The sequence below is a fragment of the Alligator mississippiensis genome, chromosome 1, assembly GCF_030867095.1.
Source record: "Alligator mississippiensis isolate rAllMis1 chromosome 1, rAllMis1, whole genome shotgun sequence".
Taxonomy (NCBI): Eukaryota; Metazoa; Chordata; order Crocodylia; family Alligatoridae; genus Alligator; species Alligator mississippiensis.
The window spans coordinates 74,648,264-74,720,352 of NC_081824.1; the positions used below are offsets into that span (position 1 = coordinate 74,648,264).

At 45.4% G+C, this 72,089-nt stretch overlaps 1 protein-coding gene across 1 annotated transcript; it reads left to right on the forward strand.

Annotated features, from left to right (window-relative positions):
- The first annotated feature begins 2,374 nt into the window (after positions 1 to 2,374).
- On the forward strand, positions 2,375 to 36,312 carry LOC106737762 (uncharacterized). Its single transcript, XM_059731824.1, has 5 exons — positions 2,375 to 2,565; positions 7,192 to 7,284; positions 7,577 to 7,694; positions 24,253 to 24,332; positions 33,895 to 36,312. Exons 4-5 carry the CDS (start codon positions 24,330 to 24,332, stop codon positions 35,221 to 35,223), a joined length of 1,332 nt encoding a protein of 443 aa, XP_059587807.1. The 5' UTR covers positions 2,375 to 2,565; positions 7,192 to 7,284; positions 7,577 to 7,694; positions 24,253 to 24,329; the 3' UTR covers positions 35,224 to 36,312.
- Positions 36,313 to 72,089: the final 35,777 nt, after the last annotated feature.

A 72,089-nucleotide genomic window follows, 5' to 3' on the forward strand; every position in this document is an offset into this window, starting at 1 on the left:
CCCATGGGTCAGATTTGGCCCATACAGAGGTTGGATCCAGCCTGTGAAGGTCTGATCTCACCCCATTTTACTAAGGGTATGTCAATTTTCCCAGTCATTTGATCCAGTGCTCATTTTGCTCATGGCACACTGATTGTCTTCACTTCTCCAGCCACATGTGGAGGGATGCTCTTCCTTAATCCAGCCTCTGCTCACTGTTTCTGGAGCATCCTCAGGCGAACAGTGCAAACTGGCAGGTGCCACAGGCCAGTCTCAGACCTGCATTTGCAAAAGGTTAAAGACCCTTGCTGCAGTTCTTTCTCTGGAGGCAACCTGACAAGACTGCATCTGTCTTGATGCACCTACTGGTGGGTGGCTTCTATGTGGTATCACTCAGAGGAAAGAGTCTGTTGGTCATAACGTCATAGAGAAATAGGGCTGGAAGCAGAGGTAATCTAGTCCAAACCCCTGCCTGAGGCAGGATCATTCCTATTCAAACCATCCCACACAAACCATCATCTAAACTCTATATAAGACTACTGTCAACCCTGACACAACATAGACCTAACACCCTACCCTGCCGCAGATAAAGCAGGGGAAGAATGGTAGGCAATATCCTGCTTCTATAAAATGTTATCAATATATGCTCAAGAGGTCCTGGGTAGAGGGCCATGTCCCCCACTACAGAGGAAGGCAAAACCCCCCACAGTCTATACCAATCTGGTCATGGGGTAAAATTCCTTTCTGACCAATTTGGCCATCTGTCTGATCCTGAATGGAGGGGCAAGACCATCTAGCATTGACACCCTCCAGTCAAAGTGCCCAGCCTTGGCTGTAACCAGCCCCCAATGCCTCTGGGAAGGCTTAAAAATACCCTGATATATATAGCAGGAAAAAAAAGGAGAGCAATCAGCAAAGCCCAGAAGCATGGGAAATACCCATGATGGAAAACAGGTAGAGCTATGCCTAGATCATCCTCAACCAGTGGCTATCCAACCTCTTCTTGAACACCTTCAAGTGATAGAGAGTCCACAACTTAAGTAGTCTATTCCCCTGCCTCACTATTGTAACAGTGAAGAAATTTTTCCAGATATCCATCTGAATTTACGTTGCTGCAACTTCAGTCCACTGATTGATGTCCTTCTCTCTGCAGCAAAAGAAAAAATGTGCGTTCCCTCATCTTTATGGAGGCCTTTCAAGGAGCTGAAAAGTGTTATCATGTCCCCTCCTCCAAAACCCTTTTCCACAAGATGAACATGCCTAGCTCCTTCAGCCTCTCCTCGTATGTCTTGCCTTCCAAGTTCTTGATCATCTATATCACCTGCCTCTGGACCCTCTCTAACTTCTCCACATCTTTTAAAAAATGTGGAGCCCAGATCTGCATACATTGCTCCAGATGAGGTCTAACCAGTGCTGAGTAAAAAGGCATTATCACCTCCCATGTCTTGTACCTAATGCTTCTATTGATGCATCCCAAAACTGCATTTGCCTTTTGTGTAGCTGCATGACACTCACAATGAGTCTGTAGTCTACCAAGACTCCCAAGTCCTTTTCCATAGAGCTACCACCCAGCTAGGTGTCCCCAATTTTATATTTGTGTTTTTGATTATTTATCCTGAGGTGTAGCACCCTGATTTATCTGCACAAAACTTCATCCTGTTAGCACTAGCCCAACTTTCCAATCTGTTGAGATCCTTCTGAATTTTGTTAGCAACCTTCAGCAGGTTCACAATCCTTCCCAGTGTCATGTCTCCCACAAACTTGCTCAAGAAGCTTCCTATGCCAGCAGCCAAATCATTAATAAACACATTGAACAGCACCAGGTCAAGGACAGACCCCTGTGGGACTCTACTCAAAATGTCCTGACATTCTGACATGGACACATTAATAATTATTCTTTGCTTGCAGCTATTGAGCCAGTTATCTATCCACTTCATAGTAGTTTATGTAGCCCACATTTTTCCAACTTGATCATGAGCAAGTTATGTGGGACCTTGACAAAAGCCTTGGTGAAGTCCAGATACATTATATCAATGGCATTCTCTTAGTAGGAGTGTGAAGGTTCAAATGAGGTTTGCCTTGGGACTCGCCTGCCACGACTTAGATGGTAAGGAAAAAAAAAAGATGGTTTCTGTGATCTTACAGGGTTAGAAAGTACTCCCATCACTCCATGGTTAACTTTGAATAAGTTGGCTTTATTCCTTTACAAAAGACTAAATTGCAACCATGGTCCCGCTAATTGCCTCATTATCAGTGAGATTTCAAGTTACAGAGGAAACTCAGATGCCCCCAAACCTTTCCAATTACTTTACAACAATTATTGTTTCACAGTAAGTTGCCTTGCCCAGCAGATGCCTTCCCCACATTAAATGGTACTGTCTCTTTAAGAGCAGCAACAGCCGCTCCACTGCTTCTCTCGCCGCTGCTTTTAGCACCAGAGGAGTTTTCAGTTGCTCATGGGCTCTGCAAACTTCTCCTGGCCCACACTTTCTCAAAAGGGGAATCCTCTTCACTCAGGGTTCCCTTGCCATTCTATCCCCTGGAGACCCGGTTTTCCCCACTCACCGGAGACGCCGGATTTTAATGGTAAGTGTCCTATCTTAATTCAAAATGCCGAGTTGTTCCAGGCGCTGTACTTTGGGGTCCCTTCTACTCATGCATAGTCTTCCCGGTCCCTCATGCCAAACTCTTCTTCGTCCTTTTTCTTCTTGTGCCCGAAGCAAATTCTGTATTCCCCGTCACCACTTTTATCTCCCTCATGGCACATCAGTCACCCTATCTTGCCCCCGGTGTGCAATTTCCTTCACCTAGTCAGGTCACTCTTTCCTGAAACTGTCTTAGTAACAGGGCTCCTGCAGAGTCCCTATTACACTCTTCATCCACCCAAGTAGTTACTTTGTCAAAGAAAGAGATCAGGTTTGTCTAACACAATTTGTTTTTCATAAAGCCATGCTGACTGCTTGTGATCAGCCCTTCCTCCCCCAAATGCTTGCAAATGGCCTTCCTTGGGGTATGCATCAGTAACTTCCCAGGTATTGAAATGAGTCTGACTGGTCTATAGTTCCCTGGGTCCTCCTTCTTACCTTTTTTTTTTTTTTTAAAGGGGCACTATGTTGGCCCTTGTCCAGTCCTCTGGTACCTGGCCCATCTCCCAAGACTTCATGAAGATTATTGCCAAGGGCTCTGAGATCTCCTGTGCCAGTTCCTTCAGGACCCTGGGATGAAGCTTATCCATCTCTGCTGACTTGAAATCATTCAGACCCAACAAAAACTCTCTGACCATTTCTTGGTCATGGGCATCATAATCCTGCCAGGGAGCATGGCCCACTGGGCAGAGGTAAAGGGGGTCCCAAACTCAACTCCCATTAGCTCCTGTTCCACAAAAGAGAATGTTGGACTGACCCTAAATGAAACATCTCAACAATCAAAATATTTGGATCCAGCTCAGACTGACCCCAAGTGAAATGAATTTGTTTTAGAAACTATATTTTCTCTTGGAAAATCATTCAGACAGAAAATTCCCAAACAACTTTAATTTTATATATTTAAACAAGATTACATCATGAATTATATCTAGTTCATGTTATTGATTTTTCCTTCAAATGGAAACAACCCTGCCAGGCCTTGAACTTTGGCTAACCACTCAGGCCTAAGGGACAACAATATCAAATTAACTATAGTTTAGCATTTGCTTTTGTAACTGATATCTCTTTCTGTGTGCATGTGCTCTTTGGGAAATAAATGTACCAAAGAAAATAAAATTATTGTTGTGTGCTTCTTTTCAAAAGCCTATTGCAAATCACTATTTCAATCTAATGCCTGGAATTCTGTGTGCAAAAAACAAGTAATTTGATTTACATATCCAGAATGGGTGACATTTTGCTGTTGTTGCTCGTCTGAAAAGGAGGCCTTTTGAATGGAATGATTTCAGCAGGAAGAACAGGCACAGCTGCTGAAACATAACTCCCCTCTTCCCGTCTTGTGAGCAAACATTCAGCACTGTAAAATGCTATTCATTTTGTCCTTTAAAAACATTTTAAGGAAGTTTCTGTCACTGTCTTTCTATACACTTCTTCCTACTTTCCTGCTAGGACAAGTGGCAAGACAATGGCAATATCCTTGTCTCCTGCCCTTTACTCTTGCCAGAGTGCCAGCATGTCAGAAAAAGAAAATGAGGGCGGTGGAGGTTGGGGGTGGGGAGGGGGGTACATGGCAGAATGCACTGCATATCAGTATATTTAATAATCATAAATGTTGTCTTTGTTGTTGTGTATTCCTTTTTTGTTGAGCATGTTGCAATGAGAGAGAGAAAAAAAAGAGACAAGAGAAAGAGGAAAGAAAGAAAGAAAAAGAAGAGCAGAGAGAGAACCAGACACACACACACACACACACACACACACACACACAGAACCACGTGCACAAACACAGAGAACCAGAACACACCCAAAACAGACACATGCACACAAACATCTGGAACCAGACACATGTGTGCGCGCACAGACGTACAGAACCAGAAAGAGGCAAACAAACACACAGAACCAGATGCACAGGCACATGGAGCTGGGCTCCTGGGCCACTGGACAAAGTCTGACCCAACAATGCCATGGCCCCTGTGCTTCCCCGGGGTGCCAGTCCCCGGGCTGCAGTGCAGCTGGCCTCGGCCTGGAGCCTGCCCATCAGCCCACCCACCCCACACAGCTAAGCCCGCAAAAGGTGCAGTGCTGCTGGCAAGGGGCAGTGCCAGCCTCATCCCAGTGGTGGGCTGGGCCCGGGCTTGGCTCGGAGCAGGTGGGAGTCAGGTGGGCCCCACTGCAAGCCCTGCTGCAAGAAGCCTGGGCTCTGTGGTTGGCAGCAGCTACCAGAGCCTGGGCCAGTTGCAGCTGGGAGGTTGCAAACACCTGCTCCGGGCTCCGGCATCAGCTCCATACCAGCGGGTGCACACACGCCTCAGAGCAGACGGTGGGGATAGGGCCTGAGGCATCACAGCCCTCCCACTGTCTGCTCTGAGGTGCACATTCTGTCACTGACAGCATGGAGCTGATGCCGGGGCTGTGGAACCTGCTGCAGCTACCCAGAGCTCAGGCTGGCTACAAACAGCTGTGCCGGGCTCCAGAGCCCAGTCATCAGCTCTGTGCTGGCAGGTGGGGAGAGGCCAGGGTTGCACTGCCTCCAGCCCCTCCCCACCATCTTCTCCAAGACGTGTGCACCCGCCAGTATGGAGCTAATGCCAGAGCCCAGAGCAGCTGTTTGCAGCTTCCTAGCTGCAGATGGCTCATCTATTCAGCACTGCTGAGGCCACATAGATTCATAGATTCATAGATGTTAGGGTTGGAAGGGACCTCAATAGGTCATCGAGTCCGACCCCCTGCATAGGCAGGAAAGAGTGCTGGGTTCAGATGACCCCAGCCAGATGCCTATCTAACCTCCTCTTGAAGACCCCCAGGGTAGGGGAGAGCACCACCTCCCTTGGGAGCCCATTCCAGACTTTGGCCACTCTAACTATGAAGAAGTTCTTCCTAATGTCCAATCTAAATCTGCTGTCTGCTAGCTTATGGCCATTATTTCTTGTAACCTCCAGGGGCACCTTGGTGAATAAAACCTCACCAATTCCCTTCTGTGCCCCCATGATGAACTTATAGGCAGCCACAAGGTCGCCTCTCAACCTTCTCTTGAGGAGGCTGAAGAGGTCCAGGTGTCCTAGTCTCTCCTCATAGGGCTTGGCCTGCAAGCCCTTAACCATATGTGTGGCCCTTTTCTGGACCCTCTCCAGGTTATCCTCTATGCCCTCTTGAAGTGCGGCGCCCAAAATTGCATGCAGTATTCCAACTGCGGTCTGCCCAGCGCCCGATAGAGGGGAATTATCACCTCCTTGGTTCTGTTCGTCATGCATCTGCTGATGCACGATAAAGTGCCATTAGCTTTCCTGATGACTTTGTCACACTGTCGACTCATGTTCATCTTGGAGTCCACTAGGACTCCAAGATCCCTTTCCGCTTCCGTGCCACCAAGCAGGTCGTTTCCTAGGCAGTAGGGATGTTGGACATTTTTCCTCCCTAGGTGCAGCACTTTTCATTTCTCCTTGTTGAACTGCATTCTGTTGTTTTCCGCTCATTTGTCCAACCTGTCCAGGTCTGCTTGTAGTTGTTCCCTGCCCTCCGGTGTGTCCACTTCTCCCCACAGTTTTGTGTCATCCGCAAACTTGGACAGAGTACACTTCACTCCCTCGTCCAAGTCATTGATGAAGACACTGAAGAGTCCAAGGACTGAGCCATGCGGGACCCCACTGCCCACACCCTTCCAGGTCAATACCGACCCATCCACTACGACTCTCTGGGTTCAACCCTCTAGCCAATTTGCCACCCACCGGACCGTGCAGTCATCCAAGTCACAGCCTCTTAACTTGAGCTGTGTTCAGTTTTGGGCTCCCCACTACAGAAAGGATGTGGACAAATTGGAGAGAATTGGAGAGGGCAACAAAAATGGTGAGGGGGCTGGGACACATAACTTATGAGGACAGGCTAAGGGAACTGCACTTATTTAGTTTAGAGAAGAGGAGATTGGGAGGAGGGTTAATAGCAGTCTAATAGTACCCTTACCTTAGGTACAGGCCTAATCCTCTGTGGCCTTCCATTCAGTGTGCAGCCTCTGCCCCTTAACAGGCAAAGGAACTCTCAACAGCAACACATAGGGATATCTGGTGGTGATGGGACAATAATTGAACAGAACATAATATGTTTACATCACATATGCAAAACATAACCAATACAATAGTGTATGGGGGTTATCGTACCACCCAGTCATGTCACCTCCTGACTGGAATAACAGTGCCTTGTTGTTGTAGATCTTCTGCCACGCCTTCCATGTTATGGGAGATACACTTAGACACTACTGGGAGGCAACTGAGAATGGTTATGGACTCAAGATGTCAGTGGCTCTTCACAGGGCTCCAGCATCCCCATACCCTGCCCTCATCACACCTGATGTTCCAGGCACTGTTGATTGCCCCTAAGGTCCGTCACTTGCTCTGCTCAAAGGGCCTCACCTAGGACCCTTGCCTAAGTGCTGCTTGCCCCATTCTTCCCTGCACGGGACCAAAGACAGCTTTCTCTCTCTGTCTGGTTCCCCCATCACCCTCCTGTGACTGGGATCCACCCTTTCTTCTTCTTCCCCTTCTGGGGCAGTAATGTCACCTACCTCTTCTTCTTCCCCTAGGTCCCCAGAGTAGTTCTTTTCATCCCCTGGAATCAGACTCACCGGTTGTTCAAGCCTCTCCATCAGCTCCAGTTCCTGGCTGGGCCTTGTTGGGTAAGTCACAAGGTCGGCACTTACACTTTGGCCCTTTAATCGATATCCTTCCCTCACCTGCTCTGCTCTCCTCTCTTCTCCTCTCTTCTCTTCGTCTCTTCTCTGCTTTCTCCTTTCTTCTCCCCCCAGGATGCTCCCTTGGTGTCCCTTAAATCTCCCTCTCTTCAACTGGGTCCATCATGGCAGTTTCCTATTGGCTGCCTACCTGACCCAGCTCTTCCTTCTTCACTCGCTGGTGTGGTCCCTCTCCCTTTCTCTTTGTTCTTTTCCCATGCCACTTTTTTTTCCTCAGGCTTGAACCCCAGCGGCTGGGTTTGCTGCCGCAGCCTTTGATTTGCCACGGTCCCAGCCAACTCCTCCAGTTGTCCTGATCACAGTGGGGTTTGCCATGGCTCCTCCTGCTCTGTGAGGTAAGTTTTCCTCTTTTATCTCTTCCTGATTCTGTTCATGGCAGAGTGCTGCAGGCACCCTGTCACAAATAGTTTCAGACATAAATAGCTTACAATCCTCTCAAATAGCAACAATAAGGATGCAATACTAAAAACAGAATCCCAAAGGCATAAATAACCAGACCACACTCAATGGCACAGCAGCTATGCCCAGAGAAGAAATGGCAGCCCAGTGAAAGATCCCATTACCTAACATAACATCATTACTCCTTCCTGGTTCACTCGGCTAGGAGAGGCCCGTAACCATGATACCACCTTTAACAAACAGGAGTCCTAGACTCCCCTATGTGCGCAGGGGCAAATTATCTCCACTCCTCAGGGGGCTTCTTCTTGAGCCCCCACAGTGAGGAAGGCCCCTCCTCTCCTGTGGGAATCCCCTTTCTGGGTAACTCATGACTCCCAGCGTCTTCCCTCACAGGGGTGGTTGACCAGTCCAGTCACTGCTTGTAGCAGGAAGGCCCAAGCTGCCTGATGCAGTCACCGGGGCCTATCAGCCCTCTCAGCTCTGTGCACCACCTGTGCCCTGAGGGGTGCTTGCCTCATGCAGGATGGGTACCTGAGCTGCTGCATGCAGCTGCTGAGGTCCCTCCAGCTCCACTCAGCTCTCAGGCCCATGCATCACCCTGTGCGCCAAAGGGGCACCTGCCTAGGGTAGGGATGGGGACCCATGCCATCTTGTGCAACCGCAGCGACCCATCAGCTCTATAGCCCTGTGCACCGATACATGCACAAATGGCTTAGCTCCTGCCTCATGCAGGGTTGGAGACCCATGCTGTCTCATGCAGTCACCGGGGTCCTGTCAGGTCTTCACCAGCCCTGTCCACTGCTCCATGCATTAAAGGGGCTGGGATCCTGCCTCATGAAGGGTTGGAGACCCATGTTGCCTTGTGCAGCCACCAAGGTCCCAGACACTCCATGCACTGACCCATGCACCATCGCTGCACTCTTTCCATGGCAGGTGAGATGCAACTGCCCGCTGTTTCTCCCTGCCGAAGGCATCTTCAGGGAGCTTCTGGGGCAACTGCTCTGCCCTTGCTGTTCAGCTCAACCAGCTCTTCTACAGCCCTCGTCTTCATTGTCCCTTAAAGAAAACTGCCCATGTGCTGGCCACACTGGCTTTTTTATTCCTTTCCGAGGCTCTGCCCCTGGATTGGGAGCAGGCCAATCAGGAAGCTTGAGGGTTTAGTTCCCTTTCAGGTCCTCTTTCTCCCCCCTGCCCCTGGGTCAGGCCAGGGATGCCTTCTTTCTACCTTCCCCTGATTGGTGGAGAAGGGAAAACTGCCTCTACCAATGGAAGCTTGTGCCCTTCAGGCTCAAGCTAACAATTTGGGCTGCCAGGGAGCCCACCAACCAGCCTGCCACATCAACTTACTGTTCTTCATATAAACTATGCTTATATGTATTAAAAACAAATCAATAAACAAAACAAAACAAAACAAGAACTCTCCTTAAAGTGCAGAGTATTACATGTTTTTCTATGTATTCTTTGATGTCCTCCCTGTCTTTCCCCTGAGGGTAATTAACTATGAGTCTTTTATTTGGTTGGTGATGTATATCATTCATAACCATGAAAGAACTATATAATTTATTCTACATTAAAGTAAATGTCATATATTCACCATCAAAATTATATGATTTTCCATGGAGGTTTGATTGAAAGTCTTTTTCTGATTTCCACAAGAAGAAAGAGTACTTAATAGGCCTTGTATTTGTTTCTGTTACAAGACCAAAAACAGGAAGAAATTGAGCAAAACATTGTGCTAATTACTAAAACTGACAAACTAAAGCACCGTTTCTCATTGGAATATCAGAAATGGTGACTGTGGCAGGGCACTGTTGGTGCCTGCCACTTTAAGGGCTAAGCTGAGCAGCCAGCAGGTGCTTGATTGTGGCAGCCATTTTAGATCTCTGGCCACCTATATAAACACAGCAGTTTGCTGCTGGCTGGCAGGCAGTAACATTGCCTGGTTGCAAGGCTGAGTGCAATATCCTGGAGGTAAGGGCAGGAGCTTAAGAGGATGGTTTGGAGCTCCTGGTCCTGGGCATGACCTAAAACTGCACTCTGCCAGGAATGGGTGGCTGGGTGGGGCTCTCAGTAGTGCAGGAGCCCCCAGGAAATGCCAGGCCAGTTACCACCCTGGTGACAGGTAGGTTGGGGCACCTTAATAACCCAGCTCCCACAACTGGGTGGGTTACCCCACAGTAGGGTCAAGAAGGCAGACCCAGGTTAGAGAGTGGGCTATAGACTCAGAAGCCTGACTTAGAATACCCTTCACTTGTCAATGCTGGGGCCAGGACCCGAACGATCAAAAGGGCCAGGGGCCTACCTCAAGGGATGCCCAGAGCTGAGGGCCTAGGGTTTCTGACTGCCCTTGGAGGTGAGACCAGGGCCTGTGAGGCCAAAGGTTCTGGGGGGGACCATGCCCAAGAAGGAAAAGAGTTCGGGGAGCTAGGCAGCCCTGAATGAAGGTGGAGTAGGCTGCCTGATTGGAGGGATCCAGCTGGGGTCCAGATTGAAGGATTCTGAGGCCCGGTGTAGAGCCATTGATACTAGAAGAAATGTGGATGCCAACTGTGAGGCTTGGGCTGCAGTATAGGGGAGGAACAGAGCCACAGAGCACCCGGTGGCATTGGGGCAAGAAATGGGCAGCCTCCTGCCTTATTAATAGCATAATTATGTATCATCAAAGCATGGTAGAAGAGAAGGCAGGCAGTTGGCCCAGAAACAGGTGGGCAGGCCATTGTTAGACTGGTCCCAAGGAAGCCCCCTGTTACAGTGAGATTAATCAGAACTATAGTTATTTTAAGGCATTTTGCATTCATACTGTACATGGCGAAATTGGGGTTGACCTCAGAGTATCTCTTAAATGCGGAAAAATAAAGCTTTTTTTTTAGCAATGGAAGCTTGTGTTGACTAACTTTGCTGAGCATGGCTTCTAACTGGAAAGCTCTACAGTATGTAGTGTTCTGTATGCAATGAATTCAAAGTCATGTGCAAAACAGAAGTATCTTCTTATTTATCAGCAAAGCCATACACAAATAATCCTAATGGACATCTCCATCTCAGGCAGAGAATAGTCTTTCAATTTGGAGACCTGCCAAAGACATTCCCATAAGGGGAAGACAAAAGTTTTCCTACTGCTTTCATTTTTACGTTTCTTCTCCTATTGTGCCTATTGAACATCACAAAAGAAAGTGGAAGGGACTAATAAGAAGGAGCCTTTCTCCTAGTCTGCCCTTCCATCTGTCCAGTGATCCACATTGTAAGGAATTATTTAAACTGGCTATCTCAGACTGCTTCCAAGTGGATCAATATGCCAACAGTATATATATATATATATATATATATATATATATATGTATAGCAAGAGCCTCTCAGGGTAGGGGCTAATTTTATTTCTTTTTGGAAGGTAACTAGCGCATTTGGATGCTAGTGAAACCAAATAACTGTAATGAACTAGTGTGACCATATTTCCATAACCTCAAAACAGGACACCTGCTATCTGACATGCTCAGCTGACTCTTGAGTGCTCTTGAGAGTGGAAAAAGTGCAGTGCCATTTTTGCTGAGAAGGTCTCATTTAAATGCTGGTCCCAGGCATCCCACTGAAAATGAGCTAAAAGTATTAATTTGGCCAAACTGACAGAATGCCTGGGGCTGGTTAAAAACAGAACTGTCCTGGCAAAAATGCACTGTTTGGTCACCCTACTATTAACAAACAAAAACTATATTTTTAACCATCAGAGTTGCAGCAGGACACATTCCATTCATCTATAACCTTAAAAACAAACCAACAGGAAAGTACAGGGAGAGGTTTGCGTATTCCTTTCTACCTGCACACAGCCTCCGGCACTGTCGAAAATTCACTCCAGTACTAGCTTCCATCTCCAATGGATGCAAGCAAACAAATATACAAAAGTAATGCAGCCTCCTTAACATAATCAAGTATGTATCTAACGCGAAACCTTAACAATGACCCCATATGATTTCATATCAACAGATAACCTTATCTCACCATCAGGCATTCAGTGCATTTGGAAGCTAGATGCAGATGGGAATTTTCAAACAAAATGGCATTTTATTGGAAAATTACAATTTGCTGACCCCAAAGCTGTTTGCTGCTAATAGCTGATTTTGATAAATCTCCCTATTTAATACAAGTTGCAGAAAGTTTCAAAAGTTCTGAGGCAGCCAATATCAATACTTTCCATACAGAGTAGAGAGTTTGTTTTCTAGTTCAAACCAGCTTTTATTGTTTTGAAAATTTAGCTAATTTATGCTAAAAAGAGTAAAATACAATAGGAGGAACTGAAGAAAAACATTTTTGTTGAACAATCTAATTTTTTTTTCTTTGAAACTATTGGTTAATGAAAATGTCTGAGATTTTGACTTCTCATCCCCTTTTAAAATCGGAATAATTTTCAATTGGTCAAAAATTCTTACAGGGTGGCAAATCGGTTCCCTTTCCAGCTCCGCTTATTCTGTCTTTAGAAGGCTGACATTTTCTCTTTTCTGACTGCTTGAGCATAGTGTTAGTCAATAAAAGTGGTAGTGAACTGCATAAAACAACAATCAAGAGTCAAACTCTTCCCTCTATGCTGAAGAATACTTGCTGAGGTGATATAGGCTGACATTGGTTATAGGTATCTAATCAGATTCAGCATAGAATAAAAAATCTCCATTTTGGCTAAGAAGTTATCAAATTCTCTAGTCACAGAATATCACTACTACTCTCTTAAGCAATCACAACATTGTCAAACAGTTTCAAAGTACATGTTCTATATGTGGGTCTTTTTTCTTTTAAACTTTGTGTAACATTAATATCTGCTAATTAGGGTTGTGTGAAATTTCACTTACCGTTTTGTTTCAAAGCTGTTTTGATGCATTTCCAGCTCAAAACAGTGAAATCAAAACAAAACAAAAGCCTTTGAAACAGCTTTGAAACAAAACAAGAGAAACCAAAATGTTTCGAAAGTTTTGAAATGTTTCGAATTTCGAAGCCAGGCTTACTGGCTTCAGAGCCGGTCCCAGCCAGCAGCAGCTTCCTGTCATCTGGCAGGCAGATCAGGGGTTCATCCTGGGAGGGCTGCAGGAGCTGTGCCAGACTCCTTCCGGGGCTGTGGGCCACCAATCTGCCTGCTGATTGACAGGAGGTGGGTGCTGCCGCCTGGGACCAGCAGCACCTCCGATATTCCCGATGCTGGATGCAGGCTGAGCCCAGTGCCACTCTGTCATCGGGCAGGCAGACTGAGGGCCCACACCCCCAGGAGGAGTCAGGCACAGCCCCTGCAGCCCTCCCGGGGGTGCGGGTGAGCCCCCAATCTGCCTGCCTGCCTGCTGTAATTTATGATTCCCCATTATAACCTATGGGTGAAATGGCGAAACAGCGTCGAAACAGCAAAACAGTTTTGACGAAACGAAACAGAACAGTGCTTTCAAAATGAAACAAAACACTGTCCCATCGAAACGTCAAAATAGAAGTTGAAGCAGAAGGGTGCTGCTTTCCACAGCCCTAGTACTAATCAAGTTCAACCATGTGGAGTCATACTAACGATGAAGCTATTAATCCATTCTGCCAATAATAAAATAGCTTCCTTATTTCATGTAGAGAAGCCAAGAATTGAATGGGAAAAATCACTATTCTCGCATGGATGACAGAGGCATTAGTGCATGCTGTCAAATTACTAGAGAATGTATTCATGGTCCCTGGAGAGCTTGTACTAAAGCCTGCTGCCAAGTCGCTGTGTATTTCCTGCTAATGTTATACATGCTAGCTAAATAAAATTAGAGCCTTACAGCACCTACCAGAGCCACACCTCCATTCTCCTATGTAAACACACTCTCACTCCCACAGGACAGGCCATAAATGAGGATTGTGAGAACTGAGGCACACTTAGAAGATGGCTTGGAGAAGCCTATATTTGCAGTACTCTGGTTAAAATAAGGGCTTTTTCTCATGAGACCTGTTGCACTCTAGCACATTTCATAAGCACTGTTTCATTCACAATGTGTAAATCACACAAAGTTAGAATAACAAGAATCAAAATATCCTTATTCTGAGTAGGACAGTTCATACTCAAATCTTGCACTGCCTTGCAAGACTGGTGACTGGTACTTACTGCTACGTCTCACAAGACAGTTCTAGCAGGCAAAAACTGAATTTAGGCCTTAGAGTTACGGTCTGTTGTGATCTTTACCAAAGAAAAAAAATTGCTGTTAGCCAGGCTGGCTGTGATGGGTTTGTTTGTTTTTTTTAAGAGATCATGGAAGTGTTTAAGGTGTGCTTGAATTTTTCCAAATACTAGGAAAGAAATGGGGCCTGCCCATAGGAGCATCCAATTTCAGAATTCAAAATCCTATAAAAATGGAAAACTGTTATAAAACTCTTAACACTATTTGGCCAGATTCAGGCATGCAGGCCCATGTGGTTTCTAATGCCACAAACCTCTTTGCAGCACCACAAACCATACAAGCTGCATGTTAAACCATGCATGATACTGCTAACTTGCAGTGCTGGGGAAAATTTGCTACTGGGATTTCTCAATAGCAAAATAACAAACCCTGAAAAAAAAGCAGTGCAAAGCATGCCAAAGTGCCATGTGCCAAGACAAAGGCGGAGACAGGGGAGCACCTGCTTCCCCACCTTTGCATGCTATGGTGCCCCTGTGCTGAGTCACCCTGCATCCCAGCCAGCCACTTTCTGGGTGGTTAGGGTGTAGGGTGCCTCAAGATGGGGGAGCAGGCAGCCCTGGGGTTGCTGCTCCCCTATCTCTACATGCCTCAGCACAAAGGCTCTGCTGCCCTGCACTGAAGCACTTGAAGCCCCTGTCATGAGGCACCCTGTGCCCCAACGTGGGAGCTCTGCAGTGCACGCAGATAGGGGAGCAGGCAGCCCTGGGTTGCCTGCTTCTCCATTTCCACATGCTGCTCACCAGCTGGCTGGGGCACAGGGTGCCTCAGTGTGGAGGCTGCCTGCCAGCTATCCCCGCACTGAGGCACCCTGTGCCCCAGCCAGCCCCCCCCCCGCAGCACATGGAGTAGTGAAACAATGTGGTGCACTGCAAACCACACAAGCAGGGGAGTACACTGCAACACAAAGCAGTGGCACAAATTTTTGCTGCTACTATTTGTGCTGCTGCAAACACATGCCCTTGCTCATGTGGACATGGTCTTTGGGGGCATGTTATAAGACCAAGTGACCTATTAAAAAAATACAGACCACTTTGACTGAGTAAAAAATAAGGGAAAACCTATGAATATTGTCTTACCTGCTCTATGTTCCAGTCAAACAGTTCATTCCACTTGTAGAGGTATTGCCAGTTCTATGAGAATCCTTTTTAAAGTACAGAAGCTATTGCTGGATCCAGAAATATCTTGGAAGTGTAATAAACTTTGTAAATGTTTTAAATGTGTAGAAGAGGGACTGAGGAAAACAGGCTGTTGATGTAGCTGTAACCACTTATGGTGTCACCAAACTGAAATCAATGTGCCTAAAAGTACGAAGGATTGAGACCTTGAGTGTTGGTCCTTTGGCATGTATGATTAATCAGAATTTAGTAGAAATTTGAAGTGAACAGATTATAATGCCAACAATGTGCTCTTGCTGACATAGCTTGTACCAGTTCCCCAAACAAAATGATCTATTCAGGGAAAAAGCATGTTTTACTTTCTAGTATGAAATAACTATTACTGTATACCCTTTGCTACATTATAATTTTGTAGTAGCATTTGGGTTATAGAAAACTGGCCTGGCCTGCCCTAAGAAGTTAACCCGAGATGTAAGAAGGAAGGAAATGTAAGAATGTAATCACAGAATCGTAGGAAATTAGGATTGAAAGGAATTTCAGAAGGTCATCTAGTCTAATCTCCTGCTCAAAGCAGGACTACCCCCAACTAGATTATCCCAGCCAAGACTTTGTCTAGCCAGGTCTTATAAAACCTCCAATGATGGAGATTCCACAATCTTTCTAGGTAACCTGTTCCAGTGCTTCACTACTCTCCTTGTGAGAGAGTGTTTCCTGATAGCTCAGCTAAATTCCCTTGCTGCAGCTTGAGATCATTGCTTCTTGTTCTGTCATCAGCCACCACTGAGAACAGTCTATCTCTATCCTCTTTGTAACCACCCTTCAGGTAGTTGAAGGCTATTGTTAAATCTTCTCCCCCTGCAAGCCTTCTCTTCCACACAAAATAAGCCCAGTTCCCTCAGCCTCTCCTCATAAATCATGTTCTCCAGCCCTCTAACCATGCTTGTTGCCCTCCTTCTGCTGAACTCTCCAATTTGTCCACATTCTTTCTGTAGTAGGGGGCCCAAAACAGACATAGTACTCTAGATGTGGCCTCATGAGTGCCTAATAGAGGGAAATAATCACTTCCCTCCATCTGCTGGCAATGCTCTTACTGATGCAGCCCAGTATGCTGTTAGTCTTCTTGGCAACAAGGGCATGCTGTTGGCTCATATTCAGCTTTTTGTCCATTGTAACCCCCAGGTCCTTTTCTGCAGAGCTGTTGCTTAGACAGTCAGCCCCCAGTCTGTACCGGTGCATGCAATTGTTTCATCCTAAGTGTAGGACTTTGTGCTTGTCCTTACTGAACTTCATGAGATTTCTTTTGGTCCAATCCTCCAATTAGCTGAGCTCTCTCTGAATCTTAGCCCTAGCCTCCAGCATATCTACTACTCCCACCAGGTTGGTGTCATCTGCAAACTTGCTGAGGGTGCACTCCATCCTTTCAGATTGTTGATGAATATATTGAACAAAACCGGCCCCAGGACTGACTCTTGGGCATTCCACTTGATACCAGTTGCCAACTAGACATTGAGCCATTGATTACTATGCTGTCACATATCGTATTCCCCCTGGGAGAAGGACTTTCTTCCCCTGGGGGAAGTCATGCAACTTTTCTATTTGACATCAGCATTGTCCAGTGGAGCTTATTCCTTTTTATTGTTCCTAACACCTGACAGAAGAGTTATCTAAAAAAAAGAGATGATCTAATGGTTCCTGGAAAAAGTACATCCCTTACCTTCTCCAATTTTAAAAATCCAGGCTGCGAAACTTGTGCTGTGATCATGGTATAGGAATGTATGGCTAGTTTTATTTTTTCCAAGCATGGTTTATGCCTGGGAAAACTTGTTCACATAGTAAGAGTTCAGCCTAACTCTCAGATACAGAGATATGTCTTCAGAAAAGACAGCTGTCACATATGGGCATGTAGTGGAGTAGCTGGTTTTACAAGAGGAACAATGAAAAGTCACTGTACCCACAGAATTTAGCTATCCTATTGTTGCCTTGGGACATCTAAGAATAGTCTGCTGTAGAAATCCATCAAAATAACCAGTGTATGTCGAACAGATTAAACAGGGAACCTAACTGGGGAGGTTATGCTAGACAGTGAGTTTCTCCTATTAAAAGGATAATATTCATGCATCAGAAAATGATATAGACTAGCAGTGAGCAGCATTTTGTAGCGGCATCCTGGAATGGCCCAGATTGGATCTGAGGCAGTTGGTGCTAAGACACAGTAGCTGCTGCTGCCACTCCTTTTCTGTGCTGTCCAGCTGTAGTGCAGCACATCAAGCTTCCCGCTGCCTGATCATGGCATGGCATGGCGCAACACAGGTAAAATGACCTGCCCCCAAGTTTTGTCACAGCCTATACCACCACACACTGCCCCCTGGTTTCACAGGCTGGATCCAATGGCTCTATGTGCTGGCTCTGGCCCACAGGCCACAAGTTGCCACCCTCTGATATAATCCAAAACTACAATAGTCATGTCTGACCTTCTTAACTAGGAATGGTCTTGCATGAATCCATTGAATCAAACTTCTTAAAGTCTGTTAATTAATATGGTTTACCATCTTTTGAGCAATGTTACCGTTGCCAAGAACTGCTTTAAACTGGGGAGTCATTCTGCATAGAGGGCTTTTGGAAAAATGTATTAAATCAGTTTGAATTAGACCCCAAATTTGGCCTAAATTATTGAATCTTAGTCCATGCCTCAATGTCTTCTTCCAGCTACTGTGTTTTCCACCTCTTTACCAAGAGCCCATAAACCGGGGGTGGGCAAAATATGGCCTACGGGCCAGGTCCAGCCCACCAGGCCTTTCTGTCTGGCCCATGGGGCCCATAAATAATTTAGAAAATATTTATCTGCTCCTGGCTACCTGTCAAAGATGACAGGAGCCAGGGACAGTAGGACACAGGGGGAGCTGGAAGCAGGATACAGTAGCCCAGCCCAGCCTCACCTCCAGCCACTTCCCTGCTTTCCTGTCCCCGCACTGCTCTGGTACCATGTGGCTTCTGGCTGCATGGCCAGACTGTGGGAGCACAGGGCCCATGCTGGTACCTGGGGGGGGGGGGGGGGGGGAGGGTGTAGGGAGGGTGTGTGTGTGTGTGTGTGTGTTCATAGGGTGAGTCCCACATGCACACCCCACCATACACATGCACCTACACACCCTCTCGTACTATCATACATGCAGACACCTATACCCCCTCACATACCTCAGCCACCCTCCCCCCACACATAGTCCCCACAAACTCCATCTCTACCCACACTCCACATTTCCACCCACACACCCACATGCTCCTTCATCCCACACCACACCTGCCATGCCTATCAACCCTCACAGATATACCCACACCCTCACCCACACCCCACATACCCACACACCCACAGTCCCCCACAAACCTGTACCCCCCCACAATATACAATAGTAAGACTTCATTTTAAGCTATTATATACAATTATCTCTGTTTACACTACACAAGCACTTATAAACCAGGACAAAAATATTTTTTTAAATCAAATTAATGAATGTTTTAGATGTTTGCTTTTTAGAATATAATCTGGTAGTTTTCTGGTTCCGAGATAGCAAAACCCCTTGCTAAAAGGAGTACTTCAGGTAGCAAAGGCCAGGAGCTAGGGGGTGGGACTTCCAGTCACAAGATGGCAACCAGGGAGCAGAGCAGCTGTCAAGCGATAGGACTACCCATGCGGACATCGACAGCTCGCCAAAACTCAGTAAGCAGCCCTCTGCCCAAAATAATTGTCCGCCCCTGCCATAAACCATATCTTGAGGAAGATCCTCTCTCCTGTTCTCACGCTTTCCCCACTTATATCTGTATATAAACTACATTCCCACTTCGATTTTAATTTCCTTCAGGTAGCAATTATCTAATACAGCAGAGACCAGGTCTTTCAGGTGTTAAAGCAATACATATGTTTGGTAACTACCTCCATTCCTTGGGAGAGAAATGTTGATTAACAAACAAGTGCAAATTAAATACCCAATAAAAATGATCCAAGCAATTGTTTTAACTTCCCAATTTATTTGTACCATGGCTTAACTGCCTCCCACCCATTCTCTGCTTGCTTTTGTTTTTATTCTGGTTATGCTATTTAGGTTGGAAAGAGGAGGCCTGTACCTGAAGGGCTTCATACCTACCAGCCTGTTGACACGATGCAAACAAATGCTAATAATTTGCCTTATTCACTGCGCATTTCCTATTGGCTATTTCTAGGGGGTTCCCTACTCACTGCACAGGGTTTTTGAGTTGCCATTCTGAGCATGGATGTGTGTTATATTTGTAGTGCTACATATGCCCTTGTAGTATTAAATAAACATATCCACATGTTCAGGCCATCTGTAGAGCCAGAAAATTGTCCGTCCATCCACCACCAAAATATTCCTTTCAAAGAGGGACTTTTTGTAGTGCTACACTGTGTGGTATAATGGACTGTCATGTTGAATGTCATGTACTCTAATGTTGTCACGTTAACTACAGCTCCCAGAAGCCTCCAGGAGACTGGGAATGAACTGGAGTGTGAAGTGCAACTCCCAGAAGCCTTCAGGGGGACTGGAAGAATGAACTATAATGTACACTACAATTCCCAGAAGGCTGTAGAGGACAGGAGGAAGAGGTGGAGCTGCGATGGAGCATGGATACAATGGTTGAGAAATGTGTGGGTGGAGACTTGGAAGGAATGGCAGAACCAGGACTGCAAGCTGCATTAGTGGGAGCCCTGGCAGATAGCAATTACTTTTTGGGGGGACCTGAGGCTGGTTGGGAGTCTCTCTGGAGTTGTGGGAAGGTATAAGGGTTCTCAAGTGTATATACCACAGGATTAGTGTTCCCTACATGTTACCTGTTTGTGGATGATTTCATCAGAGTGTCAGTGCTTATTACCTGTTACCTGGATCCTAAGTATACATAACTTAATGTTAATGTTTTTCACCTGTCTGCCCCCCTCTCATTACCTCACTGGCTTGTGACCCTAATCCCCAGCATCCCTTATATAAAAGTGGGACCTTCCCTTGCTGGTTCCCTGTGCCAGTTCCTGGGATTGCAGGGTTTGGTACAGTAGCACCACATGTATTGTATGGACAGTAGTTCTTCATGGGGTCTTTGGGACCCCCAATATTCCACAGTCCAAGGGGATGAGAGGGAGAGTGACTTGCTTCCTGACATGCTGCTGAGATACTAGTAGCAGCAGTGCTAGGAGAAAATGAGCAAGAGCCACTACTCATGTGGTGTAAACTTCTTATCATGTCTCTACACCACATTTGATCATTTTGTTAGACGTGCTTTTGCTTGTTTATTGTACTTTCATTGTACATGTGCCTTCAAGCAGCGAGCATTGCAGCAAGTGTTGCATAGACTGAGGCTTTGAGCTACAGTCACAGGTAGTTGTGTGGTGGGCCAGTACGGGGTGCTCCTGTGTTAAGCCACCCACCTCACTGTGCCCACCCACCTTCCAGGCTCTGAGTGCCTCCCTGGGGGTGCCTCACATCTGGTCAACCCCCTTCCTGGAGTACACCCACTAGCCTTGGGGTAGAGCTGCCACCACCCAAGGATGGGCTTGATTCTGGCTCTGCACCCCCTGGGAAACACAGACCTAGTAGCCCTTGAGGGTACTTGACTCACTTCAAGAACTTGGGATGCTTCCCTCAGTTGGAAGCACAAGTAGTGGTCTCCCTTAGTCAGCCGAACTCCCAGTAAGTCTCCCACGCTAGGTACAAAGGAGAACTTCATTGGTTACAAGGAGTAGGGTTGGAATAGGATACAGAGTTGAGTAGTATCAGATAAATCCCATAGAGCAAATAGGGTGGCTGGAGTAGTCTTTGATCATGCATCTGAGTTACTGCAAGCTATATATCTTTAGATCTCAGGTAGCTTACTCACAAGTCTCAGCCAGAGGCAGGTGGAGATTCCCTCTGGAGGCAGGCAGTTCCTTGATCGTGAGTTCTGAGAGAGATAACAAGTTTCAGATGGTCCAGCTCCTCTCTCCCTCTGAGTTTTCCTCATGGCTGCTGCCCCTTCCTCCTGGGCAGTCCTTAACTTATATAGCCCTTATGACCTCACTTGCCTGGTCTAATGGAGGCCAGCACCTGCTGGCTGTCAGCCAACTAATTTGAAATGTATCACTGGTTGCTGGGCAGACTGGCTGTCTCTAGCCCACCAGGGAGCGCAAACCCCTCACCCAAGTATGTGATGCCAGTCACGCAGGCAGAGGGAGCAGGTTTCCCCCCTCCCTCAGGAATGTATCCAGCTCAGGTTACCTAAAGAGATGGGGTAAGGTGTGTACCCTCTGCAAGGCCCAAATTGTCACAGACCAGAGTTTTTGGGGAGAAACAGAGGTGGCTTTCTGTCATAAGCTGAACCAATGATATAGCCCTAGTTCTTCATTAGCTCCTTGGAGCATCCAACTCTGGTACGTAGGCAGTTAAGATATCACCGCCTTGAGTGTGGTTCATCAGCATCCGGTGGTTAGGACACAGCTGTTGGAATGTCCATTTTTCCAGTCAGGTATTTTCTTCAGCCTCTCATTCCACATCTGTAGTTATGTCTCCTTGGGTGTGGCATCAAGAATTTGGGTGCTGGTGAAGAAACTCCTGCACGACTTCAGACATTTGTCTGCTGCAGGATGGTTGTATTGCAGGAGTCTCACATCTTCAATTTGTCTCAATTGTTCTATGATTCCTGCTGGCCACTGCTTTTCTGATACAAGCAATGCCTGTCAGCAGGTACGCACTGTTTAGGCTGGTGGCTTCAGACATCCTGTGATGCATTGATAGCTATCATTCAGAATGGAGTTAAGGTACTTAGCATATATGTATCTCTTCCATACAGGGCTTCCATACTTGGCAGACGAGAAACTGAGAGCCAGAGCAACAGTTTGGGTGGTTGAGGGGCTAATTTACCATTTTGAGTTGGTGAGCTTATACAGAATGTTGTTATGAGTGCTCACCTTTGCCTTTGTGTTCATGATAGACAGGCTAGCAAGTTGGGCGGATCAGAACCTAATGAAGTTCAACGTTGAGAAATTTGAGTGCTCCGCCTTGGGATGAGCGACCCCCAACACACAGGCTTGGCAGCGCCAAGCTGACTAGCACCATGAATAAAAGGGACCTGGGGGTAATAATAGACCAGAGTATGAATATGAGCTGGCAGTGCAATGCTGCAGCCAGTAGAGCAAATAATACTGTCATACATCAATCGATGCATCTCCAGCAAAGCCAAGGAGGTGATTCTTCCGCTCTACTCAGCACCGGTGAGACCACAGCTGGAGTACTGCATCCAGTTCTGGGCACTGCACTTTAACAAGGACGTGGACAAGCTTGAGAGAGTCCAAAGAAGAGCTACCTGTATGATCAGAGTCTTAAAATGGATCTGGGACTCTTCAGCCTGAAGAAAAGAAGCCTGAGACGGGACCTGGTAGCAGCTTACCATGGCACTAGGGAATTATATCAAGGGCTCAGTGAGCAACTGTTCACCAGGGCACCTGAAGGGTAAACCAGGAGTAATGGCCACAAACTCCTGAAAGATCAATTCAGGATCAACATTAGGAAAAACTTCTTCACAGTCAGGGAGTCCAGGCTGTGGAATAAGTTCCCCCCAGAGGTGGTGCAATCACCTACCCTGGAAATCTTCAAGAGGAGACTAAACAGTCACCTTGCTGGGGTCACCTGACCCCCCAATACCTTTCTTGCTTGGTGCGGGGGACTAGACCTGATGGTCTTCTGAGGTCCCTTCTGGTCTTACAATCTATGAATGTGCTTTTTGTATGAGAGGGTTTGATTGAGGGTGACTTGTGGCCTTTAATTCTAGTGAAGGAGCTGCTGCTGCCATAACACTACCAAGCACTGGCTGAGAAGAGTGACCTCCCCTTCTCACACAGAAGTTACTAAAGGGGAAAAGTGTGAGCAGTGTCTCATCTGTACCTCCCCTCACCCCTGCGCAGAGGCAGAGTGAGATCCCCAGCACATTAAGTAGCATGTTTTGCAATACTCACAGACCCATCAGGATTTACTCTGTTCCTGGAATAGTAGGGAGGGAGACCATGAATCACAGCCTCCATTGTGGGCTGCTCCTGGTTTAGCACAACAGCATGCAGGCTGTAGCCCAGCATTTTCTAATTTGCTTTCAGGAAATGTGGTTTCATTCTTTGCATATTTACAAACAATTTCAACAGAATCTGCTACTAAGTAACTGGCACAATCTTCTCCAACCTATCTTGTGGTCTTGATATGTAGTGTCAATCACTGAGTAGCCATCTGATGGTAACAGCTTTCCTTTACTGTTGTTCTTGGTTGATTCTTACCTGTGCCATAAAGATGACAAGGCTTCATTATCAATCCCAAGCCAGAAACCTTTGCTCTTTTTTTTCTGTTCGAGCAAACCAACAAAACCTCGGTGTATTCATTAGAAACCTTCCAGTCCAATTAGGTTGCAATGCAGCTCCAGTTCTGTTAATGCACTTTAGATAACACAGTCCATTTGATAAATTGCTGTATATTTTCTGTGAATGCTACTCTATGGTATGCACAAAGCAGTTAGTGAATCTTTGTATGATGGCTCAATATAAAGATCCCAGGGGTAGCTACCTATGGCAATCTTATCAATGTATGTAAGATGTATTGCTCGATTAGGATGGTAACTAAATATACTGGAGATTCTGCTGCTGTTTAGAAGTGCCATGCACTGTTTCCCACTGTTTTAAAATGTTGTTGAACCTCTGTATTGGATCACACCCAGGGATTCAATTGGGAACTATATCACGCTATAAATAATGAATGATCACCATCATTATTTTTAATGGAGTTTGTATTGCCTAATGATTTGTCCTTCAAATCTTATAATAATCCCATTAAGAGGCATGACACTGTATCTCATGCACAAAAACTAAAAGACATTTTTGAATTGTGCTTTTCCTGTGCCCACCGTCTTTTTATGTTCCCACGCCTTTTGGTGAGGTGCCTGAAATTTGTGGGTTTGCAAAGCTGATTCTTGCTTGCAGGTGCTATACTGAAATAGTTCAGTTCAAAGCTGCATAATTATTTAAAATACCAGTGGTAGATTTTATGTATGTATATATTAAAGACTAATTGAGATTAGGAAAGAAAACAGCTAGGGGAGAGAGATTGTGGTTTCTCTCTCTCTCTCCCTGATAGATGCTAAATATTGGGCTTTCAACTACACAGAGACTAACCCAATGCTTTCAATGGGTTTATGTATTTTAGGATCCATTGTGAAGTCTTCATGAGAGAACACAGTGGGTGTCTCCTCAGTAACATGCTTTACCAACTGGGCTTCAAAAATGGTAAGTGCTTTGTAGCCTTCTTAAGGATGCAATAGTTACAATATTCAGGTAGATACACCAGACTGGGCACTCTCAACTTGCATTACATGGGAAATTGGTACACTGAAAATGATACATTCTCTATTTTCATTCTGAGTTCAAGCATTCCTCATGAAAAAAAACTTCCAGTTCCTGCACAGCTGCAGTCAAAGATGTTCAGTATCTATAACATGAAAGACAAAGGGAAAAATGTAAAAAAAACCCAAGCCCCCCACCCAACAAAACAAAATGAAAAAGAAATCTTTCTCCTGAAGCACTCAAATGGCAAATCACAAAATAAAGAAAAGTCACATGGAATTCTTGTAAATGCTATAGTAGAGGGTTAAAGGAAAACTAGAAAAAAGGGGGGCAAAAAAAGGGTAACTGATAAATAGAAAAACAAACTAACCTTCAAAAGTGGTTTAGGTTTGTACCTAAAACTAATACAAACTTCAGAATGATTGAAGTATCTGTTGGTGTTCATGGACAAATTGGAGAAACGAGTGTTCCCCAAGGGTTGAATGCTTATAATTTGTCCAATACCGTGTGAAGGCATTTTTGTTTGTAAACACTTAAATATTATGTTTCTCAAATAGCTGGAATGCTATTTGGCAGTTATAAAGTGATTAATCTCTATGGTGTTTTTACTAGCTCTGGGTAACAAATTATTAATCTGTTGAAGTGCAAAGCTACAGCATGTGAAGTGTGCATTTATTTTTTGACTGTTTATCTGGTGCTTTATTTTTATTATATTTTCATCCTTTAATCCCGCATATTTAGAAACTTGACACTTTAGAGCATTTTTAGACAGGCTTTTATAAGAAGAATTAGCATTTATTAAGGGGCTTAATGAAACATCAAAATGGAAATAAAGAATAATGAATACTCTGGGCCAACCAAATTCCACTCAATAGGGACACCCAGGCAGGAAACTATTTGTAACAGATTGATCATCTCATTGTAATCATCTCTCCTTTTTCTTGTGAGCTTTGTTAAATATTTGTATAAATTATAATTTATTTTTTTATTAGGATTCAAAGTCAATACCCCATTAAGATGAATAAGATTGGACTACTTTAAGCTGTTTATTTCTTCACTGATTAGATTTATTTCCCACCTGTCCAGGAGGCTCAGAGTGGCTTACAATAATCAGTCAAATGCAGAGACAGGATCCCTGAAAACCCAACAAATTCACTCTTGTTTCAGGTTACCTAGAATCTCAGTCAGGTTTCACTACATCAATTTATCCTCAGTTCATAATGTAAAGTTTTTCTTTAGGAACATAAGAGCTAAACATTTTTTTAAAATGAAAGTTTATATGTTACAGTACTAACCATGGAGAAAGAGAGGTGGGGGAGAAGAGGGGAGGAAAAAAACCAACAAAAAAAAACAGAGCTACTGCTAGATAGCCCAAACTAATCTGTGGGTTTAATATTGGTTCATAAAACAAGGGATGGTGAGTAGGGTTTTTTGTTTGTTTTATTTTGTTTTTTAAGTTTCTTTGCATTTTTAAACACATAGCCTCATAAAGGGCATGAGCAGTTGCATTTCTGTATTTGGTTCTTCTTTTCTGATAAAACCTGACAAATTATATATGCTTTTAATTAAGATTTTTAAAATTATTTTATTGTAAATATATTGCAAATTGTTCAGTTATTATGTATAGAAAACCCAATTTGTTCATTTTATGTCTATTCTATGGGGTGAAACTCGGGTAATGCACATAGAGAATGAATAAACAGGCTGCTTATATTTGTCCTGTTGGAATAGACACTTCCATACAAATTGCAGGCAGTCTGTAGGCTACAGAGGAATCATATTCAAGCCTTGGGGCTAGATGAATCACAATATATATGGGGAAATTGCTGTACTTCCAAGGAAACCTGCTGTCACTGGGCCTCCATGTGGGCACAGTAGTATGCCTATGTGCTAAGAATTGCAGGCTCAGGTATTTTTAAAACTCATTCATAGGAGCTCTAAAAGAAACACAACTATCAGATTCTTTTAACAAGTTAGTCTCACCTTTTTTTTTTTTTAGATTCATACTTAATGCAATATTACGCCATATAAATGAAGACAGAAGAGCTTGCAGGTTTCTGCCCTGACCTTACAAGTTGTTTCTTGTGGATGACACTTCATTGGTTTTAATACATTGGCCACTAGGGCTGTGCAAAATGTCAACGTGTGTTTCGTTTTGAAGCTGTTTCAACGTGTTTCAAGCTTGAAACAGTGAAAGCAAAACAAAATGAAAGACTTCAAAACAGCTTTGAAACAAAATGATGGCACTCAAAACGTTTTGAAATGTTTCAAGTTTCAAAGCTGGGCTTGCTTGCAGCTAAACAGAAACCAAGGAGAGGGAGGGGGAAGATGGGACTGCTCTGATATTGACATCTAGCTCCTGATTCAATTCCCCAGCTCTCTGATCACTTTCCCCAGCTCTCTTACCATTTCCCCAGCTTTTCCCAGGGGGTGTGGGCCCCCGGATCCGTGCACTGGGTTTCAGCAGGCTGTTGCTCCAGGCTGGGGCCAGCAGCAGCAACACAGAGGTGGGGAAATGAACAGAGACCTGGGGGAATTGAACAGGGGGATGAAAGCATGTTCAGGTCCCTGAACATTCCCCCAGTTCCCAGTTGGATTTCTCAGCTTCCTGATCTTTCCCCCAGCTCTCTGATCACTTCCCCCAGTTCTTCCCAGGAGGCATGAGCCCCTGGATGATGTGGGATGACAGCAGGCTGATGCTGCCAGCTGGTGATGGTGGAAGCTCTGGGCAGCAGCAGCAGCAGCCTGCTGAAACCCCGCGCACAGATCCAGGGGCCTGCACCCCCTGGGAGGGCTACAGGGCTGTGGCAGTGGCAGCAGCAATCTCCCTGGAGCTGACACTGGTCCCAGGCGTCAGCAGCATCCTCCTGTCATCCCGTGCACAGATCCAGGGGCATGCACCCCTGGAAGGAGTCCAGTACAGCCCCACGACCCTCCTAGAGGTGCGGGCCCCCAGATCTGTGCACGGGATGACATGAGGCTGCTGCTGCCAGCTGGGACTGATGCTAGGCACAGCCCGTGCCAAACGGCAGGAAAACAGCTGCTGCCACTAGCCCCAGTCAGCAGCGACAGCATGCTGTCCTCCCACACACACATCTGGGGATCCACACTCCCCAGGAGGTCTGCAGGGCTGTGCCAGACTCCTCCCGGGGGGCGCAGGCCCTTGGATCTACACGTGGAATGACAGCAGGCTACTGCTGCTGGCTGAGACCAGTGCTGAAGCCAAGCAAGCCTGGCTTCATGACTCAAAATGTTTTGAAACTTTGGAAATATTTCGAGTTTTGTTTCAAAGCTCTTTCAAAGCATTTCATTTAGTTTTGATTTTACTGTTTGGAGCTTGAAATGTGTCAAAACAGCTTCAAAATGAAACACCAGGTGAAGTTTTGCACAGCCCTAACATCAGCTATGCTTTGTCTCAGTCAACAGTACAGGGCAGTTTTGTAGAATAGCACATCTATTTTTCATAAAATCATAAAAGTAGGAGTGTTAAATTGATGCCATAATTACCATATATAATCTATTAAGAAAAAACACCAAATCACATTTCTGTAGTGAAATTTTATTTGAATAACTTGCTGAAACTTAAAATATACACTTTATAAAGTAGAGTATGAGACTTAAAGCTTCTTTCTATTTCATATCTGTCATAACCAAATAAGTTGAGTGTCCCTGTCACAATAGAACTGCCTTAAATAACCGCAGTTACTTTTAAATTTGGTCACGTTCTGCCTCATTAGTATTCAGTCCGTTATTGGCTACTCCGGACATATAAAAGTTCATGCAGCTTCCGCCCAAGTCGGAGACCTCTGAGCATGCGGCAGAGTAACCACGGAGAACTCTGTAGCGTGATCGAGGAAACTTGGCGGACTGATCACCCACCAATATCTCCCCATCACCGGGTCCTTTTGACGTACCCCGCTATCCTGCAGGTTCCTTTTTGTTCAAAAGCTCATTTATTCGTAACTTGTTTTGTTATCCGACAATGCAGGCAAGCTACCTCGAAGCCTGCACTGCCATTCTACGCGGCGTAAGTAAAAGTAATCTTTTAAAACCAATAAGCTGTCTTGCCTCTCCATCACCGGCCTGCCTGACGTCCGATTAAACTAGTGATCCTCGGGTCGGCTCCGGCCGCCTGAGACATGGCGTCACGAACAGGATCCAAGGTCACAGCAGTAGAGAAGATTCTAATTGAGTGTTGCCCCTGGCGCACCAGGGGGCGCCATGTGGCTGACTCAAATTAGCTATGGGCCCACATCGCATACCACCAAGCGGGCGGGTCTGTCACAACCCAATTAATCAGTGCCCATGTCACTAGCAAGAGATACCATTCAGACCATCCTTATTTCGCGCACAATGATCAACTAAGGGTTAAAAGAAATCCTTGCCAGAAATTCCTTGAAACAAGACCCTGGCAGAGAACTATAAGTAATTGGTCAGCTGAAATAAAACCCTAGCGAAAACTGTATATAATTGGTCAAGAAAAAGCTTAGGCCCCTCTCATATATAACAGACAGGAAACCTGACCCACTACCTTGCAACCTGATAGCACAAAGAACTGCTGCTTGCCAAAAAATTAAAGATTCCATTTAGCAGTTCATCATTGGATATCTCCGTTAGATACCTCTGTCTATAAATAGTTTAGCAGCTTCCGCCCAAGGCAGAGGACTCTGGGGAAATCTCTGAGGAGAAACCTGAGCCCATCACCAGAGTGACTTAGTGGTCTAACGTTTGGCTGCGTTATGGGTGGCGACCGGGTTCTATACAGGCCACGGGAGGAAAGAAAAATGATCTCCCTGGCCCGAGTAAAACCGGCGGGCACCACAAATTCAACTCCTGCCCAAGAGTACGCCCGCTGTATATGCCATGTACGGGAGGGCGGGGAGCCGACGCCAGCTGACAAGTTTAATTGCCCAACTCTGGCGCTCGAATCGCGCGGCCATGAGCTCCTAACCCAACTCCACAAAAGTTTGGAAACTGAGGGCCGCACTGCGACAAAATGGGCAGGTCCAAAGTGGGACAAAGGAAAGATAATAAATGTGCTATTCCGTGCCTTTATGGGTGTGTTGCGGGAAAATGCGGACTTGGAGGCCCAGCTAGCCACGGCTGGAAAAGCAGCCGCGAACGCAGTAACAAAAGACATTCCTGAGCCACCGCCCGAAAATGGCGCTGGGGAAAAGAAAGGGCGGGACAATGGAAAAATTCCACAAAGCCCGCAAAGGGGATGGCCAGCTGCGGTACCACCTACAGCCCCGTCTCCCGAAGTGGCGCCACCCGCTGGTCCGCCCCTTGAGGTGGCACCGGCCATGAATCCGTTCCTTTACGGAGGGGGATGGCCAGCCGCATCATTGCCCACGGCCCCACCTCCCGAAATGACGCCACCCACGATTCCACCCCCTGAGGTGGCGCCAGTCATAGATCCGCCCCCTTACGGAGGAGGGAAGTTATACCCGGCCCTCCCGGTTAACCCCGACCCCGCTCTGGTCCAAGCTCACCCCATTGCTATAATGAAGCATAACATAGATGAGAACAGAGTGGCACGTACGACTATTACGTACCGTACCTGTACTCGGCCAGAAATACAAGACCTGTGTAAGGAATCAAAGTTAAAGCCCGGCGAAACCTTGGTGGTATGGTTAGGACGGCTGCTAGTAGAGTACGGGTCGGAGACGCTGGACCAAGATGAGGTTAGTTTTCTAACGTGTCAGGCCACCTGGAGCGGGTGGCATGCCACTGACTTAAATACAGTAACGGGTAACACCCAATGGCCCATTCCGTTCCCAGCTCTCGTTGCAGGTCAAGTGTGCCAAAAAGCTTATGCGTGGCATAACGGACGGTCGCTGAAGCCCTCTGCGGAACAACTGCTGCTAGCCATCATCGGGGTATCCTACTTGTCCTGGAATCCTAGAGCACACCCACTGGGTATAACAATCCAGCAAGCGGGTGGCCCGTGGCCTCATCGACACCTCCCCGATTCCGGTTGAGTCCCGACCACAATGGGAAGCATTGAAGCATGCGTAGAGGTATATGGGGGCAAGGAGGCCATAACCCTCTGGCTCCTTTTGGGGCCATTGGCTGGCGAACCGTTGGGGAATTTATTAAGTGAGCTACCATGGCTACAGGCACCCATGGACTCTACAACAACAAACCCCGATGGGGCAGACCCATGTTCTTCGGCGTTCCCAGTTGAACATCTGGAGCAGGACCGTTGCCAGCCTGGTCCTTGACGCGACCTCCCCGGCCCGCAACGTGAATTCCGGGTTCCGCCACCAAGGACGCCGGAGGAGAGGGCCATGTTTGGCTTCCTCCTGAACAACACGCAGCTTACCAAACAACAGTTGCGCATCTTAGGAGACGACGGCCAGCGACTTCTAGCGGACGCAATGGGTTTTAAGTACCAAGAGAAGCCAAAAAACGAGTGATGGCTGCCGGTCACACCGGCAGCCTACTCAAACCCGACCCCGCAGACTCTCGTCCCTGTGCTGAGCTTGTTGTTTATGATGTCACTAACCCGACTATACAACGTAAGGTCCTCTTCCTTTTGGACACCGGGGTGCAAATCAATGTCATCACCCCAACAGCACCTCACATAAAGACCAAAAAGGCCATCGAAGTCCAAGCGTTAAATTCAGTCGCCACCACAACAAAAGTAAAGTTCACTGTGGTCGGACACCCCCGCGCATTAGAGGCAGTCCTAGGGGGCATCAACATCCTGGGAATCCCTGGACTCAGAGTGCTCGAACTAAAAGAACAAGTGTTACAAGCTCTTCTGATCATCGTTTCAGAAATAAATCAACATAGACCTACACTCCGCAACGCATCCACGTGGCGTTATAAACCAATCCCGACCAAAGGACCCCTCCGGGAAGCCCTTATCGCCCTCCTACAGTGACTCGAACAACAGGGATGTATAACACCAGTAGCTGCTAGTACCCACCTATCCCCGGGGTGGGGAATTGCCAAACCAGCAAAGCCCGACGAGGTACGGTTGGTAGTTGATTACTGCGAGGCTAATAAACGGTGCCAGCCACTCATGCAGCCCAATGCTTCTACTCTACCACAATGCCTACTTGAGATGGCACAGTTTCAAAGGGGCAAGTGGTACGGAACAACCCTTGACCTTAAGGACATGTTTTACTCCATCCCAATTGTTGACAGCGACGGAATCCTAAATATGTGTGTCGAAGGGACTATGTACCGGTGGACACTTTGCCCACAGGGGTATCGCAATGCTCCTGCGTTAGCCATGGGCGCCATGAACGACACACTCAAAGACTTTCACGCCTCCTATGCTTTACCGGCGGAAAGCGAACTAAAAATCTGGAGCTATGTTGACGACCTCGCCATCATGGGTCGCGATCAGCAAGTAGTTGCTGAAGTCACCCGCCGTCTGACCGACCATCTCCATGCTAAGGGGTGGACGGTTAATTTAAAGAAATCAAGCTTGCAGCCTACGATGGACATTACGTTCCTAGGCACCAGGTTCACCGGGGCCACTAGATGCGGTGTAACACACGACGAAACCCCAGAGCTCGGCCCACTCGAAACGCCATTGCCGATGGACAAAAGATGACTTCAACGACCCTTAGGGCATCTTAATTGGTACCGGCATTATATCACTCCACACTACCTCCCGGTACTTGTGAGGCTTCAGCGTCAGACCCGCGACAAGTCATGAAAGGCCACGCCTTGGACGGACAAAGACAGAAAGGACCTTCGTGATCTCCTCCATGCCGTAAAGAACACGCCACTTCAGGCACTTGACTTAACTGAGACATTAGTAGTAACTTTGGGGTACACTGCCAATCACGTATGGGCCACTGCCCATAACCCCCAAAACAAGCTGGTTTATGCCTCACACAAAGCCCTCCAGGCGGCGCAACATTGCTACGGGGCCTTTGGAAAAATCCTGCTAGCAGGGAGACTCATGACATTACTGTCTCAGGGACATGGAACGCTCCGAGCACCCGCCGCCACCCTCTTGCCTTTGCTGGATGCCACAAAGGTCGACTCACAGTTCTAAGGAGAACCAGCTACCTGGAACGAAATGGTACTCCACCACCACTATCACTGGTGTTGCTGGAAGTACGAAGTCTTACCACCTGGTCCCGACGCCCAAGAAAACTCCACACCCACTCTTTATGGAACTACAGCCCCGGCCTGGATGGCCTCCAATGGCACCACTCAAAATGGAGGGGGCTACGGGTTCTATTGCAAACCGTGCCATGATGCGGGGCTATTCGGCACCCCCGAAGGAGCCACAGCCCAAAGAAACGAACTCCTAGGTTTTGAAGCTGTCATCCGCCACTGTCTTCATCATCATGACAGGACGCTTCCAACTCCCATCATAGCCATTGATTCCCAGTACGTCTACAAAATTGTCACTGGCGCAGCTACTGCGGCGGAAAACCTAGAAGATTGGGAGAGAATCTGGGACATGCTATCCCAGTTTGTCACCCTACCGCTAATAAAACACACCAAGTCGCATAAACTTGAAACTGATCCCGTACACGAAGTCATCGACAAGCTCCTAGAAGACCCTCTCCGGAGTGATGTTGTTTTAGCCATCAAGACGGATGATCCCAAACCGCATTTAGATCCTTTCCTCACGTGGCTGCATGAACACTGGGGACACCCAGGACCAAGGGATAGTCACCTACGCTGGCGATCCACCACAGTGACCCCCATGCCCTATGGAACAAGGTCCGATTGGGAATGGGTATCTCGAGCTTGCGAAGCATGCGCCAAGGAGAAGTGTCATCAAACGAAACATCAAGTCGGAGCACTAGACACACAACAGTTTGCGCCCGGAAAGGTTTGGCAAGTAGACCTTCTAGGACCTCTGCCCAGAGCCAAACTGCCGAACAAGGGATTGGTTGTTGTCGATCTCGGTTCGAGACAAGTACAAGTAATTCCCTTGCAAAAAAGCAACGCTGGCGCTGTAATTTCAGCATTAACAACTGTGTTCACTAGCTGGCAACCTCCCCATGAAATTCAGTCAGATGGAGGCCCTCCATTCAATTCTAATGCACTTGATAAATTTGCACGCCTCCACAACGTTAACTGGCATCTTCATCTTCCCTATCACCCTCAATCCAATGGTGTAGTCGAAAGACGCATCGGTCTTTACAAGGAACAGCTACGATTACGTGGAGGGGGAACCTACAAAAATTGGACAAAGTTCAACCACGAAGTCCTTATATCGCTCAACAAGGACAAAACCCTCTGGAATGAACCTTCACTTCAGAAACCCCCACCATGGGAACCAAAGTTAAACCAGATGAACTAGTTTGGGTCACCGTTCCACACCCTCACCAATCACGCCCACGAGCATACAAAGGAGTCATCTGCAAACCCAAACTGTACCCTAACACCTACTCTGTATACCTTGATGAAAATAAAGACCAATCGCCAATTTTAGCTCATCATAACTGGCTAACCCGTCGCTCTACTCTCAAAACTGACTAACTGTTATATACCCAGTTACTGCTCTCGTTTTATTTTCCAGGTTCGACCGGGGCCGCAGCGACCAGGTCCAACAACCCGTCAAAACATCGAGTCACATCAATTTCGTGTGCCACTGTACACTCCCCGGGCCGTGATGAAGAGGCTTATCGTGCTCATCCTGTCGAGTGTTGTTGTCGCCTCAGTGCCTTCTACAGACTCCGAAACCTCCAACTCGATTTTATCTCTTCTGTCAGTGTCGGCGAATATGACGGGGTCTAATGACACGTCGGGGCTAACCGCTTGTCTAAAACTTCCTTTGTCGGTTGCTGACCCAGTGTTAGATCCCATTGTATATCCACTAAATGTTTCTGCTTGGTTTCAGGCGAGGAATGGGGCTCCTCAAGAAGGTGCCAATTTAACTTTTCCCAGTGCTAAGGGACCTTGCCACCATACGTACTTTTGGTCTGTTAACATAACCCTCAATGCCATGGGCCAAAAAGGCTTTTCCCGAAGTACCATTGACCCATCCTCAGGCAAACGCAGCACTCAGCAGCTGCTTGGTTCTGAGGTCCCATGGGGAATCCCAGGTGAAGGGGTAGATTGGCAACGACCGGATAACTCGCTTAGGTGGTACCCAAAAAAGGGTTGGTCACCACCCTGGTATTTAGCCCTTCCGCCCGACCCCAGTCTGACCACAATTGACCCCAATGTTAAAACTTCAGGACCTCCACCTTTTGGGCCTTCTCCCTTGTTAACCCCAAACCCAATCACAACCTGGAACGCTTCCTTGGCGGTAGACGTTTCAGATAACACGAGCTGGTACTCGTATTATTACCCCATCTTAAGAGCAGCCCGAATTAGCCAGTGGTGCCATAATCTTTCAGCAGCATCACCCAATCCCAATGCTGTCCCTGGTGAGTTGCACCCCAAAGCGTGGGCAGGGTCAGCCCGGTGTAAGACCATAAGTACCCCAGCTCTTGTCGGGCTACTGTGGGCCTGTTCGGACGGGCACTTGTATACAATGCTCCCTGGCACCCTCTCAGGAGTACAATGTTTTCTAGTTATGGTTGTGTTATGTCCACCAGTGTACGCCAGTACAGCGCGACTGCCTACTCCCATGTTGCGCCACCGTATGCGGCGGGGAGCCACTTGGAGTTCGCTTACCGATGAAGGGCGATCTAGTCAAGCTTTGCGATGGATCCTCGAAGGTACCTTCCTTTGGGGGGGGCTAAGCATAGGTAAAGCCCGCATAGCAATCGCTCAGTTAGCAGAACAAGTCGAACACTTAGTTAACGACACTACTGATAGCTTTGCTCTAATTAACCAACAACTGCAAGCTACTTCACAAATGACGATGCAAAACCTTAGCATTAGATGCTCTTTTACTTAAAGAAGGCGGACTTTGTCAGTTTTTAAATCTTTCCCTTGACCATTGTTGTATTGGTATTCCCAATGTGTCCTTCCTCTAGAACACCAAATCACGTCGATGCGGAAAATCGCAGCAAGAACCAACAACGTTGCAGGACTAGGAAAGGGATGGTTAGCCAAACTTTTCGGCTGGATGGGATGGGATACATCATCTTGGTTAATGCATTTACTAACCCCGCTTATTACCTTGTGCTTGCCATTAATTGCGATAGCCATTGTTGTATGTTTAGGTTGTTGTATTTTGCAGCTCATAAAGAAACGGCTAATGACGCTTTTTGCTTTTGTATATACCCGCTTGCCAGAAGAGAAACCCAATTACAACGAATACGATGACGAGAACGAGCTATAGCCAAAAGTAAGTGGTCACTTGCTGTGCCATGGGCAAGGGGGCATGTCACAGCCCAATTAATCAGTGCCCATGTCACTAGCAAGAGATACCATTCAGACCATCCTTATTTCGCGCACAATGATCAACTAAGGGTTAAAAGAAATCCTTGCCAGAAATTCCTTGAAACAAGACCCTGGCGGAGAACTATAAGTAATTGGTCAGCTGAAATAAAACCCTAGTGAAAACTGTATATAATTGGTCAAGAAAAAGCTTAGGCCCCTCTCATATATAACAGACAGGAAACCTGACCCACTACCTTGCAACCTGATAGCACAAAGAACTGCTGCTTGCCAAAAAATTAAAGATTCCATTTAGCAGTTCATCATTGGATATCTCCGTTAGATACCTCTGTCTATAAATAGTTTAGCAGCTTCCGCCCAAGGCAGAGGACTCTGGGGGAATCTCTGAGGAGAAACCTGAGCCCATCACCAGAGTGACTTAGTGGTCTGATCAATCACTAATGACTCCCTGTCATCGTAAATATTGACGTAGTAAAGCCCTGCAGGCACAATAGCTCGTTCTGGTACCACGTTCGTCTTTGCTCGACTGTAACCCGAACCTGTACGCTTGACTGTAACCGAAGCAACTGTAATGGAACAAAGGCTCAGCCTGCATCGCACGTCACTATCTGGGCGACATAAGTAAACAATCTCCTGCAACCAACACGTGTCTGTGCCTGGTTAATTTCACTCCATCCATTAATTACCCGCCTGTCAAGGCGAAAGTTTTACTGCTCCGGTGAGAATCATAAGGCAGCTGCTCTGATTCTCGACAGGGTTGACTGAAAGGCTCATCAGCGGCTACCTTTCGCTAAAAGGGGAAAAAGGAGTTTCAAATGAATGGGAAGCACACCTTCACCCCGGGGCATTTGGGTGCGTGGTGAATGAGTGGGTCCGATTCAGACCCCGAGACGAAGTAGGCACCGTGTCTCTTACTGGAGTAAAACTGACGGGCGTAGCAGACCTAACTCTCGCCCAAGAGTATGCCCACTGTATCAGGTGTGTGAGAGAGGGTGGAGAACCGACACCGGTTAACCGGTTCAATCCCCCGACCCTAGCGCTCGGGTCAAGGGGGCACGAGCTGCTTTTGGATCTCCGGGAAAAGTTGGAATCGGAGGACTGTATCGTGGCGCGGTGGACGGGCCCGAAGTGGGACAAGGGGAAAATGTTGAACATAATGTTCCACACCATTACAACCTTGCTGCGGGAAAACGCAAATTTAGAGGTTCAACTGCTCTCAGCCGCCCAGACGGCTAAGGAGGCGGCAGTAAAGAAAAGCTCTAAACCATCAGAGAACCCCGAGCTGCCGCCATTCCAAGATGGCGCTGGGGAAAAAGAAGAGTGCGCAAAAAGCCTTGGGGAAGAAGGGGCGGTCGCATGGTCCTCAGCCCCGCCCCTCGGAGTGGCGGCAAAAGAAGCCCCGCCCCCTGACGTAGCACGAACAAGGGAACTGCCCCCTTATGAGGGGGAGAAGTCAAATTCAGCGCTCCCGCCTGAGCCAACGCCCCTTCCAACCACGGTTCACCCGATAGCGCTAGTCAAGCAAGTTACAGACACGCAGGGTGCGACCCACACCATCACCACTACATGCCTCACCCGCACGCGGGGAGAAGTGCAAGAATTGTATAAGGAATCGAAACTGAAGCCTGAAGAGACCCTAGCTATGTGGTTAGGATGCCTGGTAATGGAATTTGGATCAGACTTGCTAGACCTAGAAGAGGCTGACTTCCTAACTCGCCAAGCCTTGTGGAGTGGAGGACACGCCACCGACTTAGAAGTAGTAGCAAGTAACGCTCGTTGGCCCATCCCACTCCCAGTGTTTGTTGCAGGTGAAGTTAGCTATAAATCCCACGTGTGGCACAACGGCCGCCCACCAAAAGTCAGCACGGAACAACTCTTGCTAGCCATAATAGGGGTATCATATGCCTCTTGGAACCCCAGCGTACTCCAGTTGGGACTGACACGGGCTCAGTGCAGAGGAGGGTGGCCTCACCGTCATCTATGGAACCCTGAGACTGTTCCTGCAACCCTGGACAGCATAGAAGCCTGCATAGAGATCTATGGGAGAGACGATGCTATAATGCTTCGACTTCTCCTCAACCCGATGAATGGGCAGCATGCGGGAAACCTCCTGAGCCACCTCCCATGGTTGCAAGCCTTTATGAAGCCGTCCGCGAGAGTCTCCAGCAATGCGGAACACCGACCCTCGGCGTACCCCAGCGAAGCCCAAAGACTGAGGCGTTATGAGTTCGACGTCCCACAAGAATTGCAACAGTTGCCGCAACGAACACCGGAGGAAAGAGCCATGTTCGGGTTCCTCCTACACCGCTCCGGGCTTACAAAGCAACAATTGTGCATCCTGGGAGACGAGGGTCAATGGAACCTAGCAAACGAACTAGGCTTCATCTTTAATGTATAGGAAGAAACAATGACCGATTACCAACCCCGGCTCATCGCAACTGGCTAACTCACCACCTTATTGTTTTCCCAGTTTCCTCTTTTTGTTTGTTTGTTTGTTTGTTTTGTCCCCTTACAGGCCCGGCAGTGACGAAGCGGCAATCTGTGACTGCCCGATCGCGAGAATCACCAAGCACCAACCTGCAGCACATCCGGGTCGACACCACAATGGCCGCATACTCATATGTCGTGAGCAGAGTCGTCACTCTATTCCTGCTGTTACTGACAGGTTCCTCGGCGAATGGAAGCTAACTTCACAACATCCAACTCGGTTCTGAACTTTCTATCGTTCTGAGCCAAAGCTATAACTAACGGCTCATTAACAGATAACCTCACCGTGTGCTTATGGTTCCCCCTTTTTTGTAAATGACCCCGTGTTTACACCCTTAGTTTACAGAATTGTCTTGTATACTTGTCCTGGTTTGTTTTAAAGACGCAGTGGAGCCATAATGTTTTGAGTGGGAAGGATATCTGAAAGTTTTGGGGATGTCGCAGAAAGGTCGGGTATCGTCAGAAGTATTGATTTAGGGTAAATGAGAGAGAGACAAACGTGAAGGAGGTCATAGGTGAATGGAGGGCAAAAAGTGTTTAGTGTCAAGTCGTTGAGAGGAGAAGTAGGTAGTGATGCAAAGAAATGAGGATGGTTAAATTGGTAATGACGGCATGGAAAATCAGTGTTCTAAGAGCATAATGAGGTTATTCCACTAAACAAATATGTCTTCGTGTGTATATGTGTACATATGTATGTATGGATCATTGTTGTGTATATAAATCGTTGTATTTTATAGTTTGTTAAAAAATAATAACTTGTTAAACTGTCCACTTTTGTATATATATGTATATCCGCGTGTTATGTTAAACTTTGTAACAGTAACGAGTTCCTGGACGAAAATTGCCTGTAACCTAATTCCCTTGTCTATTGTGACATGGTCAAGGGGGCATGTCATAACCAAATGAGTTGAGCACCCCTGTCACAATAGAACTGCCTTAAATAACCGCAGTTACTTTTAAATTTGGTCACGTTCCGCCTCATTAGTATTCAGTCCGTTATTGGCTACTCCAGACATATAAAAGTTCATGTAGCTTCCGCCCAAGTCGGAGACCTCTGAGCACGTGGCGGAGTAAGCACGGAGAACTCTGTAGCGCGATCGAGGAAACTTGGCGGACTGATCACCCACCGATATCTCCCCGTCACCGGGTCCTTTTGACATACCCCACTATCCTGCAGGTTCCTTTTCATTCAAAAGCTCGTTTACTCGTAACTCGTTTTGTTATCCGGCAACACAAGCAAGCTACCTCGAAGCCTGTGCTACCATTCTACGCGGCGTAAGTAAAAGTAATCTTTTAAAACCAATAAGCTGTCTCGCCTCTCCATCGCCGGCCCGGCTGACGTCTGATTAAACTAGTGATCCTCGGGTCGGCTCCAGCCGCCCAAGACAATATCCATCACAATTAATTCTGAAAAACAGTCACAGAACATGCCAATAAAAGACAAGTATTTTTTGATGATCCTTTTGATGATCCTTCTTCCTCCAATTGGCATAGAAGAAAAATGCCTTTGTCTTATACTTGCATGCAAGGAAACCTCACTAAACATATTATCTATCATTAAACTGCTGTCAACAGCAGCATATGCTTACCAATGGAAACCAAATATGGAAATGATTAAAGCATCCAACACTGAGCATCACTATAAAACACATGTCCTGTACTGGGCAATCATGCTGATAGAAACCTTTTTTTATTTTTGGCTCCCAAACAATAAGTGGGCAGGTGTTCCCTCCACAGGGAAGTGGCACCCGCCCTAGAAATACTGCAAGACCAAGCCAGCACCCAGAGAGCCAGAGTCAGCCCTCATACCCTTCTCTGAGTGCCAAAAATGCTTGATTTTAGCTAAAAGGCCAAGATGCTGATAGAAATCTGCCACAAGGTTAAGCTAATACAACCCATCTGAATAGGAAATATGGTACTGCCCATTAAGCCCCCCTTAGCGCTGACACATTTCTAAGTCATGGTGATCCACAATGTTGCATATATTTGACTTCCTCTTCACTCCCACAGCTAAGCTCCAACTTTCTTTCTCACTTGCAATGATTTGTGTTTCTTAACAAAATTTAAATTCCTGGGTAAACATCACCAAACAGGGTCTCAGACAGTTGACACAGAACCCCTCTGTTGCCCTGTCTCTCAGCCAGGCACACATAATTAATAGGGACCTACTTAAAGCACAAGGAGAAGTAAATATCATGGGCCACTCATGGTGCCTGGTTCCATTTTCATGGTCTTTTCATGGCAAGCCCCCGCACCACCACTGATTAGCTGAGAGGGCTGCCTTTCATGTGGCCCCACCTTTCAGCTCTGATTGGCTGAGAGGGGTGGGACAACATGAAAGGCAGCCCCCTCAGCAGGCCAATAAGCAGCAAAGGGGGGACACAGAAGCCACCATCTTGGCAGCTCCCTTTTGTGGAGCCAGCATTCCCACTGGGGAATCAGTATTTTATTTTTAGTCAGGGTTTTTTTCCAATTGTTCCATGCAAAATTGTGGGGAGTATGTTTTTGCAATGATTGCAGAAACTACCCTTTTTTCATGGTTTCCATGAAAATTGTGACATTGGAAATTGAGTAGATTCCTGATTATGAGTGTCGCCCTGTCCTCCATGAGGTGAAGCCAGATAAATTGCTCTGCACTTTATCTGCATATACATTTTGGGAGGATCCCAGGACTTGTGACAAATACACTTGGTTCTAGTTGTGTGAGGGCTAATTAACATATGGATCCTTTGACTACATCTACAGGAGATGCTGACTGCACAGTATCCTGTGACTACTGTACAGTAGCACCATGTGACAAAGTATGACGTGACACTACTGCGCAGTAGTCTTGAGCTACTGCACAGTCAATGTCACAAAAAAGCCGTTTGGTGGCGCTACTGTGCAGTAGCTCTGGTTGCTGTGCAATCAGTTAGCTCTTGTTTATACAAGTACTAAACGACTGTGCAGTAACAACTGCGCAGTCAGTGTCTTATGTAGATGCAGTATTTGTGGAGTGTACCTGCACTACACACACCCACACTAAGCAGTGCTGAGCTGTGGGATCACAATGGCTTGAAATGCTGTTTATTCTGGTGGGGCCCAACCCAATTAATTATGCAGTTAATCACAAGCCTTTGGCTTTGGACTAATGACAGCCATAGTAGTATAAGTAGGAGCCAAAAAATTGCTCAAAAATATGTTTATGGAGTATCGGTGCTACAACTTGCTGTAGTTTTTAAAAAAGGTAACACTCATCAACTTTAAATGAATTAAGTGTATGGGTTCTATACACAAATTGCTACAGCTATGTTTAATTTGAAAGTTATTATTTTCAGATTTGCTTCTCACTTTTATGTGCTCAGGGTGAACAGGGTCTGACAGTAAAAAGAGGGGGAAGGGACTGCTATGGGAAAACATTGGGAATAAGAAGGGGCTACGTGACCCCACAGATGTATTTTCCTTGCTGTAGCAGTGGGAGGGAGACAACTTCAAGGCAAACCTCCAAAAACTAGATTATATACCTGGAAAACTATAACAATGTATACATTTTCTATATATAGAATCTAATTATTGGGCAGTTGTTTTAAAAGTCAGGTCATCTTGTATTCTAGTAAATATGGTACATATTTATCCTGAGCACAAAAAATAGAACTTACTAAATATGTTCAATAAGTGAGGTGTTCTTTTCCTTAACTGGAAACTTCATCAAAAGTTACACGCAGGCTAGTCTACAAGTACATGAAGGAGGGTGGAATGTTAGCTTTGCAGGGAGTAGTTTTGCACTCATGATTTACAATCATTTGAAAAGAAATCTCACAATGTTTGGAGACTCAAGTCAGATATATACCCATAAACATGCATATTGCAAAGCTTATCTAAACTATTTGGATTGCTTCAGTCTACAAAGTATCTCTGCAAACATCAGAGGAACAGGATCTGAATTCTGGCATTCCTGTTTTCACTCTTGAAAATAAATTAAAAATAGAGGCATGGGGGCGGGGGGGGGGGGTGACGGGGGGACAGAAAAGTGGGAAAGGGAAAAGCAAAATCATTAACTATAAATTTTAAACTTGCAGAAAGGATTTGGACAAAGCTTCAGTACTCAGTGAGATTTTTAATTTATCTGCAACAATTTGTGAATATCCAGGACTAAATCATATTTGTGTTCTGATAGCCAAATCCCACACTATCCAGAGCTCTTACAAGCCCTCTTGAAGCTGACCCACCATACCTTGCATTTAATATTCGTTTTACAGGACTAAGGAAGTATACATCCATTAGAAGTAAAGACAAAGGCTAGAATCTCTGACTCCCTTCCAACCCTGAGTAGCAGTCTCCTGAGAGAGCCATAGACCCTTTGGCTTTTGCTTTTCCTCTATATATCTCCTGTCTTAGATGCCCAGAGGACCAATGTCAGGTGGAAGGCTGGAGGATCACCTGAGTGGTGCATTACCTGTAGCCTGGTGGTTTAAATACTTTGCTATCTGAATGAAGGGGACACAAAACATGAGTCTCCTGTTCCTTCGGTGAGTGGTGTAACCAGTGGAATAAAACATGGGAAGGCCTTTCTTAATCAGTCACAGTTTTTGTCCAGCTAAGACTCCAAAACTAACTGGGCCTTATGGCTGTTTATAGATGTTGCATTTTTCTAGGTTTAATCTGGACTACAGCTGTAACTATGTGGACATCTGTAGTCCAAAATAAAATTGGTGCCAATTTAAACTATGTGTGTATATATGTATTAGTTACATATATATACAATGTTGCTTTTAGGAAAAACAGTCCTTAGGAACTCAGGGCATTTATACACATACTTTTTTATGCTCGTCAGAGCAGACTCAGTTAATTGAGACTGCACCGCACATGAACTGACATGCACTGCATTGTATCACTTGCAGTTGTATAAGCAGTGAAATGCACATCACTGTGGAGAAAATGGCAGCGGTGAGCTTTTGAACCAAAATACCTTTGTTGTGTTTTAGTTCAAAAGTGGATGGCTGCCACTTTCTGTGTGCTGACCTGTATTTCTCTGCTTATACAACTGCATGTGTCACAGCGCCAGGTACTTTTCAACCGCACCACTTATACAACTGCATGTGTCACAGCAGGGCACTTGCATGTGTAAGAATACTTTCAAATAAGACAATAAGCATTGCAAATATCAGTCCCAGAAAGGGAAACTCAATTGAATTTTTGCAAAACAATAAAGGCTATCAGACACAAAGTAACACCTTTACAAAGTCAAATGTGCCAGCAATACTTCATCCTGCTAAGTATCAAGTCAATTATGGCTTCTGGAATAGCACTTTAGATAACTGCAACAATATAGCAGTGTTTACACAGGCTTATTATCACCTCCTAATTACTTTGAACCTCTGTTAAGGGGCTGTCAAGTGTACAGACTGTGTATAGCTAGTGCCCCCTGCCACGATGGTCAATGATTGTCTATTAACTCTTAATTTGAATTCAAATTTGATTTGAACTGTGTGATGCAAATCAGTTAATGAGGTTTAGAAAGTGCTAACACATCTATAAACAGCCCATATGCCGATCTGAACCATCTTATTTCACTGGGCAGCTACCCAGCCAGAGTGTAGCCATACTAAACATACTTGCTTACCCAGAACTGAAACGCAATCTGTTCATAGGGCCAAAAACTTAATTTAGATGGTACATGCCATATAGGTTCACAATAGGAATTAACCACTAGTTTTCAAATTGTTCTTGGTCTACAAGAGAGGTAGTCCTTCCTGGATCCACAATGGGCCTTGGGCACCTAAGGTGGAAGTTTAGGTATGTAAGTCCAAAAATGTTATCTTCGAAAGCCGTGTTCAGCTATCACCTAGCCCTGAGAGTGTCTAAACTCTGTAAGCACCTTGCTTTTCTATATTACATTATGGGTATGTCTACATGACATAGCTCAGTGCCATGGAGAGAGATACCTGTGCTAGTTCTTAACAAGGCTATCATATATAAGCAGCTTCCATCCAGGATGATATGCTTTATTTCTCAGCACAGCTAATTATTTCAGGCAGAACAGTGAACTACCATAGCTATGCTGTTCCAAGTACATGAATAAGTTTGTTCATTTCTTCCTTAGGAATCTCTACAGAGCGCTGAAATGTACTATGTAGACAGACCATGCAAGGACCAGGTTGTTGGCAGTCTGGTCCAGTGGGTAGGCCACTGGGGAAGGCCAGGAGCCAGAGATAGACCAAGTCAGAGTTCAGGAGTCAGGGACCAAGTTACCAGATACAAGGGGGAAATCCAAAGACAGACACCAAATCACCAGGCAAGTCAAGGTTCAAGTCAGAGACAGAGGGCCTTGTTGCACATAACATTTGAGACATGCTAATTGCACTTAAAAATGCCAGCATCCACACATTCAAGCAGTAAAACATACACTGGGCATATTTACACATCCATTAATATGCCTTAGATACTGCACATTTAGTTTACTGCTTCCTTAATAAAGAACTAACTAAATGCACAGTAATGTTAGTGTGCATGAGCACCAGCACACAGTTAATTATTGATGTTTACCATGCATTAGCCTACTAACGTTGCACAGTAGGCTATTAGCACTGTTCATTCTGTGACACTTTACTTCACAGTGTTATTAGCAAAGTTAGTACTTTTTGTTGAAGGAATATCTCCAGATCATATTAAGTAGCACATGTACAGCTATCATGGGACTGCTCCACAGACATAACACCAGTTCCAGTGCTGGGACAAACAAACAGCTGTTTGTCACCAGAACAGCCAGCTGCCACCCTATTCAGATCACAGTAAGCATTACCATGCAACATAGACCAAATTTTAACTCATAGTAATGTTTATTTATAAATGTAAATAAAAGATGCATTATGTGTCCCATGTGACAAGGCTCCAAATTACCAAAACCAAATGGAGTTACTAAAAGTCAGAGTTCAGAGACAGATTTGAGCAGGGTCAGAAGCCAAAAAACATAGACTCCAACAAGACTTACCACAGATTAATTTGAATGGGGAGGCTGCTCTCTCCAGCAGAAAGTCAGGAAGCCTTAACAGTAGCCAGTTGGTTTGTTGGCTGGGGGAAGGCCAGTTATAGCCTCTGGCAGTTTTGGCTAGGTGGGCAATTAGTCCAGGTGGGACTGCCTGTTAGGACTCTTGACAGACCCTAAAGTTCCCCAAATGCCTGAAGCTTGTGTGTAGAAGCAGATCTATCTCAACAGAGCTAAGCCCCTTGCTCATACTTAAGCCATTTCTGGATCCATGAACGATGCCTCTTTGACCAGATTTTAGGGTGAGATTTGATCTTGTAGTCAAATTCTAAGCACATCTCCAAGAGATGGCTTCACATAAACTACAGTGGCAGCCAGCGCTTTCTTTATAATATAGCTGGGGAAGGTGGTTACCAGCTTCCCCCCCCCCCCCAGCTCTTTCATAGAGTAGCTCAATAATTAGAGCATTTAACCAGGATATATGGGAGACTTAAGTTCACGTTTATCCTCTGCCTGAGGGGTGTTCAAAACCACTCCCTTACTATCTGGGCCATACTTTCTGGGTAGCTTCTCCTGAATACTACTAAAAATGGAAAGGAGCAAGGTTCTTTGTGCCTAAATTAACTTAGTTCTTACCTCCCCTTAGAAAATGTTATGAAAAGACAAAAAAACCCAACATTTCTCTATTTTAATTCTGCAATTTTAAAAGCTTGTTTGCATGCTCCCTGCAATGACTTGATGTGGTGCTTTGCAGAGGAATGGAAATCAACAAATTGCATGTTCACAATTTTAAGTGGTTTGTTAAGGCAAGAACTACTTTAATAACCACTTGCACTTCTCAGCTTTGGAGTTTGGAAGCTTTCTTTGTGGAGGCCATTGACAGACAATGGACATGACACAAGATCAACTCCCCACCAACCCCCCCCCCCCCCCAAAAAAAAAAAAAAAAAAGTACACCCCTTCAATACCCACAGCATATTCCTGGAGTGTTTTTCTTTCATATTTTGGGTTGAATTGTTATTTTAAAAAATTCTACTGGTTCATTAAGACACAGTCAAAGACCAATGCTTTTTTCAATTGCTGCACAGCTAAGTTATTTGGTGCACAACGTGTTGTATGTGGGCCTCTGACAGGACTCAGTCAGAGGGTCCCCAACCCACTCGGAAATCTCCCAGTCCCACTTACCTGCTATGCCTTACTATTGCAGGGATGTGAGGATCTCAACTCTGCCCTGGGCCCCAGCTCCGTGCTGCCACCACCTTGTGATCCTGGCTCCAGCCCAAGCCCTGCCACCCACCCTGCTCCCACACACTGCTCCCCACCTGCCGTAGGCTTCATCCCATCCACCCAACCGAGTGCGTCCTGCCCACAGAGGTCCCAGGCCAGTCTCAACGGACACCCTGCACACCCTCCCACTCTGTCCAGAACTCCTGGCAGTGAGTGCAAGGCAGATGGGCCCAGGGCCAGAAAAAATCAATTGCCATCTCCCCAATTCCCCCCATCCCACTGTGCTGAGTGGTGTAAACAGTTGTGATGGGGCCAAGGCCAGGTCAGCATTCCCTCCCCACCCAGCTCTCAATAGCTCAACAAAACTCCTTAAGTGGCCCTCCAGACCAAATAATTGCCAACCCCTACTTTAAAGTGACTTGCTTGCCAACCTTTCTCTCAAGATGATGGACAGACATTTCAGTTCCTTTTCATTTTTTCTTGATGCTTTATATTTACAGGAAGGAATTTGAGGGATGAAGGACAGATCCAGGAGAAGAGAGTACAAGGAGAGGAGTAAGCAGAAAGAAAACTAAGGTGAAAGACTAGTGAATATGAAGAGAGAAGGTATCAAGAGAAGAGAGGAAGTAATTTGAAAGGGAGGGAGGACAGGGATACAATGAGCCAGCTTCATATTTTAGAATTACAGATCAACTGGTTAAGCACCTAACTAAATCTTCAGATTTATAAGTTTCTCTGGACTTCTTGGGTCTGTCCAATTGTCTGGAGTTGTTCAGAGGAAAAGATTTCCTTGCAATATTTCTGGAAATTCCATCTCCAATCCAGGGCAAAGATGCCACAGCAGCCTGTCTGTCATGATTTCAGCAGTCTCTTTTCTAGTACTGAATAGGAAAAAACGCACAAGGAAGTGGAGGAAGGGTTAATGGAACATTTTCAAACTTCAGCATTGACTTGGTTAGGTTTTGACTGGAGATTATATATATTAGTTCTTATTTTACTTGAATTTGCGCACCAAACCCTAATAGAGTTTGAAAGAGAAGGGTAAGGAATACAATAGGGTTGAGAAGAAGTGAGAAAAGCATTGGACACTAAGGGTGTTTTTAGACATTCCTATTCCCATGTGTTAAATGAAATTAAGACAGGAGCAGCCACATGTGAAGGGAAGAAAAATAGAATTAAGTGCACTCTGAGTATCTCAAAGTTACACCTCTTGAAGCAAGGAGTATCTCTGATTGGAGTTATGCAACTCATATTGCAGTAACATTAGCTTCACAAAGCCAGTATGAATAATCTGTGGTCTTCCAGCATCCCAGGATGCATCTCAGCCTTCCCCCCACCCCCATGTGGGCAATCCATCCTCCTGAACTCTACTGCCCTGGACTGATAGAGAGCTGGGGAACCAGACTGACAGAGAGCAGCAGAGCTGTGACAGAGATGGTCAGCAGGGCTGTGCGAAGCTTTGGTTCCTGATTCAATTCAGCAGAGATTCAGCCCAATTTTGTGGCCAAATCTCCAATTCCAAATCAAATCCGAGGACCTTTTATTCTCTCCAAATTAAATCAGAACCCTCCAAATCTATTCAGAGATATTTGGAAAGATTCGGAGATTTAGACATAGAGACAGCTTTAAATGTTTTTTTCTACATACCTCTAGGACCTCCCCAGCTTGGTGACTGGTGTCTCCTGGGTCTGGGGGGACACCCAGGCTCCCCCTGTGACTGATCACCAAGCCAGGGAGGGGCCCAGTGAGTTCCCCGGCAAACCCAGAAGTGGACTAGAATTACTTCCAGTCCACTTCTGGGTTCCTTGGCCAAGCATGTGGAGGCCCTCTTCCCCCCCCCCCCCCCCCCCCACACACACACACTCCTGTGGGATGCTTTATGCACCTCAGCATCACAGCGTTCATGAGCTGCGCCTGCTACCTCAAGGTATGTAGAAAAAAGGTTTAAAGCTATGTCTATGGCCGAATCGCTGATTCTCTGAATCAGCATTGAATTTTCAGATTTGGATTCGGCCAAATCAGATCAGGGACAGTGATCCGAATCAATTAATCGAATCACTGTCCCCGATTCAGGCTGAATCCAAATCTGAATCAAATAGGGCCCAGTTTGCACACCCCTAATGGTCAGCCACGGCAGAGATGACAGTTGCAGGGGAGCCACAGGAGAGCCAAGGGGGAGCTAGTGGAGAGTAGACAGCCATGGGATAGCTGTTTGAGAGTGGGCAGCCACAGGAGAGTGGACAGCCACAGAAAAGTTGCTGGAACCTGGAAAGCTGAGCAGCCATGGGGAAGACTTGGCTGCTTTTAGCCATGCTCCTGCTTGCCAGCAGGTCAGAGCGGGTATTAGCCGGTAATATGTGATGGCTCACAGAATGTGCTAATGTTAATACCGTATAACATTCCCTTGAGTTAGCACTTGTGAATTGTAACATGTAACAACACTCTACCTATGTGCCCCTGGTTAAACTCCATTCGTGAACTGAGATGAAGAGAAAGAAAATGGAGTGGCTGGTCATGGAAGGAATGATGAAATGGGCTTTCCCGCTACCTTCTTAAAAGAGATTCAAACATACCTGGAGCTGTGATGCATGAAAAACTATATTGTGCCAGTGCCCAGATAGTGCTTTGTTTTCCAAGCCTTTCTGTCTATACATTTGGTCTTGAGGAGTAAGTGGAAAGGAAGAGAACATTTGAGCCTGTTGGAAAATATTGATACCAATTATTTTGGGTGATAAGTTTCCAGAATTTATTTTTTTTAATTTTGTTGACATTTCCCATGGAAAAACTACAAGTTTTCATTGAAACTCCCCATCCCCCTTTAAAACAATTATTTTCAAAATCCTAATATCTTTTAAGAAAAATTAATGTCCCATACAGAATTTTGCTGAAAAATTTCAATATTGAGTTTGTTTGTTTGTTTTGCTTTTGAAAACCAGAGTTTGAGGGTTATACCCTTTAGTGACCTAGAAAATCCAGCCTCCAATATTGAAACAAAGGTAAACTAGATATAAACATAGTGAGCATGTCTACACATGCAATTAATGCAGCTGAATAAACCCTGGCACAGTTTGTGCCAGAGTTTATTGCTCCCAGGTACCACATTTGCCTGTGCACCCAGGACCACAGCATGTTGAGCTGGGGCAAAGCAGCTGGGCTGGGAGGGGGTTCTGGGCGTCAGCCTGCCAGCCTGGGGCTGTTTCCCCAGCTCAACATGCTGCAGAGGGGCTGGCTGGGGCACAAGGGAGCTTCAGTGTGGAGCTACCTGGCAGGAAGCCCCCCACACTGAAGCACCCTCATGCCCCAGCCAGCCCCATCAGTGTCCACATGTGCATTGCAGAGGAGTAAATAAGTCCACCGTAAGATCCTATGGCAGAATTAATTAGTTTACTCTGTCCAATAGCACCACATATGTAGACAGTGATGTTTTACTGCGGAGCTAATAGCCAGTTCTCGTCAACATTTCATTAATGATCTGGACTCAGGCATCAGATACAGAATGGCAAAGTTCGTGGATGACACTAAACTATGGGGGAAGGTGGTCACACTGGAGAACAGGTTGGGGATACAGGCTGACCTGGACAGACTCTCAAGGTAGGCAGACCAAAATCTGATGGCGTTTAATGCAGAGAAATGCAAGGTGCTGTACCGTGGGGAGAAAAACCAGAATCATACTTAAAGGCTTGGCAGAGCTATGCTCACTAACACCACAACCAAAAGAGACTTCAGGGTCTTGATTAACCACAAGATGAACATGAGCCACCAATACAATGCCATACAATACAACCCACACCGATGCATCTCAAGCAAAACCTGGGATGTCATCCTCCTGCTGTACTTGGCCTTAGTGAGGGTGTAGCTGATGTACTGCTTCCAGTTTTGGGCCCTACACTTCAGGAGATATGTGGATAAGCTTGAGAGAGTCCAGAGGAGAGCCACGTGCATGATCAAAGGCCAAGAGAGCAAGCCTTGTGAGGAGAGGATGAGGGACATGGGGCTCTTCAGCCTGGAGAAGCGCAGGCTCAGGGGGGACTTGGTGGCAGCCTATAAGTACATAAGGGTCTTGGTGGCAGCCTATAAGCACCAGGATCTGGGAGAATGGTTGTTCACCAGGGCTCCCCAAGGGATAAGAAGGTCTAATGACCACAACCTTCTGGAAGGCCGATTTAGACTGGACATAAGGAAAAATGTCTTTATGGTTCAAGTGTCCAGGGTCTGGAACAGACTCCCCCCACAGGTAGTGCAAGCACCTACTCTGGACTCACTCAAATGGTGTTTGGATGCTTATCTTGTGGGGGTCATTTGACCCCAGCAGACTTCCTGCCTATGGCAGGGGGGCTGGACTTGATGATCTTCTGCAGTCCCTTCCAGCCTCTAATGTCTATGAATCTATGAGTCTATAATTAGTCAACTCCACAGTAAATGTCTCATGTAGATGCACCCAGTTAAAATGATGTACAGCTTTGGGCTCATACAAGTCTGCAGATACACACACACCATTAAGATAAAGTAAAGGATATGTGTAACTATGCTATGCACCCCACCGTCAATTCTACAATAAGAAGCTAGGTCAGAGGTCAGCAAGTTATGGCCTATGAGTCCGATTCAGCCAGCAGAACCATTTTGTTCAACCATACAGAGCCAGGAGGCTTCAGCAGCAATTTGGCAGCAGAGGCCTTTTGTGGGGAGTTTTGATTGTAGGCAGTTTCTCCCGCACAGTGACCATGTAATGGGAAGAAGCCAAGGTAATGGCACAGGTGGGTGTGGAGGGGTAGAGAGGGGGTTGTGACTGCAACTGCATAATAATCTAGCTAACATTAATTGGAGGAAAGAGTTTCTGGCTACCAATGCTACATGAAGCTGTCAGTGTTGCAGAGGAGCTCTAAGACTGGGAATTAACCTAACACAAGTTGGGAAAATCCTTTTTATAATGGGGCAGCCTCTGCCATCATATTTCACCCCCTAGATTTAATCTCAGACAGTTTTTCACTCATGTCATCATCCAAGTCTGACATTTCTTCTTTGATTACATATTATCTGGATAACTGATAAAGGTTGTAGACTCTCTATCAAGTTCTTAAGTGCAGGTTAGACAAATAATAGTTGGATGCATCTACATGAGATGTTTACTGCACAGTTGATAATTACATATGTAGCAAACATCTTGGCATCTACATGTGCACCCCTATTAGGCTGGACTTCATAGCAGGATAGTACTTGTAAATATAAATACTATCCTGCTGCAGAGTAAAAAAGTCCACAGAAGTGCACATACGGACACTGCCCCAGCTAGCTGGGGCACAAGGGTACTTCTTTTGGGGGCTGCCTGCCAGCTAGCCCCACACTGAAGTTCCCTTGTGCTCAGCCAGCTCCACAGCATGTTGAGCCAGGGGGGCAGCCCCAGGCTGGCAGGCTGGCCCACGGTGCCCCCTGCCAGCTGGGGCTGTTCCACCCTGGCTCCATGTGCTGTGTATGAATAAACTCCACAGCTGATTGCTCTGAAGTTAATTGCTCCCAGGTGCATGTTCAAACAGTGCACCCAGGAGCAATAAACTGTGGGGCAATAAGCTCTATAGTTTATTCCTGCACAATAATAGTATGTGTAGATGCACCCATCTTGGATGATTTAGACAAGATGATCCTGCCTGATTATTGGTTTGGACTAGTTGACCTCCTCAGGTTTCTTCCAGCCCTATGATTTTAGAGCACAGTCATATTTGGTTACTACCTTGCCATTAAGTTTAGCTTCCAGATCCAGGGCAGCAGTTCCAGAAACCTTTTTTCTAAAGAAAGAGATGTATGTATCATGTCTGTAATCACTTGAAAAACACCTGGATGGGAATTTTGTACTGTTTGTTAGTACCACCAGTACATAATACTAGTAATAGTTATTCCTTTCCATAAAGAGATAATTTATATTCAGTTGCTGTGTTGTATCAATAGCATTTAAATATGCATAGAGCACTTGCTGGTTTAATCAGGGTTACTTGTTTCATACATGTCTTTACAAGTGTTTTTTCTAAGGTTTCTGAAAAAACATTTTCTTTGGGAATTCAAAAAATATCCTGAGCTTTAGGTAAGATGTTATTGCCCTTTGTATGTGTTCAAGTTTTAGACAGTATACTTGTTTCAAATAAAGAAAAAATAGATCTTTTAGCATGAGATTTTCTCTCTTAACATCCCAAAATCTTTGCAGATCTCTACTGTGTTGGCTTGAAAAGAACAGATTGAGGGCACAATGACAAATCAAGTGTGCTTAAAGTCACGTCTGAATTATAGACTGTGGGGTTTTTTTCTGGTAAACCACAAAAGCTACTTGAAAGGAGATTTGTGACCTGAACAAACTTTAGTGATGAATAAATGATGAGAATACTATTAAAATAGAAACCAAATTCAATTTTTGAACTATTTCGTATATTTTACTAAAACAGGACATTGACTTGAAAGTGGCAGTGCAAAATGTGTAATTGAAATGTATTGCTTTTGCAAACTGTACAATTTATTAATAAAGTGCCAGGAAGTTTAAGGGCACAAAAATCCAGCCTACCAGAAGAGAATGTTACTTTCCTTCCCTGAAGTTTGTTTCCTTCCTGCTCAATCTAGATTCCTTCTAGTCTCAATGACTGAAACGTTGATTATTACTTACCAATACTTTGGATAGTAATGTAATGAATTCAGTTTAGTTAGTATTTTGAATTAATCTCAATTATTTCAAGAAAATCAAATATCACTCATATGTTGCCAGAATAAATTATAATGGACTCCTTGTTAAATAAAATTAACAGGTCTGTATCTTTTCAGTAAGGTTATGATTTTTGGGGTTTTTTTTAAATATTTCACTCTGATAGCTTCTTAAAGTTGGTAGATAAATAAGTATCACAAAGCCACACATTATCTATAGGACCATTATACTAGGATATGTTCAAATATGGATAATAGTTCACATTTTGCTCATATAGACTTTTGTTCAATCATATATAGTGCTCCATGCTGCTCTAAGTATGAAAAATAGTGGAAGAATCTGAATTTAGTTCTAATGATAGAGATTTAATCACTGACAGTATAACAGTTACAAATGAGCCCTTTCTTTCCTTTAGGACAATCTGCAGGCAGTGGCAGCTGATTGAGGGAAAGACTCCAAGACATGAAGTCCAAGTTTTAATTTACCAATGGAAAGTTGGGCAACACTTTTGCATAAAGGGAGATGGGCATCTGCCAGTGTTTCAGATATTGTTTTGTTTTTTCAGCAGGACCCTGATAAAAAAAATAATATGGGCACATCATTTACGCCAATGATCAAGTGTCAGAATGAAGAAATACTTATTTTTGGTTCAGCACAGGATCAAATACTCTCCAATTAATTTTCAAAAAAAGTGTTCAGGGTCAAACAAAGTCCACTTTGTCTTTCTTGACACTGGTGATTCTCCCCCAACACATATGATATTTCCCTTGTCTACCCTTCTGCTCCTGAGCAGCTGTTAACATGACCATTTTTACCTTCTAATGAGCTCTCTGACACCATAATTTATTTTTTGTAATAGTTGGTCATACAGAATGCCTGTAATGCAGTCAGAACTTTTCCATCCTCAAGGAGAAAAAGGCTCATCTTTGCAAGCTTGCTGTCCTCTCCACTCTCTGACTTACTCTCTCAGGCAACAGAATGAACCCCCCAGAGACTCTTCTAACAAATTATTTCCCAAAAGATTCAGGAGCCTCTGGACCATCCAGGACCAGCTGTATTATTTGTTTTAAGTCAGCATTTGTATCAAATGCTTTGCATGATATTTTATGTCATTTATCATTATCCAGTATGTTTAGCTTCTAGATTTAATGATGTCTTGAACAAAGAAGGATGTGTGGGAATAAAAATATCCAAGTTCAGGAACATACAGTACTCCACCTTCTCTTTTAATGTGTTTTGTATAAATAGCAGTTCTTGACTTGATAGTCACATTGTGATTATAGGCAGCTGAGACAGACTATGATTTTTCTGTTATTTTAAAAATATAATGCATTATTTTTAATAATACCTTGTGGATTCTGGGAATATACATTTGGAGTAAAGAGAAAGAGAGAACATGAAACCATGTCTGTCAAAAGATTATATTTCAAGTGGATGCATTATCATTTTTGTGTCTCTTCAATGAATTTTCTCATTGTCAGTGTCTTTCTGGGATGCAGTGGGTGAGAGCCAACAAAGAAATCAGTGGGATGACTCCTCACATGCTTAAAATAGGTAGTTTTCCTGGGTTGGGGTCTAATTTTTGATGTTGCTTTGATTGCTGTCATTTCAAAGACACTGGCCATTATCTTTGAAAACTTATGGCAATAGGGGGAGATCCTGGATGATTGGAAAAGGGCAAATATAGTGCTTATCTTTAAGGAAGGGAAGAAGGATCCAAAGACTACAGACCAGTCAGCCTCACCTCTGTCCCCGGGAAAATCATGGAGTAGGTCCTCAAAGAATCCATTTCTAAGTATGTGGAGGAGAAAAAGGTGATTATGAACAATCAGCATGGATTCACCAAGGGCAGGTCCTACCTAACCAACCTGATTGCTTCTATGATGAGATGACTGTCTCTGTGGATGTGGAGAAAGCAGTGGACACAACATACCTTGACTTTATCAAGGCTTTTGATACCATCTCCCACAGCCTTCTTGCAAGCAAGCTGAGGAAGTATGGGTTAGATGAATGGACTGCAAGGTGAATGGAAAGCTGGCTGGATTGTCAGGCTCAACAGGTAGTAACCAATGACTCAAAGTCTAGCTGGCAGCCAGTATCAAGTAGAGTGCCCCAGGGGTCAGTCCTGGGTCTGGTTTTGTTCAAAACTTCATTAACGATTTGGAAGGTGGGATGGATTACACTCTAAGCAAGTTCACAGATGACACCAAACTGGGAGGTATAGTAGATACACTGGAGGATAGGACTAGGATTCAGAGTGACCTAGACAAATTGGAGGATTGGATTGGAGTATTGGACCAAAAGAAATACTCAGGGGGCTGGGGCACATGACTTCTGAGGAGCGGCTGAGGGAACTGAGTTTATTTAATTTGCAGAAGAGAAGACTGAGAGGGGATTTGCTTACAGCCTTTAACTACCTGAAGGGTGGTTCCAGAGAGGATGGAGTTAGACTGTTTTCAGTGGTAGCAGATGGCAGAACAAGGAGCAATGGTCTCAAGTTGCAGCAAGGGAGATTTAGGTTGGATTTTAGGAAAAATGTTCTCACTGGGTGGGAAGTCAAGTACTGGAACAGGCTACCCAGAGAGCTTGTAGAATCTCCATCCTTAGAGGTTTTGAAGGCCCTTGACAAACCCTGGCTTGAATGATTTAGCTGGGGATCGTCCTGCTTTGAGCAGGGGTTGAACTAGATGACCTCCCGAGGTCCCTTCCAACCCTAATTTTCTATCATTCTATGTTTTAGACAGGCAATTCCCCTGCACTTGAACTTTAGCTGGGTTTGGGGGGAAAGAAGCTGAGGAGTATTTTTCAGTACCAATGTCCCTTCTAATTTTATTGTCTAAAGTGCAATATTTTGCTGCCTAATAACATAGCTGAATAACAGTTTGAAAATAGCTTTTGAAAAACAGTAACATTGGCTTCCAGAGCAGAGGACTTGGTTTGGGAGAAAAGAGATTAATATTTTAATTATAATAACCTATTCTCTTTTTCTCTCTCCTCCCTCCCCCAACCCCATGCACCAAGATATTCTCTTTATTTCAATTTTCCTTTTTATTTGATAATGTATGCAAATTCTTCAGAAGAATTACACCATTGTAATGCCCCAGTGATTTTAGCTTGGGGAATTAGTTTTTGCTAATGTGGGTGAGGTGTTCACTTGCCAACAGAATGTTATAAATGTACCTCTCTTATAATGCTTTGTTACAAGTACAGAATGATATGTCACTTCTACTTGCTGTCACATATAAATGCATTACCAGCCATTCAAAAACATTTCTAGCTCAAAAACCATTAAGAAGCAATATTCCTGGGTCATAGATAAACTAATGCTGGCATACCTTCATTTTAACCTTAATAGTGGCCCTGGGGAGATCAAAGTTTGCATAGTTAGACATTGTTTTTAATTCTGCTTCATAAGAGGGTAGGATACAATGTCCTGTAACACTGTCAGTGTTATCAAGATGAATGGGTTTTCATGTTACAAGCAAATGGTCTTGCTTTCCTTAATTCAGCACATCGCATAGTGTGCCAAGCACTTCACACAGTATATTTCTTCCATTTCTTTTCCAGGGTCTCTGGCCTCACTCCAGGGTCCTATTATTAAATCGCTTTATGTTTTCCTGTAAATCAGAAATAAAAAGGCTTAAGTTTTTCCTGAAGGGGCCTTTTTCAAAAGCCTGCACTTACATCCTCTAACAGCCACTGCTACATCTTACATTCTGCTCTCAATAAGATATTAACCCTATACCCTCCAGTAGTGACCAAGTGTATTTCATAATGGATAAAAAATTTTACCCCAATCCAGTGGAAAGAGATTCCAGCTGTGTCTACACAGATGCTTACTGTGCAGTAGCTCATTACTGCTGCGCAGTAGTGTTGCAGGGAATGAACCGTGATATGATGCTACAGTGCAGTAGTAATGATCTACTGCGCAGTCAGCATCACCAGGACGCCATGCGAGGATGCTACTGTGTAGTAATGCTGGTTACTGCATAGTCATTTACTATTTGGGTATGCAAGTACTAAATGACTGCAGAGTAACGACTGTGAGGTCAGCATCTTGTGTAGACATGACCTCCTTTTTCTAATTAAATATCACTGGAGATTCTCCCTCCCCCCTTACACTATAGCATGAAATCACTCAAGAACTTCACATGGCATTTGGAAGTGGACCTACAGAGTACCCTGGAGTGCACCCAACCTTTTATTTTTAGTCCACTTGTTAACCAGAATAACACAATGGGAAAATCTGGAACTTCCAACCACCTAACTATTCATGCTGGGTGACTTGAAAGCTACAGAAAGATGCAGAATAAAGGCAGTGGTTAGTAAGAAGAGATTTCAGCAATGTACCCTTGATATCTTGATGTGCTCAATTATAGAAAAGATTTTGTAAGCCCTCTTGATATGGTATCATATAGCAATGGAGGATGATAAATTTCCCAATGGTATTTTCTATGGTAATGAATGAGTAGTTGAACTCTCAGGGTCCCAGGGGAGTTAGAATGTTAACCTGCACAGATAACAGTGCTCAGACTCTATGGCTGCACATACATGAGACACTGACTGAGCAGTCATTTAGTACTTGTATAAACAAATAGAATTCAGCTGATCCTATCCATTTATACAAGTACTAAATGACTGAGCAGTAACCACAGTTATGACACAGTACCATCACCAAGCGGCTTTTTCATGATGCTGACTGTGCAGTAGCCCAAGGCTAGTGCACAGCAGTGGTGCACCACAGTTGCTACTATGCGATGCTACTGCATGACATGGGCTACTGCACAGTCAGTGTCTCATGTAGATGCAGCCTGTTTGTATTAAGAGTGCCAATATTACCGGTGCATTTAATAAAATCTATGGGTTTCCTTTCAAATGAGAAAAATCATTTTTTTAAACTAAAACAATTTATAAGTAAAAATTTATAACTATAATTAAAAATAAATCAAATCTAATTCTACAAGCTAAATTTTGGGGCAGCATGGTAGACAGCACAGTTTTTACTCTAGATATTCCCTAGATACATGTGTAGATTACCTAAGAAGCTTTAAATGGTTTAGGCGCTTCCTACATAAGAAAAGTCAACTCTTTTTCTCTGGCAGGATCACCATGGAAAGGATCAGCTGAAATGCTTAAATTGGATCTTTTTTGCTTTGGAAAGTGGAGGCTGTTGCTGGCTTTTCCATCAGAGGTTCCTAACTCTAGGGCAAACCTCTCTGGTCTGGAGCTTAATAGTTCCCCTGTAGCTTTGCTTCCCACCTGCCTGATAACCATGCTGTTGTAGAGTGGACTGGAAGTGGGCTACTACTGAGCAAAGAAAGAAAGCCCCCAGTTAGAATCAAGCTTCAGACTCAGATGAGCAAGCTGGCTGGATCTGAAGTGACGCTGAGATAATTTCCTTTTGCTGGAGCTACTACCCTATGGTAATAATTTGACTAAGTGAGGGTGACTTGGGAGACCACCCCTGGGTGCCAGCTTGGAGGAATGGTTGGAAAAAATAGCCCCCATTTATGCTGCTGGTCTAGCTGCTGATCTGGCTGGTACCCTAACCACCCAGGGCACAGAACTGACCAGCTACTCCTCTGCTTTCTGGAGTTTGCCCTCAGTAAGCCCTTTCCTGTTGCCATGCTAAAAGGAATAAGTAAGTTCAATGTAGGCAGTTGAATTATACTGCATGATAATACTTTCTCAAAGAAGAGAGGCCACTGTGCCTACACTGTGTATTTAGAAAGAGGTACAAGATTTCTTTCCCCCTTGTGTTTTTGACTTCTTGTTTATTAATTGCTTGTTTGTTTCTTATTTTAATTTTCCAGTACTACTGAAAAGCAGATGCTAAGGAAGAAATAGATAACAGCACATGGAAACATTTAATGTTTTATTTATCAAATCAATAGAAAATAAATCAGAATTCAAAACATATTTCTAGAAAAGCAACTTTTCTTCACTCTAGAAAAGCAACTTTTCTTCACTCCTTGAATTAGTTATGCCCTGCACTCCAGATTTTGGATCTTAATAGACAGCAAGATATTTACAGCATTCTGAAACTACCCAAAGTATTTTGGGGGCAGCTAATGCTAACTGATTCAAAAAAGATCATATATGATACTAAAAGCTATTACTATTAAAATCCATGTTTAATAATGTGTTTTACATCAAGACTGCAGAATCTATGGTTAGTAGATCTTGTTGTTTCAGATGATTTTGTATGAATTTGAATGAGAAGTTTTATTAGTTAGTAGGTTAAATGTATTTATTATCACAAACTGGTACAAAAGCATTCCTGAGTCAAAGAATACCCATATCTTCCCTGCTTAGTAGATAATGGGAAAACAACAAGAGATTTTTATCAGAACAAAATTAAATTTTCAAAAAGCTTAAAAATATAAGAATAAAATTCATCCATAGGCTATATTTTTTTAAATGGCCATTGTTGGGTTGTGTTCTAAATGAACATACACAATTAGGTTATAATTGCTGATAATACACCTTAGTTGAAGTAATTTGCCACAACTTTAGGTATGGCAAGTTCCTCCAAGTTTTTCAACCACTGGTTTTCATGAATACTGGAAAATTAAGGTAAGGAACAACAGGTTGGATTGCATGTTGCAGCCTACTCAGCCTATGATATTTACATACACAGTAGCTCATCAAGAGCTACAGCTTTGTTGTCTGGGGAAGCAATGCATCCCATTATTACTGTAAATGAAAACCACTATTACTTTCTGCCAGAAAATTATAAACTTTTATTTTTTTAGATGTAACTTCAGGAAACTGCTTATTGTGCAAGCAGAACTCATTTGAGGTTTTTTTCTGAGCAGTGTTCCCACGTCTGTTTACAAGAAAGGTTTCCTCTAGTCGTCCCTTTGCTACAGAACAGTGTTCTGAATGGTTCCAGTAGATTGCATTTTTTCAATCATATTTCTATGACCTTATTTCCCTTTCTGAAAGTTTCAAGAACATAATTTAGTCCAGTCTGTGTTCCACAGGAAAGAAAGGAAGTTCAGGACACTGGATTCCTGTCACTGCTTGGGACAAACCAAGCAGTGCCAGAAATCTTGAATCATGCCAGGGGTAAAGTTAAAACACTCAAAGAAGAAGGATATTCAAAGAAGAAATCCAGTGTTGTCTGGCAGCTACAGCAGGCTTTTTGTTTTGTGCCAGTCTGAGCTGGGTCTTTCCAAGTATATGGAGCACCAGAAGGCACCACATTTTTGGATAATGTTCTAGAAAGCAGCATTCTCAAATGTGTCACTATTTTTCAGTCAGGCAGGGCTATATTATGGAAGCTGGCCTGTATCTGTGATCTCTCACACTTCTGGGTTCTGTAGTCCCGTAAGCCTTAAATACTTTTGATTATTGCACCTTTTGAACTCTACAAGTGTTCATGCTAAAAGCAGTGTGGTTACGGTAGGAAAAAGAGGATTCTAAAAAGTACTTCTTGTTGCATTTGTTCCTGGTGATGCCTCTATTCAGTACCAAAATATAAATGCATAACTAATTTTCACTCCTATTAGCACTGCGAAGCCAATGCAGTTCCACAAGTGTCCGCTGGATTCTGTTCTTGCTTGAACACCATCAGAAACATGAATTGGATTTCATCTGCTGTATCAAACTCTATGAACATAACTGATTCACCTAGTGGATAATCAAAGTGTAGTCTAAAACTAACTAATATATACCTATTACCCTGCTGGGCACCTAAGTGCTTCCATTATAAGAACAGGATCACCTTTCAGAGTCATGCATGTCTCCCTATTCCTTTAACAGGGAGCATCACATAAGCACCCTGGAGTAGTAACTGAATATTACACATTAGTCAGACAGTTCAGACTAAGTCTCAAAGTCTGTTTAGGTAATCCATGAAGTGAAATAAAATTATGGCTCCATGTGTTTCCCAAAGACTATCAGTACTTTTACACTGACACTAAATGGAGTCTTAGATAAAACTCAGCTGGGTCAGGGGTCCTAGTACTGTAGCAGGAAAAGACAGAATGAAAACAGTTTGCCTAAAAAACCCTGTAAAGTGAGTTTTCAGTATGCACAATGAGGGGAAAACAGCTAACATCTGTTTACTCAGAAATTTAGAAGAGCAGATTCTATGCCATACCTTTTAAAGATGAGCCACAGAAATCATTGCAAACAGCAACAGAGGGCTTTGGTGGCTTTACTTCAACTTTGTGACTTCCCAATCATGAGCAACTTCAGGAACTGGAGACCCATCTTCCCTGCCCTAAATAATTTGGTCAAGACCAAGGAGCACCTCTAAATTAGGACAGCCTCTTTAGTTTCCAATGGGCTGCAGCAGTGCTCAAAATATCTGCAATGGTGTGTGCTACAGCCTCACCCCTGACAAAACTATTCCCACCCTCAGCCCTCTTACCCTAGGCCAGCACTCATGAGAGGATAGTTTTACAGCTATCTGTCTTAGTACCTCTACTGGATGCATCTTTCCCCAACATAAATAGCTCTTTTGTGCAGTGAAAAAGCAAGGGATGAGAATCTCTCAACATATTTTGTATGGAATGACTAACAAATTAAACAAGGATCCCAAATTGCCAGTTTTTACAGCATGTTTTAGAATAGAATCACTTCAAGAATTTTTTTCCCAAAACCTTTCCCTATCAAATTAATCTCCTGGGAGACTTGTTTTTTGAGAATAGTGACAACTAATCTGACAAATATTTTTTCAGTCAGCTACTTATACTTTCACTCAATTTCGATAGAATATCCTGGCAGATAAGTCCCCTCCTATGCTATCAAAAAGAGGACATCAAGCCTGCAGCATACAGATAATTGGGAGTATGTAAAGTTCTCTGCAAACATTTTATTTTGATGTATGTACACATTAATTATGTAGCAGATGTAAACAATGTAAGGCTGATTGCTCAGGAGAATGTCAAGAAGAATCACAGTGAAGACTAACAGTTAATGAATTTGTGATGGCTCATTGTTAGCAGTTAAAAGATGCTTGATAAGAACCAGACATTGAATAATAATAAATTACACTTTGGTAATGTTTTTCATGTGAACATTACAAGACATGTTACAGATATTAACTAGTATAACCTTGCAAAGCCATTGGCTCTGTCTAAGCTAGGATAACATTTTCCATGCTACTATCTTTTCAGCTCCACTGGTGGCCATAGACAGAAGTCGCTGCTGGCTGCCAGCATTCTAACCACCATGATATGCGGAGCATTTCTTCCCATTATTGCTGCTATCAGCAGAGCAGAAAAGTTTGCAGAAAAAAACTACATGGACACAGCCAATGAGAGTTATGTGAAGGTTAAAGATAGGCAGGAAAACCCCTCATCAATTGCTGCCCTTTTCCAATAACTCAGGATGCCAGCTCTACTAGCTTTGAAGGTAATACTCAGGAAAAGAGAGCTCACCCAATTCTGGGCATGACTCAGCTTCTCCCTGAAGAACTAAGGAGTGCCTCAAAACTGAGCTCACTTCTCCTAAGATGTGGCTTAAGCTTCTGCCCTTTTCTGTCTTGGACACCTGATAGCACCAAATATTTGGAGTGGCTTATCCCTTCTTCTTGCTTGGGTCAGATCCTAATTCCACTCAAGAGACTCTTCACTCTGCCCAGTAAACAGAGAGCCTTGTTAGGGCCTTGTTACACATTGCACTTTGAGCTGCTCTGCTGTTGATTGGTGTGAGTTGGGAGCAGTCACACCTTAAAGCTAAAAACCTTCTCTGAATGTCCCCCACCTGCACAGCTGTGACTTGCCACTAGTGGGCTGGGGACCAGGGGCCAGACTAGCAGCTACAGCTGTGAATTGCTATTATGGGACTGGTGAGCTAGGACAGGCTTCTATTCCTGCTGTAGGTGGGGGTGAGTGAGAGAGGTTGAGAGGGTGGGAACATTAAGCTGGGAGGTAGAGAGTTAATCGGATGGAGGTGGGTGGGAGGTGGAAAGGAAATGGGGGTGGGGAAAGGGTGGGGAAATGAAGGAATTCAGTCACTGAAGGATAAAATAAAAAGAAGTAAAAAAGAGAATTTAAAAAGAAATAAATGTGATGGGGGACAATCTCTCAGGCCCTGGCCCAGTACCAGCCCACCTGCCTGTCTGGGCAGTCTGCCTGGTCTCTCCTACCATGCCTTTGCTGTTATGAAAACTGGTTGTAATAAAGTGTGAGGCTTCCCATTTATGACCCCGATGCCTAGGGTTGTACACACGACTCCGACCTTCCCTTATTGTGTCCCATGCCTCACAGATGACATCCTTAAGCTGTTCTACACTCCACCTTGAGGCTGAGGAAACCTCAGCTCATTCTTAGGCCTCTCTCATACTGCTCTGTTCTGGGCTTCACACATACTACCCCCCCTCTCACCGGGGCCTCTATCACTCCGCCCCCTATTACCGGGCCTATTGCACTCATGCCCCTCACAGAGCCACATCCACCTTGCCCTGCTCCCTTGAGAAGCCACATAGGCTATAAGTTTATCCCTTCAGTCCTTGGCCGGCCTGGCGCAGCCTCTTGGGCCTCTCCTGCGACCCTCATCTGCACAGTGACCGGGCAATTTGCCAAACACTGGGCTGACTCCTCCCCATCCCTCACTGGATAACTCACCTCACAGGTTCCCTACTTGGGGTCAATCACTTGCCCCTTCAACTTGCAGCTCCATCTGAGCCCTCTCGCTTAGCCTCAGGCCCACTTGCAGCCTCAGGTGTCCAAAGACCTACCTGGGCCTCACTGACCCCTTCCAGGGCCTCAACACTTGCCTTCATTTCCTTGGGGCCTCAACACACTCACCCCCACTCTGGGGCCTTAACGCACTCACCCCTACGCTGGGACTCCAGGGTCTGAAACCCCATGGGCTCAGGTGCCACTCCCATGGGTGTGCCTGGCCCCAGTAATTATATTGAGCTCAAGTGCCTCCACTTAGGCGTAACTGGCCCAACTACTCTCCAGGGTCTTACACCCCCACAGGCTCAGGTGCCACTCCCATGGGTGTGCCTAGCACCACTCCTCTGCGATCTTAATAGCCCACCAAACAGTGGGGGCTGGGGTTATCTAGTGCCCCTACCCACCTTTCACCGGGGAGGTAACTGGCCTGGCATTTCTGGGGGACTGTCCCACCATGAACAGCCCTGCCAGACCACTCTTCCCTGGCAGGGTGCAGCTTTTGGTCGTACCCAGGACCAAGAGCCTCCTGCCATTGCCAATAGCTCCTGCCCTTACCTTCAAAGATGTTCCATGAGCAGCAGCTCAGCTGGGTGTTGTTACTCCATTGGCTACTTGCAGTAAACTGCTGGCTCAGCCCTGAGAGCCTAGATCTGAAATGGCCGCCTCATCAGGGCTAGCCTTAACCTGTCATCTGCCTGTTTCTAACTCTTAAAGTGGGAGACACCAAAGGTGCTCTGCCACCCATCTTCCCCCTTAAAATGCTTCTGGGGGGTGGGGTGGGGGCTGTCCCTGGTGCTCACCAAGTGAACACCCCAATGGTGCTTCACCACACACCTTCCCCTTTAAAATGACTACTCAGGGGGCGTCTTCTGGCTGCCCTCCTTGGAGGCACTTCTCCAGCCTGCTGCAGCCCACACTAATTGACTGATGAGCATCCCAATTGTGCTCTACCACATAAAGAAGAAGAAAATTAAAGAAGGTCTCATGTTTTAATAAATTGGGATTTGGGATTGGGGTGTGGGGGATTCTGGTCATGCTTCCTTGGAGTGGCTGGGAGGTGGGAGTGGTGAGGGAAAGTACTTTTGGGGGAGCTACTACTTCTGTCCAGGGAAGGAAGCCCCAGTTCATGGGAACCTGAACCAGCCTCCTACCGTCTCCCTCCCCCACTTCTCTCCATATCCCACACTTAGACCCATCCATGCCCTGCAACCTAGCTAGCTGGCATGTGATTTTCTGGCTGTTTGCATGGGATTGTGCCCCTGGGGTTGGGAAGATCACACTCCCAGGGGTAGGAGGGGGAGTTGGCTTGGTGCCAGAACCACCCTGGGCAGTAGAGTTCAGGGCAGGGAGTGGAAAGTTTGTCTACACAGAATGGCAGGGGGAGAAGGAGACTATGCAATCTGGGATGCTGGAGGACTGCAGGCTGACCAGCTCATCTGTGAGAAGTAGCCACACCTTAATGGAACTTCAAACCCCATAAAGTGTTCTTAAAACTAGTTTTGGGTGTTAATGTGGACAATCCAGGGGTTAAGAGCTCCAGGAGCCACCTAAAATTCATTTGTAACAAAGCCCAGATGTACTCTCCCTGGTGGAATCAATATTAATACTACTGTGTCCTAGCAAAGGAGTGACTCACCAAAAATAACAATAAAACAGAGGAGGGAAACTTTATTGGAAGCAGGAAAATAGAATCTGGGAAGGGGAGGTTTCAAGTTACTAATGGTTAAGAAATATGAATAAGTAAATCAGTTATCTATGCAATGCTTATATCCTCCCCTCTAGCACCTTGCACTGTGGATAATGTAGCCAGCCGTGCATGCCTTGAGGTTGATGTTTCAGGAAAATTCCCGAAGTGCCCTTAGAAAAACAGAGCACCCATTTATGCACATCCAACACCCCCTCCTTTCCACTTCAGAGACATTTCCACAGCCTACCGCTTCATGGTGTTTGGCACCTGAGAGGTTTCACCAGAAACAACAAGTTTGATTTTTTGGTAAATATTAGGGCTGTGTGAAATTTTGCCATTTGTGTCTCATTTTGAAGCTGTTTCAATGTGTTTCAAGCTTGAAAGGCCAAAATCAAAAAGAAACAAAAGCCTTTGAAGCAGCTTTGAAATTAAACAAGGGCACTCAAAACATTTTGAAAGTTTCAAAACTATTTGAGTTTTGAAGCTGGGCTTACTTGGCTTCAGCACTGGTCCCAGCTGGCAGCAGCCTCCTGTCATCCGGTGCACAGATTCAGAGGCTGCACCCCGCCCGGGAGGAGTCTGGCACAGCCCTGCAGCCCCCCATGGAGGTGCAGGCCCCTGGATCCGTGAACGAGATGACAGCATGCTGTCGCTGCAGACTGGGACCAGCAGCAGCAGCAGCAGCAGTCTTCCCCCCCAGTCAGTAACAGCAGCCTCCTGTCTTCTGGCATGCAGATCGGGGGCCCGCCCACACCCCCAAAAGGGCTACAGGGCTGTGCCCAACTCCTCCTGGGGGTGCAGGCCCCTGATCTGTGCGCCAGATGACAGGAGGCTGCTGCTGCTGCCTTGCTAGGAAGATTGGTGCTGCTGCTGGCCTCAGCCGGCAGTGACAGCATGCTGTCATCCCACATGAAGATCCAGGGGCCCGCACCCCTGGGAGGGCTGTGGGGCTGTGCCAGACTCCTCCCGGGGGGGGGGGGGGGGGGAGGGGAGGCGCAGGCCCCTGGATCTGCATGCTGGATGATGAGATGCTACTGCTGCTGTGCCCAGCACCAGTCTCAAGTGGGAGCAGCAGCCTCCTGTCATCTGGTTTGCAGATCTGGGTGCCTGTACTCCCTGGGAGGAGTCTGGCACAGCCCCACAGCCCTCTGAGGGGTGCAGAACCCCTGCATAGACAGAACTCTCTGAATCAATTTGGAGAGATTTGGAAAGATTCAACAATTCGCACATAGACACAGCTTTAATGTTTTTTCTACATACCTCAAGGTACCAGGCAGCTTGTCCACTTCTGGGTCCACCAAGGAGCATGCGAGGGGACCCCCCCCACACACACACGTCCCCTGGTTCAGTGACTGGTGCCTCCTGGGTCTGGGGGAGCATCTGGGGTCCCCCTGCACCCAATTGCCAAACCGGGGGGGGGGGGGGGCAGGCGCACTCAGCAGCAGACCTGGAAGTGGACCAGCACTAATTCTGGTCCACTTCTGGGTTTGCCACTGAGCAAGCAGGGGACCCCCTCCGTACTCCTGTGAATGCTCCATCCACCCCACTATTACAGCGTTCACGAGCCATGCCTGATACCTCGAGGTATGTAGAAAAACATTTAAAGCTGTGTCTATGGCCGGATTGCTTTTTCTCTGAATCAGCATTGAATCCAAATCTTCAGATTCGGATTCAGCCAAATCGAATCAGGACAGTGATCCAAATCAACTAATAGAAGTACTGTCCCCAATTCAGGCCGAATTCGAATCCGAATTGAATACTGCATGTTTCACATACCCCTACTGTAGATCCTATAATGTCTAACTAGGCAGTTTCCATGGAAACTTGGTCAATTGGTTGCTTAACGAAAGATGTTGGAGTGAGCATCAGATATTGTTAAATGCTAGTGACAGGTAGAAATTGGTTTGTCAATCTGCATAGTGTGAATCTAAATTGATTTGGAGTTAAAATACTCCATCTCTCTCAGCTCTGCTCTGAGGGAGAAATGGAAACGACTTGGGAGGAACTGTGTTGCTATAAGTTTGTGTCATGTCTGGCAGACTGGCTCTATGACCCACTGCACTGAAGTATATACAAATAACAAAACCCATAAAAAGCCAGGACAGTGGAGATTCAGAAGAGAGGAATCTGTTAAATTACACAGTCCTTACTGGGGTAAAAGGTTCAATCAAGTTCCTATGGACAGAGGGCTAGATTTTTTATCGTATTTATAGATGCCTAGTTTCTACTGAAATTCCTTTGAAATCCAGGGGAGTTAAGCACCAGAAGAATCTGGGCCTGATACAGCCAGGATTTGGGCCAGTTTTGTTGAACTGCTGCAGAAAATAGTAATGTATCTATCCATTTATCCTTCCTATGACTTATAAAGCATTGATCAGTGTAGTAACTCTCTCTACTTCATAGATGAAACAAGTATCTTGTTTCATTTTATGAGGATTCTATTTCTATTGTGAGTATGTGTATGAGTTAGTGTGTGTGTGTGTGTGAATCTACCAAGAGAAATTTAAAAGTAATGTGTTTTTACTTTGTTTTTGAAAGCAGTGAGCTCTGTGATCATTCATGTACAAAAATAGCCATTGTTTGATTTAAATTGAACCTTAATGGCCTTTATAAATCATTTCTTTATAGTACTAAAATACTGTTTAAATATCACACAAAATTGCTTTATATACTATTTAAATCTGACTGATATAACATACTATTAAAAGATCTTTTTGATACAGTCTGGCTTATTAGTAATGTAATAAGGTAGGGACTGTGTAGTTAAAATTATAAATTCCTTCCCTAATGAAGTTGAATTGACATTAGTTCAGTTTTACATAGTGTATGTGTGGCTGCACTATACTATATTCATTTTGGGACTGTATACCATACTTATTTGAATATCAGATGACCCTGAATTTAAGATGACTTCCCAATAATTAGATTCTATATGTGGAAAATGTATACGTTTATTATAATTTTCCAAGTATAGAATCTAATTATTGGAGTTTTGCCTTGAATTTGCTCCCCTCCCACTGCTGTAGCAGCAAAAATAAAATATGGGAGGATTAAGTAGCCACCTTCCCCACCCCTCTCCCCCAACTTCTTTCCCTGCAGTCTCTGCTCTCCCTGAACGTATGGAAGTGAGGGGTAAATTTGAAAACACTGACCCTGAAATATACATGTCTATAGTAATTTGCACATAGGCAAATTACTACAGGTATCTGTAGACTTGGTTCATCCAGAACTGATGCATTTTACCCTTTTGAAATTGCTGCAAGCTTTAGCACAGGTGTTCCATAAACACACTTTTAAGCAGCACATATGTAGTACATACTTATATGTAGTACAAACAACTTAGTCCAAGGCCAAAAGGCTCATGATCAGGGATCCTGGTTTTCCCTGATAAAAAACCCACAAATTATCTGATAAAAATCACAAATTCTCTGATAAAACCCCTAAAATCCATGATTAAAAGCTCTGCTGGTACCCCTCACTCCCCCACCACACATCCTCCCCCCCCAGCCCTGCTGGTGCCCCTCATTCCCCCCCCCCACAACCCCTTGGCCCTGTTGGTGCCCCTTGCCCCCCACCCACAGCCCCCCCTAGCCCTGCTGGTGCCCCTCAAACCCCCCCAGCCCTGCCAAAGGGTCCCCCAGCTGCCAGGGCTCTGGGGCCAGGGATCCCGATGGACAGCCCCCTGCCCCTGGCATGAGGTAGTGGCTGCTGCAGCAGAACAGAGCACAGAGCCTAGCTCCCCCCCGCTGCCTGCTACAGGCTTGGGCAGAGGTGGGGATGGCTCCCTGCCATGGCATGCACTCCTGGGGGGCAGCAGGGACTCTTGTCCCAGATCTGTGTGTGGGGACGATGCAGGTGCGTACTGCCTGCCACCCCCCCCTACAAAGGATCTATGTGCCAATCAGCCCCCTACTCATGACTGGAACCAGGTGCTCTAGTCATGAGTCCTGGGATACTCCAAAAATCTATATGCAGATGAGGTGCAGAGCATTCAAATCATATGCAAAGGATTGAGAGAGGGAGTGACAGAGGGATTCTGGGTGAACTGTTTGGGGTCCCATTTGGTGATGTTTGCCAGACATTTAAGATGGTTAAGAAACAGGAATTATTGGAAATGGGAAAGAAAGGCACAACTGAGCTGTAGGAGTGAAAAGGAAATTGAAACATATGCAGTGTAGTGGCTCACCATGACTTGGAAAAGAGCTGGCGCTCAGGGCACTATTATATATCTAGTTGAGATGGGTTACACTATTCTGTCCTTGTAGTAGCTTTTTAGCTAAGTTTTTGTTTAGTATGGGTCCTGTGTTTTATAGTCATACTCAATAGTGGCTGTATTTAATCAACTTTGTTATTGTTTTTTATTGCTAAGCACATGCTGCTTTTGGCAGCAGTCTAACATGGGGAAGCTGTGGACCACTAAACCATAGGGCACCCACAAGGACAGCCCAGCCTGAAGAAGAAGAACATCGTGAACCTGCAATCCACGGGGTGGCCAGCAGTACACCACAGGTAAGCAATAAGCAGGTAAGAAATAAGGGGCCCTTTGGGCATCAGAGCCAGGGGGCATCAAAGGCACCAGTCACGGGGCTCAAGTGCCTATACACTAACGCTAGGAGCATGGGGAGCAACCAGGATGAACTAGCACTCCTGCTTGCAGAAAACACCAACAACTTAGTAGGTTAAACAGAAACCTGGTGGGATCCTTCCCACGACTGGGCAGTACACACTGAGGGTTATAAGCTGTACAGAAAGGATAGAGTGGGAAAGAGAGGGGGAGGGGTGGCGCTCTATGTCAATGAGCGATATACATCGACCCTTATCAAAACGGAATCAGAGGAGGAGAAAGTAGAAGGATTTGTGGGTTAGGTTACATGGAGGTCAAGGAGAAAGGGATTTGGTGGTAGGGGTCTGCTACAGACCCCCACACCAAGGGGAAGAACTAGATTTGGGGCTCCTGAGGCAGCTCTCAGAGACCATAAAAACTAGGGAGGCGGTAGTCATGGGGGACCTAAACAACCCAGACATCTGCTGGGAGATGCAGATAGCAAAGTCCCACCGTTCATGCAGGTTCCTATCCTGTGTACAGGACCTCCATCTGACACAGGAGGTACATGGTTCCACTAGGGGGAGTGCCTTACTGGACCTGGTATTGGTAACGGGGGATGACATGGTAGGAGACCTACAGATCGGTGGTCACCTGGGGGACAGTTATCACCAAATAATAGAATTCACCATAAGACGTCGAGTGGGTAAGGTAACTAGTAGGGTGAAAGTGCTGGACTTTAGGAAAGCTAACTTCAATGAACTCAGGCGTTTAGTCAAGGATGCACTGCAGAATAAGAGTTTTAAAGACTTGGGTGGCTGTGCCTTAAGGAAATGATCCTTCGGGCGCAGAGGGAGACGATCCCGATGCGGGGAAAAAGCGGGAAAGGGGCCAAGAGGTTTCCTTGGCTGACCAGAGAAATCCAGAGCAGTCTACGGGCTAAAAGGGGGACATTGAAAAAGTGGAAACGGGGAGAGATTACTAAAGAGGAGTATACCTCCTCTGCTCGCGCTTGTAGGGAGGCAGTTAGACAGGCCAAAGCTACCATGGAGCTGAGGATGGCATCCCAAGTTAAGGATAACAAAAATTTGTTTTTTAGATATATAGGGAGTAAAAGGAAGGCCCAGGGTGGAATAGGACCTCTACTAAATGGGCATAAGCAATTGGTGACGGGCAGGGGGGACAAGGCTGAACTCCTCAATGAGTTCTTTGCCTCAGTGTTCCTAAACGAGGGGCAAGACAAACCTCTCACTGGGATTGTAGAGAGGCAGCAGCAGGACGCCAGACTACTAATCGTAGACCTTGAGATGGTGCAGAGGCACTTGGAGGAACTGGATGCATTCAAGTCGGCAGGCCTGGATGAGCTCCATCTGAAGGTACTGAAGGCACTGGCTGACGTCATTGCACAGCCACTGGCGGGAGTATTTGAACACTCATGGCACATGGGCCAGGTCCCGGAGGACTGGAAAAGGGCCAATGTGGTCCCCATTTTCAAGAAGGGGAGGAAGGAGGACCCAGGCAACTATAGGCCAGTCAGTCTTACCTCCATCCTAGGCAAAGTCATTGAAAAAATTATCAAGGCTCACACTTGCGAGAGCCCGGCAGGAAAAATTATGCTGAGGGGAAACCAGCACGGGTTCGTAGCAGGTAGATCATGCCTGACTAATCTAGTCTCTTTTTATGACCAGGTTACAAAACACCTGGATGCAGGAGTAGGGGTTGACGTCATTTACTTAGACTTCAGGAAGGCCTTCGATACGGTATCCCACCCCATACTGGTGAACAAGTTAAGAGGCAGTGACTTGGATGACTACACGGTCCGGTGGGTGGCAAATTGGCTAGAGGGTCATACCCAGAGAGTTGTAGTGGATGAGTCAGTATTGACCTGGAAGGGTGTGGGCAGTGGGGTCCTTCAGGGCTCGGTCCTTGGACCGATATTCTTCAATGTCTTCATCAGCGACTTGGACAAGGGAGTGAAGTGTACTCTGTCCAAGTTTGCAGATGACACAAAACTGGGAAGAAGTGGACACACCGGAGGGCAGGGAACAACTACAGGCACACCTGGACAGGTTGGACATATGGGCAGAAAACAACAGAATGCAATTCAACAAGGAGAAATGCAAAGTGCTGCACCTAGGGAGGAAAAATGTCCATCATACCTACTGCCTAGGAAATTACCTGCTTGGAGGCATGGAA